The sequence below is a fragment of the Salvelinus alpinus genome, chromosome 24, assembly GCF_045679555.1.
Source record: "Salvelinus alpinus chromosome 24, SLU_Salpinus.1, whole genome shotgun sequence".
Classification (NCBI taxonomy): Eukaryota; Metazoa; Chordata; class Actinopteri; order Salmoniformes; family Salmonidae; genus Salvelinus; species Salvelinus alpinus.
Window position 1 is genome coordinate 14,665,635 of NC_092109.1, and position 72,089 is coordinate 14,737,723.

The following is a 72,089-nucleotide window of genomic DNA, read 5'->3' on the forward strand; positions in this document are numbered from 1 at the left end:
CCTCAGTAAGAGCATTGAAGATAGGTCGTGGCTGGGTCTTCCAGCATGACAACGACCCGAAACACACAGCCATGGCAACTAAGGAGTGGCTCCGTAAGAAGCATCTCAAGGTCCTGGAGTGGCCTAGCCAGTCTCCAGACCTGAACCCAATAGAAAATCTTTGGAGGGAGCTGAAAGTCCGTATTGCCCAGCGACAGCCCCGAAACCTGAAGGATCTGGAGAAGGTCTGTATGGAGGAGTGGGCCAAAATCCCTGCTGCAGTGTGTGCAAACCTGGTCAAGAACTACAGGAAACGTATGATCTCTGTAATTGCAAACAAAGGTTTCTGTACCAAATATTAAGTTCTGCTTTTCTGATGTATCAAATACTTATGTCATGCAATAAAATGCGAATTAATTACTTAAAAATCATACAATGTGATTTTCTGGATTTTTGTTTTAAATTCCGTCTCTCACAGTTGAAGTGTTCCTATGATAAAAATTACAGACCTCTACATGCTTTGTAAGTAGGAAAACCTGCAAAATCGGCAGTGTATCAAATACTTGTTCTCCCCACTGTATATCTCTCTGGTCACCCCCAAAACCAATTCCTCCTTTGGCCGCCTCTCCTTCCAGTTCTCTGCTGCCAATGACTGGAACAAACTACAAAAATCTCTGAAACTGGAAACACTTATCTCCCTCACTAGCTTTAAGCACCAGCTGTCAGAGCAGCTCATAGATTACTGCACCTGTACATAGCCCATCTATAATTTAGCCCAAACAACTACCTCTTTACCTACTGTATTCATTTATTTATTTTTGCTCCTTTGCACCCCATTATCTCTATCTCTACTTTGCACTTTCTTCCACTGCAAACCAACCATTCCAGTGTTTTGTTTTTTACTTGCTATATTGTATTTACTTCGCCACCATGGCCTTTTTAAATTTTTATTTATTTTTATATATATTTTGTTTGCCTTCACCTCCCTTATCTCACCTCACTTGCTCACATTGTATATAGACTTATATTTCACTGGATTATTGACTGTATGTTTGTTTTACTCCATGTGTAACTATGTGTTGTTGTATGTATCGAACTGCTTTGCTTTATCTTGGCCAGGTCGCAATTGTAAATGAGAACGTGTTCTCAATTTGCCTACCTGGTTAAATAAAGGTGAAATAAAATAAATAAATTAACAAACTAGTTCTGGCAAGTCGGTTAGGACATCTACTTTGTGCATGACACAAGTAATTTTTACAACAATTGTTTACAGACAGATTATTTCACTTATAATTCACTGTATCACAATTCCAGTGCGTCAGAAGTTTACATACACTAAGTTGACTGTGCCTTTAAAGAGCTTGGAAAATTCCAGAAAATTATGTCACAAACCGGCTCAAAGTGCATAACAAAAAGGAAACAATGTGGAGATAAGGAATAGCAATATATTTATTTAACTAAATTAAACTAAATATAATTAACAATAGTGTGTGTAGAGTGACTGGTTAGAGTGCATAAATGTGATAATGAGGGGTGTTGAAAGGTACCAACGCAAACAACCAAAAGCAGCCACAAAAATGCCACAACCAAAATCTGTGTCTGCATGGAGAGTCTCCTTAATGAAAGCGGAAAAGGTGCATTTATCCTGGGACACACCCGAGCCCAGGTGTGTCCCATTTCGCTGATGAAATGGCTCCGCCCACCGGCTCCGGCTCCACCCACCGACATCCTATTAAGGAAAACAAGAGCAAAGAGAAAGAATTCGGCAGACAGAGTGGAAGGGTCGTCATAATGTCATGACTTTAGAAACTTCTGTTAGGCTAATTGACATAATTTGAGTCAATTTGAGGTGTACCTGTGGATGTATTTCAAGGCCTACCTTCAAACTCAGTGCCTCTTTGCTTAACATCATGGGAAAATCAAAAGAAATCAGCCAAGACCTCAGAAAAAATATTGTAGACCTACACAAGTCTGGTTCATCCTTGGGAGCAATTTCCAAATGCCTGAAGGTACCACGTTCATCTGTATAAACAATAGTATGCAAGTATAAACGCCATGGGACCATGCAGCCGTCATACCGCTCAGGAATGAGACATGTTCTGTCTCCTAGAGATGAATGTTCTTTGGTGCGAAAAGTGCAAATCAATTACAGAACAACGGCAAGGACCTTGTGAAAATGCTGGAGGAAACAGGTACAAAAGTACCACAGTAAAACGAGTCCTATATCGACAAAACCTGAAAGGCCGCTCAGCAAGGAAGAAGCCACTGTTCCAAAACCGCCATAAAAAGCCAGACTACGGTTTGCAACTGCACATGGGGACAAAGATCGTACTTTTTGGAGAAATGTCCTCGGGTCTGATGAAACAAAAATAGAACTGTTTGGCTATAATGGCCATTGTTATGTTTGGAGGAAAAAGGGGGAAGCTTGCAAGCTGAAGAACACCAACCCAACCGTGAAGCATGGGGGTGGCAGCATCATGATGTGGGGGTGCTTTGCTGCAGGAGGGACTGGTGCACTTCACAAAATAGATGGCATCATGAGAAGGAAAATTATGTGGATATATTGAAGCAACATCTCAAGACATCAGTCCGGAAGTTAAAGCTTGGTCGCAAATGGGTCTTCCAAATGGACAATGACCCCAAGCATACTTCCAAAGTTGTGGCAAAATGGCTTAAGGACAACAAAGTTAAGGTATTAGAGTGGCCATCACAAAGCCCTGACCTCATCCTATAGAAAATTAGTAGGCAGAACTAAAAAAGTGTGTGCGAGCAAGGAGGCCTACAAACCTGACTCAGTTACACCAGCTCTGTCAGGAGGAATGGGCCTAAATTCACCCAACTTATTCTGGGAAGCTTGTGGATTGCTACCCAAAATGTTTGAACCAAGTTAAACAAATGCAATGCTACCAAATACTAATTGAGTGTATGTAAACTTCTGACCCACTGGGAATATGATGAAAGAACTAAAAGCTGAAATAAATCATTCTCTCTATTATTCTGACATTTCACATTCTTAAAATAAAGTGGTGATCCTAACTGACCTAAGACAGGGGATTTTTAATAGGATTAAATGTCAGGAATTGTGAAAAACTGAGTTTAAATGTATTTGGCTGAGGTGTATGTAAACTTCCGACTTCAACTGTATTTACACTGCTCAAAAAAATAAAGGGAACACTTATACAACACAACGTAACTCCAAGTCAATCACACTTCTGTGAAATCAAACTGTCCACTTAGGAAGCAACACTGATTGACAATAAATGTCACATGCTGTTGTGCAAATGGAATAGACAAAAGGTGGAAATTATAGGCAATTAGCAAGACACCCCCAAAAAAGGAGTGATTCTGCAGGGGGTGACCACAGACCACTTCTCAGTTCCTATGCTTCCTGGCTGATGTTTTGGTCACTTTTGAATGCTGGCGGTGCTCTCACTCTAGTGGTAGCATGAGACGGAGTCTACAACCCACACAAGTGGCTCAGGTAGTGCAGCTCATCCAGGATGGCACATCAATGCGAACTGTGGCAAGAAGGTTTGCTGTGTCTGTCAGCGTAGTGTCCAGAGCATGGAGGCGCTACCAGGAGACAGGCCAGTACATCAGGAGACGTGGAGGAGGCCGTAGGAGGGCAACAACCCAGCAGCAGGACCGCTACCTCCGCCTTTGAGCAGGAGGAGCACTGCCAGAGCCCTGCAAAATGACCTCCAGCAGGCCACAAATGTGCAGGTGTCAGCATATGGTCTCACAAGGGCTCTGAGGATCTCATCTCGGTACCTAATGGCAGTCAGGCTACCTCTGGCGAGCACATGGAGGGCTGTGCGGCCCCACAAAGAAATGCCACCCCACACCATGACTCACCCACCGCCAAACCGGTCATGCTGGAGGATGGTGCAGGCAGCAGAACGTTCTCCACGGCGTCTCCAGACTCTGTCACGTCTGTCACATGTGCTCATGTGCTCAGTGTGAACCTGCTCTCATCTGTGAAGAGCACAGGGCGCCAAAGGCGAATTTGCCAATATTGGTGTTCTCTGGCAAATGCCAAACGTCCTGCACGGTGTTGGCCTGTAAGCACAACCCCCACCTGTGGACGTCGGGCCCTCATACCACCCTCATGGAGTCTGTTTCTGACCGTTTGAGCAGCCACATGCACATTTGTGGCCTGCTGGAGGTCATTTTGCAGGGCTCTGGTAGTGCTCCTCCTTGCACAAAGGCGGAGGTAGCGGTCCTGCTGCTGGGTTGTTGCCCTCCTACGGCCTCCTCCACGTCTCCTGATGTACTGGCCTGTCTCCTGGTAGCGCCTCCATGCTCTGGACACTACGCTGACAGACACAGCAAACCTTCTTGCCACAGTTCGCATTGATGTGCCATCCTGGATGAGCTGCACTACCTGAGCCACTTGTGTGGGTTGTAGACTCCGTCTCATGCTACCACTAGAGTGAGAGCACCGCCAGCATTCAAAAGTGACCAAAACATCAGCCAGGAAGCATAGGAACTGAGAAGTGGTCTGTGGTCACCACCTGCAGAATCACTCCTTTTTTGGGGGTGTCTTGCTAATTGCCTATAATTTCCACCTTTTGTCTATTCCATTTGCACAACAGCATGTGACATTTATTGTCAATCAGTGTTGCTTCCTAAGTGGACAGTTTGATTTCACAGAAGTGTGATTGACTTGGAGTTACGTTGTGTTGTATAAGTGTTCCCTTTATTTTTTTGAGCAGTGTATATACACACATATTCCTTGTTTTTGAAAGAAAAGCAAATTTTTTGACTATTAAAATAACATCAAATTGATCAGATATACAGTGTAGACAATGTTAATGTTGTAAATGGCTATTGTAGCTGGAAACGGCTGATTTTTAAATGGAATATCTATATACAGTGGGGAGAACAAGTATTTGATACACTGCCGATTTTGCAGGTTTTCCTACTTACAAAGCATGTAGAGGTCTGTCATTTTTATCATAGGTACACTTCAACTGTGAGAGACGGAATCTAAAACAAAAATCCAGAAAATCACATTGTATGATTTTTAAGTAATTAATTTGCATTTTATTGCATGACATAAGTATTTGATCACCTACCAACCAGTAAGAATTCCGGCTCTCACAGACCTGTTAGTTTTTCTTTAAGAAGCCCTCCTGTTCTCCACTCATTACCTGTATTAACTGCACCTGTTTGAACTCGTTACCTGTATAAAAGACACCTGTCCACACACTCAATCAAACAGACTCCAACCTCTCCACAATGGCCAAGACCAGAGAGCTGTGTAAGGACATCAGGGATAAATTGTAGACCTGTACAAGGCTGGGATGGGCTACAGGACAATAGCCAAGCAGCTTGGTGAGAAGGCAACAACTGTTGGCACAATTATTAGAAAATGGAAGAAGTTCAAGATGACGGTCAATCACCCTCGGTCTGGGGCTCCATGCAAGATCTCACCTCGTGGGGCATCAATGATCATGAGGAATGTGAGGGATCAGCCCAGAACTACACGGTAGGACCTGGTCAATGACCTGAAGAGAGCTGGGACCACAGTCTCAAAGAAAACCATTAGTAACACACTACGCCGTCATGGATTAAAATCCTGCAGCGCACGCAAGGTCCCCCTGCTCAAGCCAGCGCATGTCCAGGCCCGTCTGAAGTTTGCCAATGACCATCTGGATGATCCAGAGGAGGAATGGGAGAAGGTCATGTGGTCTGATGAGACAAAAATAGAGCTTTTTGCTCTAAACTCCACTCGCCGTGTTTGGAGGAATAGAAGGATGAGTACAACCCCAAGAACACCATCCCAACCGTGAAGCATGGAGGTGGAAACATCATTCTTTGGGGATGCTTTTCTGCAAAGGGGACAGGACGACTGCACCGTATTGAAGGGAGGATGGATGGGGCCATGTATCGCGAGATCTTGACCAACAACCTCCTTCCCTCAGTAAGAGCATTGAAGATGGGTCGTGGCTGGGTCTTCCAGCATGACAACGACCCGAAACACACAGCCAGGGCAACTAAGGAGTGGCTCCGTAAGAAGCATCTCAAGGTCCTGGAGTGGCCTAGCCAGTCTCCAGACCTGAACCCAATAGAAAATCTTTGGAGGGAGCCGAAAGTCCGTATTGCCCAGCGACAGCCCCGAAACCTGAAGGATCTGGAGAAGGTCTGTATGGAGGAGTGGGCCAAAATCCCTGCTGCAGTGTGTGCAAACCTGGTCAAGAACTACAGGAAACGTATGATCTCTGTAATTGCAAACTAAGGTTTCTGTACCAAATATTCAGTTCTGCTTTTCTGATGTATCAAATACTTATGTCATGCAATAAAATGCAAATTAATTAATTAAAAATCATACAATGTGATTTTCTGGATTTTTGTTTTAGATTCCTTCTCTCACAGTTGAAGTGTACCTATGATAAAAATTACAGACCTCTACATGCTTTGTAAGTAGGAAAACCTGCAAAATTGTCAGTGTATCAAATACTTGTTCTCCCCACTGTAGGTGTACAGAGGCCCATTATCAGCAACCATCACTCCTGTGTTCCAATGGCACGTTGTGTTAGCTAATCCAAGTTCATCATTTTAAAAGGCTAGTTGATCATTAGAAAACCCTTTTGCAATTATGTTAGCAAAGCTGAAAAATGTTGTTCTGATTAAAGAAGCAATAAAACTGGCCTTCTTTAGACTAGTTGAGTATCTGGAGCATCCGCATTTGTGGGTTCGATTACAGGCTCAAAATGGCCAGAAACAAAGAACTTTCTTCTGAAACTCGTCAGTCTGTTCTTGTTCTGAGAAATGAAGGCTATTGCGTGCGAGAAATTGCTAAGAAACTAAAGATCTCGTGCAACACTGTGTACTACTCCCTTCACAGCACAGCTCAAACTGTCTCTAACCAGAATAGAAAGAGGAGTGGGAAGCCCCGGTGCACAACTGAGCAAGAGGACAAGTACATGAGAGTGTCTAGTTTGAGAAACAGACACCTCACAAGTCCTCAACTGGCAGCTTCACTAAATAGTACCAGCAAAACACCAGTCTCAATGTCAATAGGGAAGAGGCGACTCCGGGTTGCTGGCCTTCTAGGCAGAGTTGCAAAGAAAAAGCCATATCTCAGACTGGCCAATTAAAAGAAAAGATGCTTTGGTGGTGGTAAAGTGGGAGATTTGTCACTTTATCACTACATTTTGCAACGCCATGCCATACCCTGTGGACGGCACTTAATTGGAGCCAATTTCCTCCTACAACAGGACAATGACCCAAAGCACAGCTCTAAACTATGCAATAACTATTTAGGGAAGAAGCAGTCAGCTGGTATTCTGTCTATAATGGAGTGGCCAGCACAGTCACCGGATCTCAACTCTATTGAGCTGTTGTGGGAGCAGATCCAAGCCAATCCAACTTGTGAGAGGTGCTTCAAGCAGCATGGGGTGAAATCCTTTACCTCAACAAATTGACAACTAGAATGCCAAACGTCTGCAAGGCTGCAATTGCTGCAAATAGAGGATTCTTTGACGAAAGCAAAGTTTGAAGGACACAATTGTTATTTAAATTAAAAATCATTATTTATAACCTTGTCAACGTTTTGACTATATTTCCGATTCATTTCGCAACTCCTTTCATGTATGTTTTCATGGAAAACAAGGACATTTCTAAGTGACACCAAACTTTTGAACAGTAGTGAGTATATACATATAAGTACAATACTGGGTGAGTACATGGGGATCTCTGCAGATGATCTGTCTATCTCGTCAAAATCACTGATAAAGGTCCCCCTCATCCCTCTGGTGGCATGGATAACGTCATATTATGTCTCCAGAGAAACCCGAAATTCAAATAACCAAACTTTCTATCAAATTACTATTAGCAGAATGTGTTTTTGGCTGGAGTCCAAATAACCCCAAAGGACTTTAATTTTTTTAAAGTTCATATTGATACAGAAACACTAAACAATGATTAAGATTTGTTAAGAACAAGTTGATTGACAAAGTTATGAACAATTTGAAGAATTGAATCAACCACCTTTGTGATCAGAGATGTGTCTCTGGGGTCAAAATGCCCAAAGTCAGTAGAAACCATCAGGATGGTAAATAATCCAACTTTCTGCTGTTTGCTGTGTTTTGTCTGACATAGCATCTTGTGTTTACCACAGGGTCATTGTTCATGGTGAGAGGAATGCAATGGGGGTATGGTGGTGTCCTTACCATGCTAAGAGATAGCGATTAGATGTTCTTTCCTGGTTAGATAGCCACTGTGACATCAGCATTGATGAGTGACCAATGATATTATGTGACTAACACGATATAGTCTTTGTCACACACGAATGTTGGAACCGGTTCAGGGAAAAGAACAGAAAACCGGAAGATAACTAAATTATTTCAGGAACAGAACCCAGAACCAGAACCAACACCATAGCACCCTCCAAGCTCATCACTAAGCTCGGGGGCCTGGGTCTGAACCCCGCCCTGTGCAACTGGGTCCTGGACTACCTGACGGGCCGCCCCCAGGTGATGAAGGTAGGAAACAACACTTCCACTTTGCTGATCCTCAACACTGGGGCCCCACAAGGGTGCGTACTCAGCCCCCTCCTGCACACCTTCAACTCAATCATTAAGTTTGCAGAAAACACAACAGTAGTAGGCCTGATTACCAACAATGACAAGACAGCCTACAGGGAAAAGGTGAGGGCCCTGGGAGTGTGGTGCCAGGAAAATAACCTCTCACTCAAAGTCAACAAAATAAAGGAGCTGATCGTGGACTTCAGGAAACAGCAGATGGAGCACCCAGTTTGCCAGTTTGTCATGCATAACTAGCTAGCTACCAAAAATAGCCACTGCGGAGCTACTGCTAATCAATTAGAAAGCTAAACAAACCCCATGTTACGTTATAGGGACACATGCTAAATTGGCTAGCTAGCTAGACACTATGAAATAATAGCTAAATAGCTAGCTAGCTATTGGATTATAGATTTCAAAATAAGATTAATAATACCATTTACAGAACCAGTCACAGGTTTGGACACACCTACTCACTACAGGGTTATTCTTTAATTTTTACATTATAGAATAATAGTGGAGACATCAAAACTATGAAATAACACATGAAATCATGTAGTAACCAAAAAAGTGTTAAACAAATGAAAATATATGATATATTTGAGATTCTTCAAGTAGCCACTCTATGATGACAACTTGACATTCTCCTAACCAGCTTCATGAGGTAGTCACCTGGAATGCATTTCAATTAACAGGTGTGCTTTGTTAAAAGTTCATTTGTTTGCGTTTGAGCCAATCAGTTGTGTTGTGACAAGGTAGGGATGGTGTACATAAGATAGTCCTATTTGGTAAAAGACCAAGTCCATATTATGGCAAGAACAGCTCAAATAAGCAAAGAGAAACGACAGTCCATCATTACTTTAAGACATGAAGGTTAGTCAATCCGGAAAATTTCAAGAACTTTTAAAGTTTCTTTAAGTGCAGTTGCAAAAACCATCAAGCACTATGATGAAACTGCCTCTCATGAGGACCGCCAACGGAAAGGAAGACCCAGAGTTACTTCTGATAAGTTCATTAGTTACCTGCACCTCAGATTGAAGCCCAAATAAATGCTTCACAGAGTTCAAGTAACAGACACATCTCAACATCAACTGTTGAGAGGAGACAACGTGAATCAGGCCTTCATGGTCAAATTGCTGCAAATAAACACTTACTAAAGGAGATCAATGGGAAGAATAGACATGCTTGGGCCAAGAAACACAAGCAATGGACATTAGACCGGTGGAAATCTGTCCTTTGGTCTGATGAGTCCAAATTTGAGATTTCTGGTTCCAACCGCCGCGTCTATGTGAAATGTAGAGTAGGTGAACGGAGGATCTCCACATGTGTGGTTCCCACCGCGAAGCATGGAGGAGGAGGTGTGATGGTGACACTGTCTTTGCTGGTGACACTGTGATTTATATAGAATTCAAGGCACACAGCATTCTGCAGCGATACGCCATCCCATCTGGTTTGCGCTTAGTGGGACTATCATTTGTTTTTCAACAGGACAATGACCCAAAACACACCTCCAGGCTGTGTAAGGGTTATTTGACCAAGGAAAGTGATGGAGTGCTGTATCAGATGACCTGGCCTCCACAATCACCTGACCTCAACCCACCTGGGATGGTTTGGGATGAGTTGGACCACAGTGTGAAGCTAAAGCCAGCAACAAGTACTCAGCATATAGGGAAGCTTCTTCAAGACTGTTGGAAAAGCATTCTTCATGAAGCTGGTTGAGAGAATGTCAAGACTGTGAAAAGCTGTCATCAAGGCAAAGGGTGGCTACTTTGAAGAATCTCAACAACAAAAAGATGTTGAACACATTTTGGGTTACTACACGATTCCATATGTGTTATTTCATAGTTTTATAATGTAGAACATTTTAAAAATAAAGAAGGTGTGTCCAAACTTTTGACCGGTACCGTACATCTAGCCAGCTGGTAATTATGAAGCTAAATCTACGTAGTTATTTTGCATCTGCATTGCCGCGACAGAGGGTAGTGCGTGTGGCCCAGTACCCTACTGGGCCCAAGCTTTAATTTTTTATTTATTTCACCTTTATTTAACCAGGTAGGCCAGTTGAGAACAAGTTCTCAATAACAACTGCGACCTGGCCAAGATAAAGCAAAGCAGTGCGACACAAACAACAACACAGAGTTACACATGGAATAAACAAGCATACAGTCAATAACACAACAGAAAAGTATATATACAGTGTGTGCAAATGAGGTAAGATAAGGGAGGTAAGGCAATAAATAGGCCATTGAGGTGAAATAATTACAATTTGGCAATTAAACACTGGAGTGATAGATGTGCAGAAGATGAATGTGCATCCTGCCATCCAGGACCTATAAACTAGACGGTGTCAGAGGAAAGTCCCAAAAATTGTCAAAGACTCTAGTCACCCTAGTCATAGACTGTTCTCTCTGCTACCGCAGGGCAAGCGGTACCGGAGCGCCAAGTGTAGGACCAAAAGGCTCCTTAACAGCTTCTACCCCCAAGCCTTAAGACTGCTGAACAATTAATCAAAAGGCCACCGGACTATTTACATTGACACCCCTCCCCCTTTAATATGTTTTTTTTACACTGGAATTTGTCTTTCAGCATAAACCTACTCTCCGCAACCAGTACAAGATGATTGAGCAGGGTTGCCAGGTTAAGCCAAAATTTCTAGACCAATGACCTCTCAAAACCAGCCCACAAGGCCAGAAAACCTAGCCACATTTTTTGGGGGCTCAGCAAGAGAACAGTCGTCACATTTATCCAATAAACCCTTTCACCAAAACGTTATCGAGTGAATTAAGAAGAATATCGGCGTAATTTCTAACAACGTAGGCAAAGAAGCTAAGTTAGGTTTCCAATCAAAATAAGAATTATTGTGAGTTTAAGAATGTCACAAGAGAAAAGATAATTAGCCCTTATTAAACTCGCCAGATAATTTTCCATCAATGGGATGTTGATTTAACTTGTTAAGACTGCTATGATTATGAAATAAGGCCCAAGGAAATGTGTTATATGGCCAATCGACCATGACTAAGGACTCTTCTTAGGACACAGCCCTCAGCCATGGTAATATGGCCATAAACAACAAACCTTCTCAGGTGCCTTATTGCTATTATAAACTGGTTACCAACCTAATTAAAACAGCAAAATAAAAAGGTTTTGTCATACCCCTGGTTAACCATGCTGATATACCATAGCTTTCAACCAATCAGCATTCAGGGCTCCAACCACTCAGTTTATAATTGTAAATAAATACCTTTTTTTCTGGCAATTGTGCCGTTATTATGTGCCAGATAAGACTACAAACCTTTATAAAGTGCCTTCGGAAAGTATTCAGAACCTTTGACTTTTTCCACATCTTGTTATATTACAGGCATATTCAAACATTGATTAAATTGTATTTTTTCCTCATCAATCTACACACAATACCCCTTAATGACAATTTAAATTTAAATTTTACCGTTTACACAGTACTTTGTTGAAACACCATTGGCAGCGATTACAGCCTCGAGTCTTCTTGGGTATGACGCTACAAGCTTGGCACAGCTGTATTTGGGGAGTTTCTCCCATTCTTCTCTGCAGATCCTCCCAAGCACTATCAGGCTAGATGAGGAGCGTTGCTGCACAGCTATTTTCAGGACTCTCCAGAGATGTTAGATTGGGTTCAAGTCCAAGCTCTGGCTGGGCCACTCAAGAACATTCAGAGACTTGTCCTGAAGCCACTCCTGCGTTGTCTTGGTTGTGTGCTTAGGGTCGTTGCCGTGTTGGAAGGTGAACCTTCACCCCAGTCCGAGGTCCTGAGTGCTCGGGAGCAGGTTTTCATCAAGGATCTCGCTGTACTTTGCTCCGTTCATCTTTGCTTCGATCCTGACTAGTCTCCCAGTCCCTGCTGCTGAAAAACATCACCACAGCATGATGCTGCCACCACCATGCTTCACCGTAGGAATTGTGCCAGGTTTCCTCCAGATGTGACGCTTGCCATTCAGGCCAAAGAGGTCAATCTTGGTTTCATCAGACCAGAGAATCTTGTTTCTCATGGTCTGAGAGTCTTTATGTGCTTTTTGGCAAATCACAGCGGGCTGTCATGTGCATGTTACTGAGGAGTGGCTTCTGTCTTGCCACTCTACCATAAAGGTCTAATTTGTGGAGTGCTGCAGAGATGGTTGTCCTTCTGGAGAAGAACTCTGGAGCACTGTCAGAGTGACCATCGGGTTCTTGGTCACCTCACCAGTCAGCTCTAGGAAGAGTCTTGGTGATTCCAAACTTCTTCCATTTAAGAATGATGGAGGCCACTGTGTTCTTGGGGACCTTCAATGCTGCAGAAATGTTTTGGTACCCTTCCCCAGATGTGCCTCGTCACAATTCTGTCTCGGATTTCTTCGACCTCATGGCTTGGTTTTTGCTATGACATGCACTGTAAATTGTGGGATCTTATATATACAGGTGTGTGCCTTTCCAAATCATGTCCAATCAATTGAATTTACCACAGATGGACTCCAATCAAGTTGTAGATCAGCTTAAGGATGATCAATGGAAACAGGATGTACCTGAGCTCAGTTTTGAGTTTCATAGCAAAGAGTCTGGAATACTTATGTAAATAAGGTATCTGTTTTTCGTTTTTATTAAATTTGCAAAACTTTACAAAAAATTGTTTTCGCTGTGTCATTATGGGGTATTGTGTGTAGATTGCTGAGGAAATTGTTTTACCTCACGTAACAAAATGTGGAAAAAGTCAACGCGTCTGAATATTTTACGAAGGCACTGTAAGTGACTGACTTATTTGCGAGATTTACTGGTTATTTCAATAGGCATAGGCTACTGACTAAAATCTGGGTTTATAATTGCAATTCAACTTTGCCATGGTTTGCTGAGATAGATGCAGGTTGCATATAGCCCCTGATAGAACATCTCATTTCAGGGAAAAGTCCACAGTGAAACTGACATTAGATGTGGAGAATGATACATTTGTGGTAGAGCTGTGGCCATGATCACAATTGATAACCTCCAATTTAATAATAATTGCATAACAACACAAGGCTACAACAACAAACTGAAGTTAAAGCCTAGTTATTAAATCCGTTTTCTAGCTCCAGGTAGGCTACACAAGTAGCACAAATTGATTTGCAATGACTCCATTTCAGCATATTTATTGTATCAAATGGTCGATTACAATAGCCTACAATGACATTGAAATGAATAGCCTACTTGATGGCCAACAGATGCAAATGTATCATTCTCCACATTTAATGTCAGTATCATTGTGAACTTTTTCCCATAACAGAAGCACCCAAGGGAGTTCCATAACTTCCATTTCAAATGTCCACTCTCGCCGCGCTCGAGACCCAAGAACTGAGCATGTGTGAAACCCTTTGCTTGATACAGGTTTCAAAAGTCGACATTAGAATGCAGTATTTTCTTTACACTGCATTGTTGATTTCGGGCTTGTAAGTGAGCATGTGATAAATTACATTTGATTTGAAACCACCTCTGAGCGAATTTATCTAAAGCGTTCTAGTGCGCCTAAAGTTGTTTTGCAGTGCTTGTCATCATTATATCAGTTCTAGCGTGTTAATATGTTTTAAGGAAAAGGGGTGGAAATAGGTGTCTCCATAATGACAATCTAAATAGCCTACATACAACTGGTAAAAAGGTGTCAGATGCGTGCATGCTGCTGTCTCCATGACTCAGCTGCTCTCTTATCCAGTGCTCTCAACACACACAGCACCCATCTGGCCTTCCCCACCACCCACTCACCCACCCACTCACTCACCCACTCACTCACTCACTCACTCAGTAACAGCCTGTTCACTGTCTGGAAATCAACAGCACCAGGACAAGGTGAAATAGAATTTAGAACATTTTCACCCGCAACATTATTTTCAAAGTAGCCTTATTAGTTGAAAAACAGCAGACATGGCAACCTTGTGATCAAGGGTGAATAAGCAACACTTCAGGTATTTTGTCTTTGTACTTTGAGCTTATTTCTTGGACTTTGGGTCAATGAATGTTATTGCTGGTATGCAAGGTTTTAATGTCTTGTCTATTTTTGTCTGCCTTCCTCCTCTACAGCATTTATTGTCTGGAGCCTGTTTTTGTTGTGGCCAATGAGCTTCACTCAGATGGAACCAGGTTTCAGCTGCTGTGCAATGTTGACGTCCTTCCTCCCAGAGATGTGAAACCATCCCCCGGACTGGACACAACCCAGAAAACATAGATTTTTGAGAAGATCAGGACTTTTGCAATGAAAAGGCCATGGACATTGTAATAAATTCTTTAAAAATCCTACAATGTGATTTTCTGGATTTTCTTTTCTCATTTTGTCTGTCATAGTTGAAGTGTACCTATGATGAATTACAGGCCTCTCACATCTTTTTAAGTGGGAGAACTTGCACAATTGGTGGCTGACTAAATACTTTTTTGCCCCACTGTATATATATAAAAATTGACAGATGACGGAAGCCTGGAGGTTTTTTTCTAGGTGTGAAGATATTTCAACAAGTGAGGGCGATAACTGGCTACACTGATTACTGGAGCTTGGTTCCCAAGTCTCTAAACCGTCTTTGGTATAGTGTCGCCATAATATTTGAATTGAGGAAGTGGGATCATAATCATTAGATTTTAGCGATCCGCAGAAGAAGACGTCGAAAATTACCCCCCATCCATCAGATGTGAGTTAACAGCGCACTTGCACTTGATATCCATTTTTAGGCTATGAATGAGAAAGTGAACTTGTCATTTCCGAACGTTTAGCTTAGTTGTATGCTGCTTTCCGATGTATTTGCATTGAAGGTTTGCATTAAATAGGCGCAATATTTGTTTTATGATGCATTTGGCGATGTTCAATTCATTCCCACTGTTGGATTCTAGCTTGAAATATACTTATTCATGTTACCATACAATAAGTTATTGAGTACATTACATGTACACATATTCTGTTCCATTTTCCTAAAAAGAGGGAGGCGAAGGGTGATAGCTAGTCTCTGATAAGCCAGGCCAGCTGCGGCACTAGTGACGAGAGAGCGATGCGTCTCGGGGTCAAGTCAACAGATGAAGTGAGAAGAAACCTCTGGGAGGGGGGCCAGAGGGGCCCACCACAAATACTCTCCTATTACAGTCCTATCTCACACATACACTTCCTTGCCCACGAAGGTTCTAGTATCAGGCAGGGCTATGACTAGACCAGTGAGAGGAACCAATTACGTTCCTGCCTAGCAACAGAGATGTACAGTATTGGCTGTGTAAATGTGTAAGGAGTTGACCCCGCCTATTAGAATGTTATAAATATATGTGCTTGTGTAATCATACCTCGTCTTCGCAGCTGTATGAATAAACTTGGTTTCAGCTTTTTCTAGTCGTCCATTTCTAGTCTCTTCATTATTTATTTTCATATGACAAGGATTAAAAAGCTTTTGCCAGTAGATTGTCTACTTGATTCATGGTGATGACTGCTAGCTAAGATTTTGAAAGTATAATGTTGACATGATCAGTCCAATCAAAGCTACTGTAGATATAACATGATTTGACGTCCTTTTATCAGTGGCCAATGAACTTAAACCTTCTTGAATGGGCACTTCTAATGTTACTCCACGGCAGCACCCAAGGGGCTTGAATTTTATAATTTTATGAGTGACAGAACACTGAGGCTATAACGGCGCAACTAGAGAACATAACCAACACCTACGCTCCGTATTTTCCGCTGGCTGCCCCACCACCCCAGAAAGCACTGAGCTAGGCTGAAACACCTGCATTTTGGAGCTGCCTTACTAAAGAAAGCAAAAATGTGACTTTATTAACTCAATTACTCTTTCTTCTTTTTTACATTGTTTGCAAACTGATATGTGACACGCATTAATAATTACTGACATGGCAGATTTGGATGGGACAAAAATTACAGATGTGGTGTTTTATGCTTGTGCACATAATTACATTACCTGACCTCCCCCAGTAAAACTAATCCCATCCGAATGTAGGTGTAAATATACCTATCATTCTATATAAATTTGCCCATGATCACAGATTTGACATCTGTGGTCATAAATCCTGCCTCCTGAGACGGTGCACAATTGGCCGAGTGTCGCCCGGTTTAGGAGAGGGTTTGGCTGGCCGGGATGTCCTTGTCACATTGCGCTCTAGCGACTCCTTGTGGCAGGCCGGGCGCATGCACGCTAACTCATGTCGCCAGTTGTACAGTGTTTCCTCTGACACATTGGTGCGGCTTGGCAGGGTGGTGTTTCGGAGGACGCATGGCTCTCGACCGTCGCCTCTCTCTAGTCTGTACGGGAGTTGCAGCGATGGGACAAGAACTACCATTTGGATATCATGAAATTGGGGAGAAAAAGGGGTAAAAATAAATAAAACATTACAATAATAAATCCTGCCTCAAGATCTACCTGAAATTACATCATGTTTTAAATAAACCTGTTTCATAACCATAAGTCCCGTCCTCTCATTAATCACACTTTTCTGACAAACTATCCTAGATAAACTAAACTCAGCAAAAAAAGAAACGTCCTCTCACTTTCAACCATGTTAATGTAACCGATGTGAAATGGCTAGCTAGGTAGCGGTGGTGCGCGCTAGCAGCCTTTCAGTCGGTGACGTCACTTGCTCTGAAACCTTGAAGTAGTGGTTCCCCTTGCTCTGCAAGGGCCGCGGCCTTTGTGGAGCGATGGGTAACGATGCTTTGTGGGTGTCAGTTGTTGATGTGTGCAGAGGGTCCCTGGTTTGCGCGAGGGGACGGACTAAATGAAAACTGTTACATTTATTTTCAGCAAACTTAAAATGTGTAAATACTTATATGAACATAAGATTCAACAACTGAGACATAAACTGAACAAGTTCCACAGACATGTGACTAACAGAAATTGAATAATGTGTCCCTGAACAAACGAGGGTTCAAAATCAAAAGTAGTCAGTATCTGGTGTGGCCACCAGCTGCATTAAGTACTGCAGTGCATCTCCTTTTCATGGACTGCATCAGATTTGCCAGTTCTTGCTGTGAGATGTTACCCCACTCTTCCACCAAGGCACCTGCAAGTTCCCGGACATATCTGGGGGGAATGGCCCTAGCCCTCATGCTCCGATCCCAGACGTGCTCAATGGGATTGAGATCCAGGCTCTTCGTTGGCCATGGCAGAACACTGACATTCCTCTTGCAGGAAATCACGCACAGAACGACCAGTATGGCTGGTGGCATTGTCATGCTGGAGGGTCATGTCAGGATGAGCCTGCAGGAAGTGTACCACATGAGGGAGGATGTTGTCTTCCCTGTAATGCACAGCGTTGAGATTGCCTGCAATGACAATATAACTTCACAGATCTTTGGGGAAGGTGTGTAAGAAAACAAGACAAAACAAATGGAAAATTGAAAGTGGATCGACAATGGCAAGAAGACCGGCCACTCGTGACAGTAGTACCCCCCCCCTTGACGCGACACCGGCCTCGGGGACAACCCGGGGGGCGAGGTGCAGGGCGATCCGGACGGAGACGGCTTCTTTTTGGAGAAGGCGAGAGCCAAATCGGCATATTCGGGGGGAATGCGCACGGTGGAAACCTGGTCTGGACTTTCCACCGTAGTAACACCTACGGAAACCCCTAAACACCTCCCCGAGCACTCTCGCGACAACCCCGTGAGAGCCCTCCGTAGCCATGAAACAGTGAGCACAACCTAACCAGGGTAGCCCTAGTACGACGGGAAACGCAGGAGAGTCAATGAGAAAGAGACTGATTCTCTCCGTGTGACCCCCCTGCGTCACCATGCCCAGAGGAGCGGTGGCCTCCCTAATCAACCCTGACCCTAATGGTCAACTATCTAAGGCGTGAACTGGAAAGGGCGTAGCCACAGGAACGATGGGGATCCCTAAACTATGGGCAAATGATCTGTCAATAAAATTACCAGCCGCTCCTGAATCGACGAGCGCCTTATGCTGGGAATGCGGGGAAAACTCAGGAAAAGTGACAAACAAAAACATGTGTGCATCAGAGGGCTCTGGGTGAGAATGGTGCCTTCTCACCTGGGGTGACGCCAGAGTGCCCTGCCTGCTGCCTCGACCCCCAGAGGAAACAACCCGGCACCGGCCAGCAGTGTGACCTCTGCGGCCACAGATGGTGCACGAGACAGAACCTCCTCTGGTCTCCCTGAGCGCAGCACCTCCCAACTCCATGGGCATCGGAGCGGTGGTGCTGTGGGATGGAACCAGCAGACCTCGATCTGGACGTCCGCGGGTAGCCAACAGGTTATCCAGCCGAATGGACAGGTCCACCAGCTGGTCGAAGGTAAGGGTGGTGTCCCTGCAGGCCAACTCTCGATGGACGTCCTCGCGCAAACTGCAGCGATAGTGGTTGATCAGGGCCCTGGCGTTCCATTCCGCTCCAGAGGCCAAGGTCCAAAAGCCCAAAGCGAACACTTGTGCGCTCCTCGTCCCCTGCCGCGGTGGAAAAGATGTTCACCCACCGCTCTCCCTCAGGCGGGTGGTCGAAGACGCCCGGAAACGACGGGTGAACTCCTCAAAGTGGTCCAGCACCGCATCTCCTTTAACCCACACGGCGTTTGCCCACTCCAGGGCTTTCCCCGAGAGGCATGAGACGAGGGAGGACACCCTCTCACGGCCCAAAGGAACCGGATGGACGGTTTCCAGGTATAAATCCAACCGCAGCTGGAAACCCTGGCAGCAGGCAGCCGTCCCATCGTACTCCCCGGGGAGGGTGAGATGAATCCCACTGGAACCGGGTGCAGGGGGAGTGAGTAGTGGAGGCCCCTGTTGTGCTGGGGTAGGCGCTGGAGAAACTCCCTGTCTCTCCCAGCGGTCCATGATTTGAACAATGCGGTCCATGGTGGCGCCGAGATGGTGGATCATCGCCTCTTGCTCCAGGACACGCTCCTCGACCCCTATACCAGGGGCACCTGCGGTGGCAGGTGGTGTCAGATGCAGGAGAGCAGAGATAGGTAATAGCCGGAGCAGTTTAATTACAAAAACCACGGCAATACAAAAATAACCTACATGGGTACAAAACCCGACGCGCACCAGTAACATAGTGTACAAGCACTTACAAACAAACAATTCCACACAATTACATGGGGGGAACAGCGGGTTAAATACAAAACAATTAATGATGGAAATGGAAACCAGGTGTGTAAAAAAACAAGACAAAACATAACTTTTCAGGTTATGTCGATATAGGACTCATTTTACTGTGGATATAGTCACTTTTGTACCTGTTTCCTGCATCTTCACAAGGTCCTTTGCTGTTGTTCTGGGATTGATTTGCACTTTTCGCATCAAAGTACGTTCATCTCTAGGAGACAGAACGCATCTCCTTCCTGAGCGGTGTGACAGCTGCATGGTCCCATGGTGTTTATACTTGCGTACTATTGTTTGTACAGATGAACGTCGTACCTTCAGGCGTTTGGAAATTGCTCCCAAGGATGAACCAGACTTGTGGAGGTCTACAATATTTTTTCTGAGGTCTTGGCTGATTTCTTTTGATTTTCCCATGATGTCAAGCAAAGAGGCACTGAGCTTGAAGGTAGGCCTTGAAATGCATCCACAGGTACACCTCAAATTGACTCAAATTATGTCAATTAGCCTATCAGAAGCTTCTAAAGCCATGACATCATTTTCTGGAATTTTCCAAGCTGTTTAAAGGCACAGTCAACTTAGTGTATGTAAACTTCTGACCCAATGGAATTGTGATACAGTGTATTATAAGTGAAATAATCTGTCTGTAAACAATCGTTGGAATAATTACTTGTGTCATGCACAAAGTAAATGTCCTAACCAGCTTGCAAAAACTAGTTAACAAGAAATTTGTGGAGTGGTTGAAAAACGAGTTTTAATGACTCCAACCTAAGTGTATGTAAACTTCCGACTTCAACTGTACATGTGTAGTTGTGCATGCACACACAAACAAGTGTGTAGCCTTATTACTGGAAGGAAGGTCTAGGCACATAACATCATCATTGCCAGTAAGTTTTACTGAGCAATACCACCAAACAGCATCACAGATCTACACACAGTCCTCTGACTGCAAGAAGACAGAGCGGTTTATAGTCAATCCCATGTCTATCCATATTAATCATGCTGTCATATTAAGGTACACCAGTTTCAGATATCAAACATTGTGAAAATTCCAGCCCATGTCACCCAGCTCCTCCGCCCACTCCACTGGCTTCCAGTCGAAGCTCGCATCCACTGCAAGACCATGGCTCCGCACTGCTAAAGCTAACTCTCTCTCCTCTGCTCTCATCCTTCTAGACCTATCGGCTGCCTTTGATACTGTGAACCATCAGATCCTCCTCTCCACCCTCTCCGAGCTGGGCATCTCCGGCGCGGCCCACGCTTGGATTGCGTCCTACCTGACAGGTCGCTCCTACCAGGTGGCGTGGCGAGAATCTGTCTCCGCACCACGTGCTCTCACCACTGGTGTCCCCCAGGGCTCTGTTCTAGGCCCTCTCCTATTCTCGCTATACACCAAGTCACTTGGCTCTGTCATATCCTCACATGGTCTCTCCTATCATTGCTATGCAGACGACACACAATTAATCTTCTCCTTTCCCCCCTCTGATAACCAGGTGGTGAATCGCATCTCTGCATGTCTGGCAGACATATCAGTGTGGATGACGGATCACCACCTCAAGCTGAACCTCGGCAAGACGGAGCTGCTCTTCCTCCCGGGGAAGGACTGCCCGTTCCATGATCTCGCCATCACGGTTGACAACTCCATTGTGTCCTCCTCCCAGAGTGCTAAGAACCTTGGCGTGATCCTGGACAACACCCTGTCGTTCTCAACTAACATCAAGGCGGTGACCCGTTCCTGTAGGTTCATGCTCTACAACATTCGCAGAGTACGACCCTGCCTCACGCAGGAAGCGGCGCAGGTCCTAATCCAGGCACTTGTCATCTCCCGTCTGGATTACTGCAACTCGCTGTTGGCTGGGCTCCCTGCCTGTGCCATTAAACCCCTACAACTCATCCAGAACGCCGCAGCCCGTCTGGTGTTCAACTTTCCCAAGTTCTCTCACGTCACCCCGCTCCTCCGCTCTCTCCACTGGCTTCCAGTTGAAGCTCGCATCCGCTACAAGACCATGGTGCTTGCCTACGGAGCTGTGAGGGGAACGGCACCTCCGTACCTTCAGGCTCTGATCAGGCCCTACACCCAAACAAGGGCACTGCGTTCATCCACCTCTGGCCTGCTCGCCTCCCTACCTCTGAGGAAGTACAGTTCCCGCTCAGCCCAGTCAAAACTGTTCGCTGCTCTGGCACCCCAATGGTGGAACAAACTCCCTCACGACGCCAGGTCAGCGGAGTCAATCACCACCTTCCGGAGACACCTGAAACCCCACCTCTTTAAGGAATACCTAGGATAGGATAAAGTAATCCTTCTAACCCCCCCCCCCTTAAAAGAGTTAGATGCACTATTGTAAAGTGGTTGTTCCACTGGATATCATAAGGTGAATGCACCAATTTGTAAGTCGCTCTGGATAAGAGCGTCTGCTAAATGACTTAAATGTAAATGTAAATGGTACTTGCCTACGGAGCAGCAAGAGGAACTGCCCCTCCCTACCTTCTGGCTATACTCACACACTGCACCCCAACCCGAGCACTCTGTTCTGCCACCTCTGGTTTCCACCCCTATGGGAGGGCAGCTCCTGCTCAGCCCAGTCCAAGCTCTTCGCTGCCCTAGCACCCCAATGGTGGAACCAGCTTCCCCCTGAAGCTAGGACAGTAGAGTCCCTGCCCAGCTTAAGAAAACATCTGAAACCTTAACTATGCAAAGACTATTTTAAATAATCCCACAGCCCCCCCCAGGACTTTACAGTTTTAGCAGGAATAACTGGTTAACCTGCCTCCTAGAACACTTATGCCAACCATATGAACACACTCCCGAGCAACTGACATACACGCAATGTTAGATTATAGACATTCTTGAAAGCCGGGACAAAAACCACATTTCCCCATAATATAAACAAAATGTGAAATATTTGCATTTTATTTATTGATATTTTTATTGACCAAAGTATCAGCTACCACATGTAAAGGAGAAACAAGTTAATTAAAAAAAAGCTTTACATTAAAATGAACTTAACTGGAATTATGTCAACTCTGTAAGACTCGATAAAAGGGATTTCGATGTATTGTCCAACAAGTGTTTAAAGGCCTTGCTTGTTTAATTCGAACACAATGTTCAAATATGTAAAGCAAATCTCCAAATTTCTCTCTCTTTAAAAAACAAATCACTATATAATGCTCCAGCGCAAATTTCGTAACCACTATGATACCACTAACAACAGGTACAGTGCTTTCAGAAAGTACCCAGACCCCTTCAATTGTTCCACATTTTGTTATGTTACAGCCTTCTTCTAAAATGGACACAAATAAATAAATAATATATTTACATTTAAGTCATTTAGCAGACGCTCTTATCCAGAGCGACTTACAAATTGGAAAGTTCATACATATTCATCCTGGTCCCCCCGTGGGGAATGAACCCACAACCCTGGCGTTGCAAGCGCCATGCTCTACCAACTGAGCCACACGGGATATATCTACACACAATACCCCATAATGACAAAGCAAAAACAGGTTTTTAGAAATGTTTTCATATATTCAGACCCTGTACTCAGTACTTTGTTGAAGCACCTTTGGCAGCAATTACAGCCTTAATTCTTCTTGGGTATGACATTACAAGCTTGGCACACCTGTATTTGGGGAGTTTCTCCCATTCTTCTCTGCAGATCCTCTCAAGCTCTGTCAGGTTGGATGGGGAGCGTCTCTCCAGAGATGTTCGATTGGGTTCAAGTCCGGGCTCTGGCCGGACCACTCAAGGACATTCGGAGACTTGTCCCAAAGCCACTCTTGCATTGTCTTGGCTGTGTGCTTAGGGTCATTGTCCTGTTGGAAGGTGAATCTTAGTGCCAGTCTGAGGTCCTGAGCAGGTTTTCATCAAGGATCTGTGTACTTTGCTCCGTTCATCTTTCCCTCGATCCTGAAAAACATGCCCACAACATAATGCTGCCATTACCATGTTTCACCGTAGTGATGGTATTGGCCAGGTGATGAGTGGTGCCTGGTTTCCTCCAGATGTGACACTTGGCATTCAGGCCAAAGAGTTCAATCTTGTTTCTCATGTTCAGAGTCCTTTAGGTGCCTTTTGGCAAACTCCAAGCAGGCTGTCTTGTGCCTTTAACTGAGGAGTGGCTTCTATCTGGCCACACTACTATAAAGGCCTGATTGGTGGAGCACTGCAGAGATGGTTGTCCTTCTGGAAGGCTCTCCCACCTGGAAGGCTCTGTCAGAGTGACCATCGGGTTCTTGGTCACCTCCCTGACCAAGACCCTTTTCCCCCGATTGCTCAATTTGGCCGGACGGCCAGCAGTAGGAAGTCTCTTGGTGGCTCCAAACTTCTAACAATTAAGAATGATACAGGGCAATGTGTTCTTCGGGACCTTCAATGCTGCAGACATTTTTTGGTACCATCCCCCAGATCTGTGCCTCGACACAATCCTGTCTCGGAGCTGTACGGAAAAAGTGAAGGGGTCTGAATACTTTCCGATTGCACTGTATATAGCAAAGAGTATCCCTAGGTCTAGCACAGTAAATACTTTAAAGATCCAATGCAGCCTTTTTATCCTCAGTATCAAATAATTTCCAGGTAACAATGAAGTACATTAGTGATTATTTTTCAATTAAAATAGTCAAAAATTAAAAAAAAATTGCTTTTCTCCGGCAAGAATTTTGGCAGGACTGTCTGGGAGTGTTCTGAGTGAGTAGGAGAAAACAGAATATTTGCTGTTATTGGCAGAGAGGTTTGGAACTCTTTCTTATTAGCCTATTAACGTCACCAGGTAGGCCAAAACTCCATCCCACCACAGGTTGAAATTTCAGGCGGTCTTTTCAAACAGCTCTTACACTAAAAGGGCATTATCATTTTCACAATTCCACAGTATTATTCCAACCTCATAGTTATGAATTACAGTACCAGTCAAGTTTGGACACACCTACTCATTCCAGGGTTTTTCTGTATTTTACATTTACATTACATTTAAGTCATTTAGCAGACGCTCTTATCCAGAGCGACTTACAAAATTGGAAAGTTCATACATATTCATCCTGGTCCCCCCCGTGGGGAATGAACCCACAACCCTGGCGTTGCAAGCGCCATGCTCTACCAACTGAGCCACACGGGACCATTTTGATTATTTTCTACATTGTAGAATAATAGTGAAGACATCAAAACCATGAAATAACACATACGGAATCATGTAGTAACCAGAAAAGTGTTAAACACTTCTAAATATATTTTATATTTGAGATTCTTCAAAGTCGTCACCCTTTGCCTTGATGACAGCTTTGCACACTCTTGTCCAAACTTTTGACTGGTACTGTATATATAAAGCACATGAAAATCATGTTTTGACTGCAATGGTCCTTAATTAGTTTATGCATGAACTGCAGAACAGTGAATATTGACAACAATTTGGGTAGCCATCAATGACAGAGTTGACACGCCACTGAAGGAGATGACAGTTCATGACAACAATCATGACCGAAAGACATACAAATAAAGGGTTTTAGGTTTTTATTGCCATCCTCAAGTTTGAGTTACATGCTCCGCATTGCAATCATATTGATTATCTTGTCCTGAATTTTTGTGTACGAAACAAAACGGTCTCATTTAAATAGGAAAAGAGAAGGCTAAAGAATAAAAGTAAGACTAGGTACCAAAATCATACCAACATATTTTTACCCTTTAAAATCAATTAACTGCATTTAAGAGCCGATTGGGTTTGGACTTTGGACAAGTAAAGAGAAGAGCCAAGTATCCTATAAAACATTGAGTCTGGACTAGAAAAGGTCAAGGCTGCATTACCAGAATAACTCAAGAGTGTGGAATGCTACAATTAGCAAAAGTGTGTGATTGCAGCCCTCAATTTGTGGCATTCCTGTATGTGTTCCTGGAGAGCAGTGGCTAGCTCTTGTGGCTGTTTCGTGCTATTATAGGACAGGGATAGGTAGAGTACAAAGACACTGTGTCATGGGAGAGGAGTGTCACTGCACGTCACTCCCAAGAGCAGGAGTACAATTGGGGGTTGGGGGGGTGCTGTAGTTTGGTAAGAGGTGGATACTGTCCTGGATGATGCAGTTGCCTGATGTTGGTCCTCTTGACAGGGACAACCTGGCATTCATGGAGGGTCCTTCAACTATACCGGTACCACAGGAATTAATATATATAGATAGAGAGAGAGAGAGAGAAAGAGAGAGACAACGAGAAAGACATCCGTTATACCAACAAATGATCAAAATCCTGTTATTCTACTCCATTTAATGTGTAACAGTACGGTTATACCATCGAGAAGAACTATTGGCTGGCCAACTGATTCATCTAGCTGCACGTGCCAAAGGGGACCTGTGAAGGGTCTTCACAGAGAGTCAGGGCTGGTGCCAGAACAAATCAGTTGCACGGGCATTTGACATCGATAGGGGGGACAATTTATATTCACGGGTCCGCCTATGTGTGCACATTGCCATACTTTTTGGGCCCAGACAGAATCAGACACATGGGCGCTGTTTTGTTCGCTCAGATGCTTTATCAGAGATTGATGCGTCTTTCTGTCGGTGCGCATCTCGGACAAATAAATTATCAATATTAAAATATTTTATTTGGACAGGCAGGAGGTATGGTAGGGCGGGCCAGTACCCCCAAGTCCCACCCATAACGCCAGCCCTGTGGAGAGTACAGATTCATGCTTTATCACAATAGCAGGTGCAGCTCTGCGGGTGGCTGCACGCCAATATTCAATTACATGTAAGAAAGAATAACACAAACAGAAGGCTAAACATCTCTGTCTGATGTTAAACTCTTGAACGTTACTTCAAAATTTAAATTTAGTAGACTAGTAAAGCTGCATAGTTCTAGAAAGTTTTGGAATTCCCCTTTCTGGTAAAAATAGTTATACATTGCTGAGGTGTACTTCCCTTTTGAGGACACAAGCTCAAATACATAGTTCAAATATTATGAAAAAATATTAATTTTTTTAAACATACAGTCCCTTCAGAAACTATTCCTACCGCTTGACGTGTTCCACATTTTGTTGTGTTACAGCCTGAATTCAAAATGTATCAAATGGATTTTTTCTCACACAAATGTAATAAAAATTAAATACAGAAATATCTCATTGCCATAAGTATTCACACCCCTGAGTCAATACTTTGTAGAAGCACCTTTGGCAGCGATTGCAGCTGTGAGTCTTTCTGGGTAAGTCTCTAAGAGCTTTCCACAAGTGGATTGTGCAACATTTGCCCATTATTCTTTTCAGAATTCTTCAAGCTCTGTCAAATTGGTTGTTGATCATTGCTAGAAAACCATTTTTATGTCTTTCCAGAGATGTTCAAGTAGATTTAAGTCAAAACTGTAACTCGGCCACTCAGGAACATTCAATGTCGTCTTGGTAAGCAACTCTAGTGTAGATTTAGCATTGTGTTTTAAGTTATTGTCCTGCTGAAAAGTGAATTCATTTCCCAGTGTCTGGTGGAAAGCAGACAACTCTGTTTTCCTCTAGGATTTTGCCTGTGCTTAGCTCTATTCCGTTTCTTTTTTATCTTGAAAAACTCCCCAGTCCTCAACGATTATAAGCATATATAACAGTTTACTTTTAGTCCGTCCCCTCGCCCCGACCCGGGCGCGAACCAGGGACCCTCTACACACATCAACAACAGTCACCCACGAAGCTTCGTTACCCATCGCTCCACAAAAACCACTACTTCAAGGTCTCAAAGCGAGTGACGTCACCGATTGAAATGCTATTAGCGCGCACCACCGCTAACTAGCTAGCCATTTCACATCGGTTACACATACCCATAACACGATGCAGCCACCACTATGTTTGAAAATATGGAGAGCGGTACCCAGTAATGTGTTTTATTGGATTTGCCCCAAACCTAACACTTTATATTCAGGACCAAAAAATAATTGCTTTGCCACATTTTTGCAGTATTACTTTAGTTCCTTGTTGCAAGCAGGATGCATGTTTGGAATATTATTATTCTGTACAGGCTTCGTTCTTTTCACTCTGTCAATTAGGTTAGTATTGTGGAGTACCTGCAATGTTGTTGATCCATCGTAAGTTTTCTCCAATCACAGCCACTAAACTCTAACTGTTTTAAAGTCACCATTGGCTTCATTGTGAAATCCCTGAGCGGTTTCCTTCCTCTCCGGCAACTGAGTTAGGAAGGATGCCTGTATCTTTGTAGTGACTGTGTGTATTGATACCCTATCCAAAGTGTAATTAATAACTTCACCATACTCAAAAGGATATTTAATGTATGCTTTTTAAATGTTTTACCCATCTACCAATAGGTGCCCTTTGCGAGACATTGGAAAACCTCCCTTGTCTTTGTGGTTGAATCTGTTTCTGAAATTCAGTGCTCGCCTGAGGGACCTTGAGATGAGGTAGTCATTAAAAAATTATGTTAAAGACTATTATTGAACACAGAGCGAGTCCATGCAACTTATTATTTGAGTTGGCAAGCACATTTTTACTCCTGAACTTATTTAGGCTTGCCATAACAATGGGGTTAAATACTTATTGACTGAAGGCATTTCAGCTTTTCAGTTTTAATTCATTTGTAAAACAAATTCTAAAAACATAATTCCACTTTGACATTATGGGGTTTTGTGTGTAGGCTAGTGACAAAAACATCTACATTTGATCAATTTTAAATTCAGGCTGTAACACAACAAAATGTGGAAAAAGTCAAGGGGTGGGAATAATTTCTGAAGGCACTGTATATGATTTTTTCCCTATTCAACGAAAGCGGGGCAATAGGGCTTGAAATGACTGAAATTCTTTCTAAATATAGTAACAATCAAATGATAAACAGCTTTCTATTAGATGTCACCTGTCTTATAACTGTTAAATAAATATTATCATATTTAGTTATAGTACAAATTTAGCCCCCTTTCATATAACCTCCTCTGAGCAACGCAGAAAGATAATTTTAATGTCTGCTGACTCATTAAAAATTAAACTTCAGAAAGTGGTGGTGTTTCAATTCTACAAAATTATTTAGTATTTCTTCATGTTGAGAGCTCTAAATCCAGCTGAGAATATCACAGCAATCTCAAAAATGCCCCAACTCCTAAAACACTCCATACACCCACAAGCATGCACTCACCCAACTCCCCCCTCTGCCCAACACATACCTCGCCAAACGGCTTCATGGGAACGTTGCGCAACACAACTGCTAACACACACAGTGGAGTACCTGTCTAAGATTTCAGATCAGCAGCATTCTTTTGACTCCCTCAGTTACAGTGATTACTGATGTTGAGAAACAGCCAACATGCCAAGCAACCTGCCAGATAGGCAGGGTAGACGGCACATCTCAGGGGTAATGTGAGGGACAAGGTAGTACATAAATAATCAGATGACAGACAAGTAAAACAAAGCTCAGAACTATAGTTAATGTGATTCGATCAGGATTAAGGAATTAAGAAGTGTATTGACTCCAATATTTGTATATGTTCATTTGAATCCATCACAACAATAAGGTACCATATGACACTGTTGAAATCCATGATGCAATATAAAGAACGCACAGCCTACACACAGCCATCCATTGTCGGGTACAACAATGGTCTCGTATGCACTACATCAACTCCTGTATAACACGCCAACGCAACAGACGCTATGACTATGACGTAATTAAGACTTGGTAACCATTTTGACCCAACCCTGGCTTTTCTCTATAAACATCCATCAGCTACCCATCAGTGAGATATTTGGAGCGTTTGGCACATTGACTTGGATTATGCCCTGGCTTAATTAGTGTTTACCATGACTGAGTCAGTCAAACACTCTGCCAACCAGAACAGTTGACGTTTGATGTTGTACATAGTCTCCCAGGGACAGTGTGTCTCGGGTTTGTTTACCGTAGAGCTATTTGTTATGGTTCCTGTCAGATGACTGTAGGAAACCACAGCTGCTACTGACCTGACCTGGTTCAATGCGGGTCAAAAGTGTGCGCCAGTTTACGGGCCAATGTTCTACACCAACTGATTCAGCTGATCAACTGATCACCAATACTTTGATTAGCTGAATCAGGGGTATTACCGCTGGGCTGAAATAAAAGCTCTCCAGGACTAGCAGGGAAGAACACAAGCCTACAGTAGAACTCAAACTGAACTATGAACCTGCCCAGTGTGGTAGCTGTCTCACAAAGCGGTAGTAATATTCTAGAGATTAGTGTCAATCTGCTAGGCTGACAGATCAGACAGTTGAAGAAACATTGATGATCATATCAATATGATTTGGGAGTATCAATGGAGTGTCCTAATGAGGCCTGGCTTTGGCAGGTTCCCCTGGCACAAGTTCCAAATATAATCAACCCATTAGTCCTTTGTGGTTTAGCAGGTGAAAATGGTGTATTGTTCCGGGGACATCATTTACACTTCCACTGTGACTCATGTTGTGAAGTTGAAGTGCCGGTTTCCTTTGTGTGTGTGTGTGTGTGTGTGTGTGTGTGTGTGTGTGGGGCTGTTACTGTTGGTGGTACTCTACCTGTGGTTACAGTAAGAGGAGAGCAGGCCAACACTTCAGCAGACAGAGTTATCCTGGATTACCACACTCTCCTGGGGAAGATGGAGTGACTGAGGAAAAGGAGGAGAGGAAGGAGGAAGAAGGGGATGATGAGTAGAGTGGGAGTGTGTGATGTATAGTAGAGTTGTATAAAAAAAGAACAATATGATAGATGGATTATTGTGAAAGAAAGGAGAGAAGGTGTAAAATAGCCCCGAACTTATTATCACTTTCTTCTGGTTCGACTCAGGCATGCGGAAGGAATAAAGAAATTCTGATCCATTTTCCCTCAATCATTTCCTTGAAATAACTCCTCTTTCCTGGATTCTTCTCTACCCATCATCTTTCACATCTGGTTCCTCTCCTTTTTCTCCTATTTTTTTCTTCTCTCTCTCCGTCAATCTCTATTTCTGTCTCGCTCTCAAATTCCTGAATAGTGCCTTGATCCATCTAAATCATTGTGGTATACATAACAGGTGTTGGCGATAATGCCACCATTGTGCTTCTATTGTATGCTGTCGTTATGGTTCAAGTAATAAAAAATACATGTATTGTCATTTGCTCTCAAAACAGGTTTTTCATCCCAGTCTATCGGAGCAGGTTTCGTTCAGTCCATCTTCCATCTTTCACCTTTTTTAATTATTATTTTATCCCACGCTTTATCTTAAAGCCCGAAATGTGTGGTAATGGTGATCGACGGTATTTTCACTTCTTTAGAGCGTGTGGGGAAAGTTAGTTTAGATGATTCACAAAATATCTATTTACTAAGAGGTCGCACTACTGCGCTGTTGTAGAAGGACTACTTACAATATTGATGACAACAATATAATCCTTTGAGAGCAATCTTATTTCCCTACAGTTGCGAAAGCATCCAATTTGTCTAATAATTTAGAGAGAATTCTAGCAGGTCTGCAAACTAATATTAGAATCATTCAAACTGTGTAAGTGTAGGTGAGTGTATAGACCTATGTGATGGTGGTGTGTGTTATTGAATAGTTACCTATTTCGTGGTAAAGCGACCCCTGCTTCGCTGTGACCAAATGGGATTTCCTAGGAGAGGGTACCTCGATCTTCATCAGGCCATTACAACACTGTTTCCACTGACCTGTAGAGTGAAAAGTCGACATGTCTTTGTAAAATAGATTTGTTGAAATGTTACTAGAATTATGTTCAGCTTCTTGGTGAAATGTAACCCTAACCCACTTCAATTTAAATATAGTTAATTTACATGATCTTTACTTGTTCTTTATCCCACACAATCCATCCCTTTGTCCAAGAAGGAAGAAAAGAGTGAGTAGTATGGCAAGATTATTTAATTTCAGTATAATGCCAAATCAAGCCACATTCTCCAGACAGGTTTTTCTAATTTATATGCATCGGCATGGCCTTGTGCATGCATTGCCACTGTATTCCAGAAGTCAGGCCTCTCTAAGCATGTTAAAAAAAGATACATTCGCTGTTTGTAAGAGATCGCATAACTGGGCGTGTAGAACATGACATGACTTGAGTTACAGTATTTCCACTACTATAGCCGAGGCCGACAACAAATATCAAATCAAATCAAGTTTATTTTATATAGCCCTTCGTACATCAGCTAATAACTCGAAGTGCTGTACAGAAACCCAGCCTAAAACCCCAAACAGCAAGCAATGCAGGTGTAGAAGCACGGTGGCTAGGAAAAACTCCCTAGAAAGGCCAAAACCTAGGAAGAAACCTAGAGAGGAACCAGGCTATGAGGGGTGGCCAGTCCTCTTCTGGCTGTGCCGGGTGGAGATTATAACAGAACTATGCCAAGATGTTCAAAATATTCATAAGTGACAAGCATGGTCAAATAATAATCATGAATCATTTTCAGTTGGCTTTTCATAATTTTCATTAAGAGTTGAAAATAGCAGGTCTGGGACAGGTGGCGGTTCCATAACCGCAGGCAGAACAGTTGAAACTGGAATAGCAGCAAGGCCAGGTGGACTGGGGACAGCAAGGAGTCATCATGCCCGGTAGTCCTGACGTATGGTCCTAGGGCTCAGGTCCTCCGAGAGAGAGAGAGAAGGAGAGAATTAGAGAGAGCCAAGATTTTCAAAATGTTCATAAATGACAAGCATGGTCAAATAATAATCAGGAATAAATATCAGTTGGCTTTTCATAGCCGATCATTAAGAGTTGAAAACAGCAGGTCTGGGACAGGTAGGGGTTCCATAACCGCAGGCAGAACAGCTGAAACTGGAATAGCAGCAAGGCCAGGCGGACTGGGGACAGCAAGGAGTCATCATGCCCGGTTTGCCGTGACGTATGGTCCTAGGGCTCAGGTTCTCCGAGAGAGAAAGAAAGAGAGAACGAGAGAATTAGAGAGAGCATACTTAAATTCACACAGGACACTGGATAAGATAGGAGAAGTACTCCAGGTATAACCAACTGACCCTAGCCCCCCGACACATAAACTACTGCAGCATAAATACTGGAGGCTGAGACAGGAGGGGTCAGGAGACACTGTGGCCCCATCAGAAGAAACCCCCGGACAGGGCCAAACAGGAAGGATATAACCCCACCCACTTTGCCAAAGCACAGCCCCCACACCACTAGAGGGATATCTTCAACCACCAACTGTGGTCAAATATTACCATTCATCCATCCCTTATTCAAGCATGCTCAAAATTAAATAGACCGGTAGACTATTTTAAATATTTGACAACAATACAAGGCTACAGCATGGTGTTGCTGTGTGATAGAAGCACAACATCATAGCTTATTTAATTTCACAGCCTATACCAAGGCAGGAGATAGATCACAATCATCTATTGATAAACAAAATATTGAACAGTTCCTCTCTGGCATAGAAATGTAGGCTGTAATATTTACTTTTAAATAGCTTGAATTAGCAATCAATCTTACAGAATGCGCAGCCAGTGTTAGGCACTCGCTATAAGCAGCATGTTTATTTTACCTTTATTTAACTAGGAAAGTCAGTTAAGAACAAATTCTTATTTTCAATGACGGCCTAGGAACAATGGGTTAACTGCCTTGTTCAGGGGCAGAATGACAGATTCTTACCTTGTCAGCTTGGGGATTTGATCTTGTAACCTTTCAGTTACTAGTCCAACGCTCTAATCACTAGGCTACCTGCCGCACAGGGCTGGGCAATATGGCCAAAATCTCATATCGGGAGATTTAGGTCATTTCATATCCCGATAACGATACATATCACGATACAGCACATTTTCTGTATTTTCAATTAATAAATAGTTTACATTTTGAATTAAACTTAGATTATTTCTCCTTTTATTTTGAACCTCTGTGCAAATAACAAAATATAAAATAATGTATAAAATCTAAAAAGGTAAATAGAAAACACTTCAACTATAGTTGCAAACAAAATAAATATAGGCCTAAAATAAATAAATAAGCCTCTTGCAACGTCTGAGTTTGTTTTGAGCACTCGACTGTACTGTTTTGGGTATCATCCGTAGACTCTCTCCGTACTGTTTCACATGATTATTGCGTAGGTGGTAAAAGAGGTTATTGGTGTTTGAGCCTGTTGGTCGGGACCGGCCTGCGGCATATTTTGCAGAGGACGATTTTCTGGTCCGCGTCAGACTTTTCATATCCAAACCACGTCCATGCGACCGAAGTAGCCCCTCTTTCAGGTACGAGCTCTGTGTCTCCGTGCTCTGTGTCACGTTCACTCTCCATGTTTGTTTGTGTTGCAAATTCCCTTCCACATGACAATACCTTGACTTTGTTGTCCTGAAGCCATTTTGCCACAACTTTGGAAGTATGCTTGGGGTCATTGTCCATTTGGAAAACCCATTTGCGACCAAGCTTTAACATCCTGACTGATGTCTTGAGATGTTGCTTCATTATATACACATAATTTTCCCTCCTCATGATGCCATCTATTTTGTGAAGTGCACCAGTCCCCACTGCAACAAAGCACCCACACAACATGATGCTGCCACCCCCGTGCTTCATGGTTGGGATGGTGTTCTTTGGCTTGCAAGCCTCCCCTTTTTCCCTGCAAACATAAAGATGGTAATTATGGCCAAACAGTTCTATTTTTGTTTCATCAGACCAGAGGACATTTCTCCAAAAAGTACGATCTTTGTCCTCATGTGCAGTTGCAAACTGTAGTCTGGCTTTTTGATGGCGGTTTTGGTGGCTTCTTCCTTGCTGAGTGGCCTTTGAGGTTATGTCGATATAGGACTCGTTTTATTCTGGATATAGATACTTTTGTACCTGTTTCCTCCAGCATCTTCACAAGGTCCTTTGCCGTTGTTCTGGGATTGATTTGCACTTTTCAGACCAAAGTCTCTCATCTCTCATCTCTAGGAGACAGAACGCGTCTCCTTCCTGAGCGGTGTGACGGCTGCATGGTCCCATGGTGTTTTTTACTTGCATACTATTGTTTGTACAGATGAACGTGGTACCTTCAGGCGTTTGAAAATTCCTCCCAAGGATGAACCAGACTTGTGGAGGTCTACAATATTTTTTCTGAGTTATTGGCTGATTTCTTTTGATTTCCCCATGATGTCAAGCAAATAGGCACTGAGTTTGAAAGTATGCCTTGAAATACATCCACAGGTACACCTCCAATTGACTCAAATTATGTCAATTAGCCTATCAGTAGCTTGACATCATTTTCGGGAATTTTTCAAGTTGTTTAAAGGCACAGTCAACTTAGTGTATGTAAACTTCTGACCCACTGGAATTGTGAAACAGTGAATTATAAGTGAAATAATCTGTCTGTAAAAAATTGTTGGAAAAATTAATTGTGTCATGCACAAAGTAGATGTCCTAACCGACTTGCCAAAACTATAGTTTGTTCACAAGAAAATTGTGGAGTGGTTGAAAAACTAGTTTTAATGACTAGTAAACTTTAAAAACTAGTTTTAATGACTAGTAAATGATTAGTAAACTTCCGACTTCAACTGTGTATGTATATATAATATAATGACCATCTTATGAAGACAAGAATGATAAAACCTAACATTACAATTTAACAGTAATGATCATCATATAACTGGTAATGTCACTTCTATCTGTCCCTGTCGGATTTAAGAAGGGTGGGCTAGTAGCGTGTAATGGGTCAAAACAAAAACATGCACAGCCTGTGAGTATGCAGGACCAGGGATTGTGTCCACTGGTATACAGCAAATCGATAAGTATTTAAATTTAATAAAATAAATAACCAAATAGAATTTAATCAAACTTAATCAAATCCAATCAAATGTAACTAAATTGAATAAGTATGACTCACTCATGTCATAGAAGTGCTGCCAGAAGGCCTCCATCCAGCGCTGTGTGTCCTGGGGTGTGTGTGTGACCAGAGTGTGTGTGACAGCTTCGTCACCTCGGGTGTGTGTGCTGATGGATATACTCTGGGTATGGTGGAGAGGCCCTCTCTCGGACACATGGATGCGGGTCTCCTGAGAAGGAGAGAAACACACACAAGCCATACTGAAATCTTAACAGAAGCATGTTCAAATCAAATAGTATTTGTCACATGCGTCAAATACAACAGGACCTTAGCGTGAAATGCTTACTTAACTCTATTTCTTGAGCTGCATTGTTGGTTAAGTAAATATTTACTAAATAAAGTAAAAAAATATTTTCACAGCTTTCTATTTTCTCACAACCGGTCAAACCGATGTCATTTGGACATTTTGCACAGGCATTTGTTGTTGTTGTTGCATTTGATCTCCGTTCCCTAAAAGTCTTTGCTTCGTGAAAAAAGCAGATACGACAATTGCAACTTTACCGATGTCAACTAACCCATCTGGACAAGAGGAATACCTATGTAAGAATGCTGTTCGTCAACTACAGCTCAGCATTTAACACCTTAGTACCCTCCAAACTCGTCATTAAGCTTAAGACCCTGGGTCTTGATCCCGCCCTGTGCAACTGGGTCCTGGACTTTCTGACGGGACGCCCCCAGGTGGTGAGGGTAGGTAACAACATCTCCACCCCACTGATCCTCAACACTGGGGCCCCACAAGGGTGCGTTCTCAGCCCTCTCCTGTACTCCCTGTTCACCCATGACTGCGTGGCCATGCACGCCTCCAACTCAATCATCAAGTTTGCAGACGACACTATAGTGGTAGGCTTGATTACCAACAACGACGAGACGGCATACAAGGAGGAGGTCAGGACCCTCGGAGTGTGGTGTCAGGAAAACAACCTCACACTCAACGTCAACAAAACAAAGGAGATGATCGTGGACTTCAGGAAACAGCAGTGGGAGCACCCCCTATCCCCAGGACAGTAGTGGAGAAGGTGGAAAGTTTTAAGTTCCTCGGCGTACACATCACGGACAAACTGAAATGTTCCACCCACAGAGACAGCGTGGTGGAGAAGGCGCAACAGCGCCTCTTCAACCTCAAGAAGCTGAAGAAATTTGGCTTTTACAGATGGCTTTTACAGATGCACAATCGAGAGCCTCCTGTCGGGCTGTATCACCGCCTGGTACGGCAACTGCTCCGCCCACAACCATAAGGCTCTCCAGAGGGGAGTGAGGTCTGCACAACGCATCACCGGGGGCAAACTACCTGCCCTCCAGGACACCTACACCACCCGATGTCACAGGAAGGCCAAAATGATCATCAAGGACAACAACCACCCGAGCCACTGCCTGTTCACCCTGCTATCATCCAGAAGGCGAGGTCAGTACAGGTGCATCAAAGCTGGGACCGAGAGACTGAAAAACAGCTTCTATCTCAAGGCCATTAAACAGCCACCACTAACATTGAGTGGCTGCTGCCAACATACTGACTCAAATCTCTAGCCACTTTAATAATTAAAAATTGGTTGTAATAAATGTATCACTAGTCACTTTAAACAATGCCACTTTATATAATATTTACATACCCTAAATTACTCATCTCATATGGATATACTGTACTCTATACCATCTACTGCATCTTGCCTATGCCGTTCGGTCATCGCTCATCCATATATTTATATGTACATATTCTTATTAATTTCTTTACGCTTGTGTGTAAAAGGTAGTTGTTGTGAAATTTTTAGATATTACTGCATGGTCGGAACTAGAAGCACAAGCATTTCGCTACACTCGCATTAACATCTGCTAACCATGTGTGTGTGACCAATAACATTTGATTTGATTGAAGCATTCATTCTATCGATTTATGCCATTCTGGTGAGCAAGCTTTTATTTAGTCTTCTAGGGCAACATATAGGCTAATGACAGAAGAGAAGCTGCATGTATCTAATTATAGACAAGTTGACAAAAAAATTGCATAACAAAATATCGGAAATTATAAGCAGAAACATATTTAAAATCAGGCAACAAAAACTCCTGCCCTCTGTCAAAAGAAATCTTTCAGCGTGTCTGACTGTAGCCTACAGCCCATTTTCTATATTAGCGGGTAAGGGCCTTAGATTTCCACTTTATTACATATAGTCAAGCGGTTGTGGATGGGTTATTAGCAAACACGGGCAGGTGCGGGTGAACAAACAGCTGACCCGCGCACCACTAGTGCACATAGCTGCTGTGATGTGCACATGGCTGATGTGCAGGTACTGTAGCTGCTGCCAGGCTGATAAGCACCCACATTGCATGAAATAGTTGGTTTCATTGTGAGAGAATGAGCGTGAAGGGGTTAAATAGCAAGCAAACCGAATTCCGTTCCTGTAATGCTCAAAGCAAGATCGGACTTTAAACTTGCTTGTTTACCCAACCGTGGGGCAGACGGTCTTTTGGCCTCCCATCCCATTCTAACCACCTCTCGCCGGCTTTGTATTCATGTTACCTGATGAAATTGCTATACAATATTATCTTTTTGCCATCTGATGCACATTCAAATGTTAGAAATCAGAGAGAGCTCTCCCTGTCCTCTGCCGTGTCCTGATTGTATTACTACTGATTATATCTGGAAATGTGCATGCACACCCTGGCCCTTCTATTGTTGCTAGCCCCATTTCTGATTTGTGCTCTGATATCTGCTTCACTGATTTCTGCTCTAGTCAAAGCCTGGGTTTTCTGCACGTTAACACAAGAAGCTTATTACCTAAAATGTATCAATTGAAAGTGTGGGTTCACAGCTCCAATCCAGACGTGTTGGTCATTACTGAGACGTGGTTAAGAAAGAGTGTTTTGAACACTGAAGTTATCCTTTCTAGTTATAACCTTTTTCTGCAAGACAAATCTTCCAAAGGTAGTGGAGTAGCAATCTTTACCAAGGAACACCTTCAGTGCTCGTTTGTCTCCATCAAGTCTGTCCCCAAACAATTTGATTTGCTGGTTTTACACATCAAACGTTCATCTAACTCTTTGTTGACTGTTGCTGGGTGTTATCGGCCACCATCAGCACCGGCCTGTACCCTAAATGCCCTAAGCGCTCTCCTGGCCCCGTCCACTAAGTCTGAATTTGTCCTGCTAGGTGACCTAAACTGGGACATGCTAAACCACCTGAGCAAGTCCTAAAGCAATGGGACTTACCAATCCCACAAGGTATGACTCCAAACACCCAGAGAAGGCTACTCTCCTTGATGTTATCCTCACCAATAATCCTGATAGGTCATTACAGAAAACACCAGTGATCACGGTTTTACAGCCTGTGTTCGTAATGGCTGCTCAGTGAAATGACCTGTCCTGATTTGTTATAGACACTTGCTCATCAAAGTTCTTTAGCAAGCCTTCCTTCATGAATTGGCCTCTGTAAATTGGTATAGAATCAGCTTCATCCGCTCTGTTGAAGACGCTTGGACCTTCTTTTTTTAATATTTTCAGGTGGTATCGTTAACAAATACGCGCCCATAATGAAAATTAGAAATAAAAAAAACAGGTTCAGTCCCTGGTTGGACCATGATCTGGCAGAGTTTAAATCACCAACTCATTAAGTCAGTATTCCTATTTGACTCAGCCATGCCTTAGTGCCCACCCAACATTTCCTCAAATCCCATCCCTTCTAATGCGCCTATACCCAATGCACCTCCCTCTTTTTCCACTGCCCCGCTCCAAAAGGTTTCTCCCTGCAGGCGGTCAGAGTCCGAGGTGCTAAAGGAGCTCCTTAAACTTCACCCCAAAAAACATAATGTTGTGATGCTACCATGTTGTTGTCATGTGTTGCTGCCATGCTGTGTTGTCTTAGGTCTCTATGTAGTGTTGTTGTCTTGATGGGTGTTTTGTCCTATATATATATTTTTTTAAATCCCAGGCCCCTCTCCCTTGCAGAAGGCCTTTTGCCTACTGGTAGGATGTCATTCTAAATAAGAATGTGTTCTTAACTGACATGTCTAGTTAAATAAAAGTGATATAAAATATAAAATAAAAATCTCCAGGCAAGGAGTGTCTTTGGGTTACACCTCGACAGTGCTCTCTAGTGGACTGATCATGAAACTGCAGCAGACTTCAAAGAAATCAAATTCTATGTCACATGCACCAAATACAACAGGTAGAACTTACCGTGAAATGCTTACTTACGAGCCCTTAACCAATAATGCTTTTTTAAATTAAGTAAGAAAAATGTGATAAATAAACCAAAAATAGCAAAAATAGAAACACAAAATAACAACGATGCTATATATAAGGTGTTGGTACCGAGTCAATGTGCAGGGGTATGGCTTAGTCAAGATAATTGAGGTATGTGTACATGTAGGTAGGGTTAAAGTGACTACGCATACATAAAAAACAGAGAGTAGCAGCAGTATATGTGAAGATTGTGAAGGATTGTGAATGGAAAAAAGTATGTGGACACTCGAACATCTCATTCCAAAATCATGGGCATTAATATGGAGTTGGTCCACCTTTTGCTGCTATAACAGCCTCCACTCTTCTGGGAATGCTTTCCACTTGATGTTGGAACATTGTTGCTGTGATTTGATTCCATTCAGCCACAAGAGCATTAATGAGGTCAGGCAGTGATGTTGGACGATTAGGCATGCCTCGCAGTCGGCGTTCTAATTCATCCCAAAGGTGGGTTTGAAGTCAGGGCTCTGTCCAGGCCAGTCAAGTTCTACTACACTGATCTCGACAAACCATTTCTGTATGGACCTCGCTTTCTGCATTGTCATGCTGAAACAGGAAAGGGCCTTCCCCAAACTGTTGCCACAAAGTTGGAAGAACAGAATCATCTAGAATATCATTGTATGCTGTAGCATTAAAATGTCCCTTCACTGGAACTAAGGGGCCTATTCATGGTTCAGGCAAACCATGAATAACAGCCCCAGACCATTATTCCTTCTCCAACAAACTTTACAGTTGGCACTATGCAGTCGGGGTGATAGCATTCTTCTGGTATCCGCCAAACCCAGATTCGTCCGTCGGACTGCCAGAAGACAAAGCATGATTCGTCACTCCAGAGAACGCGTTTCCACTCCTCCCTAGTCCAATGGCGGTGAGCTTTACACCATCCCAACGCTTGGTATTGCGCATGGTGATCCTAGGCTTGTGCGTCTGCTCGCCCATGGAAACCCACTTCATGAAGCTCCCGACGAACAGCTATTGTGCTGAAGTTGCTTCTAGAGGCAGTTTGGAACTCGGTAATGAGTGTTGTAACCGGGGGCAGATGATTTTTACAGGCTACGCGCTTAAGAACTCGGCGGTCCAGTTCTGTGAGCTTGTGTGGCTGAGCCATTGTTGCGCCTAGGCGTTTCCACTTCACAATAACAGCACTTACAGTTGACCAGGGCGGCTCTAGCAGGACAGAAATCTGACGAAATGACTTGTTGGAAAGTGGCATCCTATGACGGTCCCATGTTGAAAGTCACTGAGCTCTTGAGTGTGGCCATTCTACTGCCAATGTTTGTCTATGGAGATTTCATGGCTGTGTGCTCGAATTTATACACCTGTCAGCAACGGCTCGGTCTGAAATAGCCAAATCCACTAATTTGAAGGTGTCCACATACTATGTGTGTGGGTGTGTGTGTGTGGCGTCAATATGCATGTGTGTGTTTTGTGTGTTTGTGTGAGTGTATGGTTAGAGTCCAGTGAGTGTACATCGAGCCTGTGTAAGTGTTCGAATAAAATAAGGGGGTCAATGCAAATAGTCCAGTGGCCATTTGATTAACTGTTCAGCAGTCTTATGGCTTGGGGGTAGAAGCGTTAAGGAGCCTTTTAGTCTCAGACTTGGCGCTCCGGTACCGCTTGCCATGCGGTAGCAGAGAAAACAGTCTATGACTTGGGTGGCTGGAGTCTTTGACCATTTTTAGGGCCTTCCTCTTACACCACCTGGAATAGAGGTCCTGGATGGCAGGAAGCTCAGCCCCAGTGATGTACTGGAGTGTATGCAGAGTGGTGTTGTGCTGTTATAGCTTGCTACATGGGGTGTAAACCTCTAATAAAAACAATATTGTCCTTTTGTGGGTGCTAAATGGGATTATAGTTCAGTATTTATGCAAATTTGCGTCAGTCTCTGCATTTTGGCCGTGTGTATGGATGACAGTGTGAATATGCTGACATGTCTTGTGTGTTTACAAGAGTAACAAACCTTGTTGATGGCGATGGTGAATAACGGCTCCTCTTGGGCAACCATGCACTCTTGACTGTGGTAACAGGTAAGACTTGTCCCTTTGAGGACACCGTAGATGTCAGTCCAACACTCAGGCTCCTTCTCAATCTGATCATGAGAATGGTAGGAATGATTATAACGATGCTTTTGACTAAACTAGAGTGCATTCGGAAAGTATTCAGACCCTTTGGCTTTTTCCACATTTTGTTACGATACAGCCTTATTCTAAAATGTCTTAAATTAATTGTTTTCCTCATCAATCTACACACAATACACCATAATGACAAAAAAAGCCAGGTTTTTAGACATTTTTGTTAATTTCTAAAATAAAAAAACAGATACCTTATTTACATATGTATTCAGACTCTTTGCTATGAGACTCAATATTGAGCTCAGGTGCATCCTGTTTCCATTGCTCATCCTTGAGATGTTTCTACAACTTGATTGGTGTCCACCTGTGGTAAATTCAATTGATTGGACATGATTTGGAAAGGCACACACCTGTCTATGTAAGGTCCCACAGTTAACAGTGCATGTCAGAGGAGCAAAAACCAAGCCGTGAGGTTGAAGGAATTGTCCGTAGAGCTCCAAGACAGGATTGTGTGGAGGCACAGATCTGGATGAGGGTACCAAAACATTTCTGTAGCAGTGAAGGTCCCCAAGAACACAGTGGCCACCATCACTCTTAAATGGAAGAAGTTTGGAACCACCAAGAATCTTCCTAGTCTCTGTGGAGATGGGAGAAACTTCCAGAAGGACAACCATCTCTGCAGCACTCCAGCAATCAGGCCTTTATGGTAGAGTGGCCAGACGGAAGCCTATCCTCAGTAAAAAGGCACATGACAGCCCACTTGGAGTTTGCGAAAAGGCACCTAAAGGACTCAGACCATGAGAACCCAAAAATGTATCTGGTCTGATGAAACCAAGATTGAACTCTTTGGCCTGAATGCCAAGCGTCACGTCTGGAGGAAACCAAGACCCATCCCGATGTTTTTTAGTGGCAGGGACTGGAAGACTAGTCAGGATCAAGGGAAAGATGAATGGAGCAAAGTACATTGAGATCCTTGATGATCTCAGACTGGGGTGAAGGCTCACCTTCCAACAGGACAACGACACTAAGCACATAGCCAAGACAATGCAGAAGTGGCTTCGAGACAAGTCTCTGAATGTCCTTGAGTGGCCCAGCCAGAGTTTGGACTTGAACCCAATCGAAGATCTCTGGAGAGACATGAAAATAGCTGTGCAGCGATGCTCCCCATCCAACCTGACAGAGCTTGAGAGGATCTGCAGAGAAGAATGGTAGAAACTCCCCAAATACAGATGTGCCAAGCTTTCAGCGTCATACCCAAGAAGACTCAAGGCTGTAATCGCTGCCAAAGATGCTTCAACAAAGTACTGAGTATAGAGTCTGGATACTTATGTAAATGTGATATTTCAGTTTTTATATGCATTTACCCAAATAATCTAAAAAACAATTTTTATTTTGTCATTATGGCGTATTCTGCGTAGATTGATGAGAAAAAAAAATGATTGAACCCATTTTAGAATAAGGCTGTAACGTAAACAAAACGTGGAAAAAATTAAGGTGTCTGAATACTTTCCGTAACTACGACTCTAATGATCAAACTAAAACTGAGAATGATTAAACAAATGATGTGAATGATGATGGTGGGTGTGATACTAAGGGCGGTGACTACGAGTTAACTCACCTTGATCCTGCCGCTGATAACCTGCTGGGTCATACAGAGAGGCTGGGCTGCCAGACGGCAACACACACTGCCATAGAGAGGCAGCCAGAATGCACTGTCCTCTGGAACAATATTGGTTGATGAGTTTGTTGCTTGCTATTCAAGGACAGTAAACAGCCAAAGTAGAGTCGCCACTCACCTGTGGCTGATATGGACAGGTCGTGTGTTCTGAAGCTGTCCTGAACATGTGCTATTGTCAGTGTGGTGTGGGCCAGAAGGTGATACTTTGGCCCCCTGCAAACAGAAACCACACACAATCAACAGTTAGTCGGAATGTACTGCATGTAAGTATGCATATTTGACGACTTGTGTGGCCAGTTTGAGTTGACATTATGTGCATCACCGTTGCATGTGATTCCAGTTGTGTGTGTGTCATGCGTGTGCAAGCTGTTACATCAACACTCACTCTGTACAGAGAGCAGGCAGCAGAGGTGGTGGAGACCCTCCTCCTCCATCACCTCCCTCTACGTTGGATATGGTACCACAGGCTGCAGACTCTAGAGCTGCCCTGATCCTCCTCCCAGAGGTGCAGCCCAGGGAGCTGCTGAGGCGGTTATGTCTCCTGGGTCCTAGTGCCCCTGGGCCCGGAGAGAAGTCCTCCACCACACAGGTACTGTACAGCTCCACACGGAGCTCAAAGCACGGGCTCGCCTCCTTACTGGATCATATACAGGAACCAACACACGCACACAGATGAATATAGCAACAGAAATTAACAAAGAAACATGGGCATAATGAAATACAGAATGACACAAACATAATTCAAGAGGACAGAAGTTCTCTATACGTTTCTAAGCAAATATTAAAACCACAGACAAAATGCTACATCACCTGCACTAATAGTGTCATATAAGTTAAGGAGACAAAATGAGAGCAACTCGAGCAGCCACTTGCAATATGATGGTGTCCTCGAAGCAGATGTCAGTCAAAGTCCTGTCCGCCATCACCAGGTCTGTGTCATAGATCTCTCTGCCACACTGGAGCAGACAGAACACAGCACAGCGATGCAGCTCTGAAAGATAGAGAGAGAGAGAAGTGCAAGATAGATAGAGAAAGAATGGAATAGAGTGGGAGATGGAGAGGATGGAGTTTTAGAGAAAAGAAGATGGGCAGAAAGAGAACAGGACAGACACGTCAGAAAAATAGTGAGAACGTAGTAGGTTAAGTAAGAGTCCAATAACTACACATTTACAGGATTAACATGTGTGACCTTTAAATCTGACCTGATTTCAGATGTAGCTCAGAGGAGCCAAGATAATACAAGTGTTCTTAGAAACAAACAGGAGGCAGTTAATTGAATGTGCTTACCCCACATGCACGAGTCATAATCTGCATGGATTAGCCACGTAACTGGTTTAGACAAGATTATAGATTGAGACCTTAGATTTACTCCATCAATGGAATGTATGTACTCAGGCCACTCTGGTAGTGGTGGGAGAGATATGGCTCAAATTAAACTCTGATGAACTGATGACGTACCGGCCGGATACACTTAAATACAAATAGCCAATAGACTCCACTCTCTCAATATGCACCACTTGCATTCTAATCTAACCAAAGGGTTTCCAGTAGCTGTTCCATTCAATTCAAACATTATTGTTAGGAGCTAGATGTTATCAAGTGCAATTACTGTCTAATGTTGTTATTGGATGCGAGATGTTCAGGGCCGATGTTCAGGGCCGATGTTCAAGAGCGCCGATTTAATACCAAAAAATTCTGTGTTTCCAGGCATTGCCACATGATGCGTTGTCATGACAGGGTTACTTTTTGGAGGCAGGCCACTCGATTTCATCTTTGCGTTATATTGGCATCGAACATGTCACCCTCCCTAGGAGAGGGGGTGACCTTGATAATTTATTGTTAAGACGAGAGGCTGCTTGGATATTTAATTTAAAGACCCTTGCTCCCTTCGGTCTTAACGTGGACTTTGATCTTAAGCCATTCTTGTGATTGTTGTGTTTGTTGTGACTTTGCCATTGTGGTTGTTTGTAGGCTTGTGTGGTCTTTAGTGAGTCTATGATCGTATGCTATCCATTTGTATTTATTGTATGTTGCTCTTTCTATGCCATTTTAATATGAGAAATTAACCAATGATATTAGGCCACTCTTGGCCATGATTACAGACACCTGTGTGTCTTGACACTATATATAAACGAGTCATCCCGCAGTGTCTGTGATTGTACCCTGATGAAGACAGCTTGCCTGTCGAAACGTTGGTAAATTAAATATTTTTGCATCTGAGCTCCTAGAGTGTGCGGCTCTTTTTTATTTTTATTTTCAAGTTTTCTACTCCGCTAGCCAGCACCTCGCCTAAATAGGTGTGCGTTTCTTTTTCTTCTAGAGGGTTAGTGACAGCACCATTTAATGTTATATGGGACTCACCTCCTTTGCTCTTGAAGTACTCTGAGTCTTTCCACATGAGTGGGATACGCAGGTCTGGAGTGGAAAAGGAAGAGCAGAATGGATGGATTGAGGGACAGCGAGAGAGAGAATGAGACATTTCTGTAAAATATAGTACTCCTACCTGTATCTGTTGGTCAAATCAAAATCAAATCAAATGTTATTGTCACATACACATGGTTAGCAGATGTTATTGCGAGAGTAGCGAAATGCTTATACATCTACTGTAGATCCGACAATGCAGCAGTATCTAAGAGGTAATATCTAACAATTCCACAACAAACCCTAATACACACCATCTAGTAAAGGAATGGGATGAGAATATATAAGTATAAAATATATGGATGAGCAGTGAGGGAGAGATGCAATAGATAGTAAAGAATAGACAGTGAAGGATACAGTATACAGTATATACATATGAGATGAGTAATGTGAGATATGTAAACATTCTTAAAGAGGCATCATTAAAGTGACTAGTGTTCCATTTATTAAAGTGGTCAATGATATCAAGTCAGTAGGTTGGCAGCCGCCTCTCTGTGCTTGTGGTGGCTGTTTAACAATCTGATGAGAAACTGTTTTTCAATCTCTATGTCCCAGCTTTGAAGCACCTGTACTGACCTCGCCTTCTGGATGGAATTGGGGTGAACAGGCAGTGGCTCGGATGGTTGTTGTCCTTGATTATCTTTTTTGCCTTCCTGTGACATCGGGTGTTGTAGGTGTCCTGGAGGGCAGGTAGTTTGCCCCCGGTGATATGTTATGCAGACCGCACCACCCTCTGGAGAGCCCTGCAGTTGTGGGCGGTGCAGTTGCCGTACCAGGTGGTGATACAGCCCGACAGGATGCTCTCAATTGTGCACCTGTAAAAGGTAGTGAGGGTTTTCGGTGACAAGCCACATTTTTTCAGCCTTCTGAGGTTGAAGAGGCGCTGTTGCACCTTCACCACACTGTCCGTGCGAGTGGACCATTTCAGTTTGTCGGTGATATGTACAGCGAGGAACTTTCCACCTTCTCCACTGCTGTCCCATCGATGTGGATAGGGGGGGTGCTCCCTTTGCTGTTTCCTGAAGTCCACGATCATCTCTTTTGTTTTGCTGACATTGAGTGAGAGGTTATTTTCCTGGCACACACCGAGGGCCCTCACTTCTTCCTTGTAGGCTGTCTCGCCATTGTTGGTAATCGAGCCTACCACTGTAGTGTCGTCAGCAAACTTGATGATTGAGTTGGAGGCGTGCATGGCCACCCAGTCGTGGGTAAACAGGGAGTGCAGGAGAGGGCTGAGAACGTACCCTTGTGGAGCCCCAGTGTTGTGGATGTTGTTTCCTACCTTCACCACCTGGGGGCGGACCGTCAGGAAGTCCAGGACCCAGTTGCACAGGGCGGGGTCGAGACCCAGGGTCTCAAGCTTAATGATGAAATTGGAGGGTACTATGGTGTTGAATGCTGAGCTGTAGTCAATGAACAGCATTCTTACATAGGTATTCCTCTTGATGGGATAGGGCAGTGTGGTGGCGATTGCATCGTCTGTGACCCTATTGGGGCTGTAAGCAAATTGGAGTGGGTCTAGGGTAGAGTGGAGGTGATATGATCCTTGACTAGTCTCTCAAAGCACTTCATGATGACAGAAGTGAGTGCTACAGGGCGATAGTCATTTAGTTAAGTTACCTTAGCTTTCTTGGAAACAGGAACAATGGTGGCCATCTTGAAGCATGTGGGGACAGCAAACTGGGATAGGGATTGATTGAATATTTCCGTAAACACACCAGCCAGCTGGTCTGCGCATGCTTCTGAGGACGCAGCTTGGGAAGCCGTCTGGGCCAGCAATCTTGCGAGGGTTAACACGGTTAATTGTTTTACTTGTGTCGGCCACGGAGAAGGAGAGCCCACAGTCTTTGGTAGCGGGCTGTGTCGGTGGTACTGTATTGTCCTGCAAACGCGCAAAGAAGTTGTTTAATGTCTGGGAGCAAGATGTCGATGTCCGTGACGGGGCTGGTTTTCTTTTTGTAATCCCTGATTGTCTGTAGACCCTGCCACATACAGTTGAAGTCAGAAGTTTACACACATTTAGGTTAGAGTCATTAAAACTCGTTTTTCAAACACTCCACAAATATCTTGTTAACAAACTCTAGTTTTGGCAAGTCGGTAAGGACATCTACTTTGTGGATGACACAGGCCAACCACCGTTGTGTCGTCAGGAAACGTAATGATGGTGTTGGAGTAATGCCACGCAGTCTTGGTGAACAGGGAGTACAGGAGGGGACTAAGCAAGCATCTACTTTGTGCATGACACAAGTAATTTTTCCAACAATTGTTTACAGACAGATTATTTCACTTATAATTCAATGTTTCACAATTCCAGTGGGCCAGAAGTTTACATACACTAAGTTGACTGTGCCTTTAAACAGCTTGGAAAATTCCAGAAAATGATGTTATGGCTTTAGAAGCTTCTGATAGGCTAATTAAAAAAAATTGAGTCAATTGGAGGTGTACCTATGGATGTATTTCAAGGCCTACCTTCAAACTCAGTGCCTCTTTGCTTGACATCATGGGAAAATCAAAAGAAATCAGCCAAGACCTCAGAAAAACATTTGTAGACCTCCATAAGTCTGGTTCATCCTTGGGAGAAATTTCCAAACGCCTGAAGGTAACACGTTCATCTGTACAAACATCATGGGACCACGCAGCCTAGAGAGCTCCTAGAGATGAACATACTTTCGTGCGAGACGTGTAAATCAATCCCAGAACAACAGCAAAGGACCTTGTGAAGATGCTGGAGGAAACAGGTACAAACGTATCTATATCCACAGTAAAATGAGTCCTATATCGACATAACCTGAAAGGCCACTCAGCAAGGAATAAGCCACTGCTCCAAAACCGCAATAAAAAAAGACAGACTACGGTTTGCAACTGCACATGGGGACAAAGATCATACTTTTTGGAGAAATGTCCTCTGGTCTGATGAAACAAAAATAGAACTGTTTGGACATAATTACCATCGTTATGTTTGCAGGAAAAAGGGGGTGGCTTGCAAGCCAAAGAACACCATCCCAACCGTGGAGCACGGGGGTGGCAGCATCATGTTGTGGGGGTGCTTTGCTGCAGGAGGGACTGGTGCACTTCACAAAATAGATGGCATCATGAGGTAGGAAAATTATGTGAATATATTGAAGCAACATCTCAAGACATCAGTCAGGAAGTTAAAGCTTGGTCACAAATGGGTTTTCCAAATGGTCAATGACCCCAAGCATACTTCCAAAGTTGTGGCAAAATGGCTTAAGGACAACAAAGTTAAGGTTTTGCGGTGGCCATCACAAAGCCCTGACCTCAATCCCATAGAAAATGTGTGGGCAGAACTGAAAAAGCGTGTGCGAGCAAGGAGGCCTACAAACCTGCAAGGAGGCCTACAAACCTGACTCAGTTACACCAGCTCTGTCAGGAGGAATGGACCAAAATTCACCCAACTTATTGTGGGAAGCTTGTGGAAGGCTACCCGAAACATTTGACCCAACTTAAACAATTTAAAGGCAATGCTACCAAATTCTAATTGAGTGTATGTAAACCTCTGACCCACTGGGAATGTGATGAAAGAAATAAAAGCTGAAATAAATCAATCTACTATTATTCTGACATTTCACATTCTTAAAATATAGTGGTGATCCTAACTGACGTAAGACAGGGAATTTTTACTAGGATTAAATGCCAGGATTTGTGGAAAAACTGAATTTAAATGTATTTGGCTAAGGTGTATGTAAACTTCCGACTTCAACTGTACGTCTCATGTTTGAGCCGTTGAATTGTGACTCCACTTTGTCTCTATAGTGACGCCTTGCTTGTTTGATTGCCTTACGGAGGGAATAACTACACTGTATTCGGCCATGTTTCCAGTCACTTAGCCATGATTACATGCGGTGGTACATGCTTTCAGTTTTGCGCAAATGCTGCCATCAAGCCACGGTTTCTGGTAAGGAAATGTTTTAATAGTCACAGTGGGTACAACATCTCCTTATAAACTCTCTCACCGAGTCAGCGTATATGTCAATGTTATTGTCTGAGGCTACCTGGAACATATCCCAGTCCACGTGATCGAAGCAATCTTGAAGCGTGGAATCTGATTGGCCAGACCAGCGTTGGATAGACCTAAGCACGGGCGCTTCCTATTTTAGTTTCTGCCTATTCAAGGGGAGCAACAAGATGGAGTCATGGTCAGATTTGCCAAAAGGAGGGCGGGGGAGGGCCTTGTATGCATTGCGGAAGTTAGAGTAGCAGTGGTCGAGTGTGTTACTCACTCGTGTACTGCAATCGATATGCTGATAGCCTTGTTCTCAGATTAGCTTTGTTAAAATCCCCAGCTACAATAAATGCCGCCTCAGGATATATGGTTTCCAGTTGCATGAAGTCCAGTGAAGGTCCTTGATGGCCGTATTGGTATCCGCTTGCGGGGGGATATACAAGGCTGTGACAATAACCGAGAAGAGTTCTCTTGGGAGATAATACCGTCGGCATTTGATTGTGAGGAATTCTAGGTCAGGTGAACAAAAGGACGTGAGTTCTTGTTTATTGTTACAATTACACCATGAGTCGTTAATCATGAAACATACACACCCACACTTCTTCTTACCAGAGAGATGTTTGTTCCTGTTGGCGCAATGCACTGAAAATCCTGTTGGCTGTACGGACTCCGACAGCATGTCCCCAGCTAGCCATGTCTCCGTGAAACAGAGTATGTTACAATCCCGGATATCTCTTTGGAAAGCAACTCTTGCCCTAATTCCGTCGACTTTGTTAACTAGGGACTGGACATTAGCGAATAATATACTCGGAAGCAGTGGGTGGTGTACGCGCATCCGAAGCCCCACTAGAAGACAGCTCCGGCACCCTCTCCTCCGACGGCGTTGTTTTGGGTCGGCCTCTGGAATCAGTTCAAATGCCCTGGGAGGTGCAGACAAAGGATCCGCTTCGGGAAAGTTGTATTACTGGTCGTAGTGTTGGTTGTGCTGTTAAGTTGACATCTCTGATATCTAATAGTTTTTCCCAGCTGTATGTAATAACACTTAAGGTTTTCTGGGCTAACAGTGTAAGAAATAATACATTAAAAAAAATACTGCACAGTTTCCTAAGGACTTGAAGCGAAGCTGCCATCTATCGGCGCCATCTTACAATGGTGTCTGTCTGCGCATGCGTACACGCTCACCTGAGATGGCCACATTACCCATGCAGGGCAGCCTCTCATCCAGCGACCCACCAATACAGGACCTGCAGTGGAGAACAGAGCGGTTTTATTTATTTATTTACTAAATTGTTATGACAGCAAACTGCCCCCACCCAACCCCTCTCTCTCCTACCTGTTGCCTACTCTCTGCAGGACCTGGGCCTCCCTCATCCTCTGCAGCTGGCTGAGCAGTGCTAGGATGCGGGTGTTGCAGGTGAGCAGGCTCTTGGAGGCCTCCAGGGCCTGGTCTCTCTGGGAGCACGCAGCTAGCAGCTTACTGGCTCCCTCACGCATCCGCACCTCGCGGTCTATCTGACGCTGCACCTCACCGTCCTGAGTGGTTGAGTGAGAGAGGAGAGCAAGAACAATAGGGAGAGAAAGATTACAGAAAAGATAGAGTGGCTCTACTTTACTCATCAGTTACTATTGGTTTGTGTACAGCTAGGTGACCCTTCCTCCGCATTCAACAATGCCATATCTAACAGCAGCTCCCAACACTACCCGACTCAACAGTCGGGTAGTCAGAGGTCTTGGACCAGGCCTAGTCAGGAGGATGAGGGCAGTAAGGATATATTCTGTCCTGTTTACCAGAAACCCTAGACAAACAAGCAGCTGGGGCTTTCCACTTCAAACAGCACAAGAAAGAGGATGACACCCACCATCTCAGTTTGTTCTGAAATTGTGTCTGTAGTTAGAATTAGCATTCCTGCAACATTTTGATGGAATATAATCTGATCTCTTGAAAAGTTAAGATAATTGATTGTGCCCAAATTGGCCATTTAAAATGTATAGGATTCATATAGTATTCAATAAATATAGTACCTAACATCCAATTTGGTCCAAACTTTTTCCTTACAATCAATAAGATACTATGAGGAATCCCCCCCCCCCAAAAAAAAGATCCTCCAAGGACCCCCCACACCCCCGCCAATCCCACCACAAAGACAAGTATACAATATTAGTTCTCTGTGTATGACAAGTAGTATGGAGCTGCAGCTCTGAGTATAGTTTCTTCAAATTATGCAATATATTTTCAGTAAATTTGGTGGGGTTTTTCAAACTGTTCAGAGAAAATTGTCTTAAATTGTTATATTTTATGTCCCATCAGACATCCTGACATTACCAGGTTCTGACCACTAGATTATGCCATTCCTGCTATTAGGTAAAACGTGTGAAAAATGTCATTTAAGTCATAGGAGTGATCTTGTCCCAGTTTGCTGCATCAGTGCCATCCTGCAGCCCACTAAGAGCTGGATTGCGATATCATTTTCAGCAGTTTGACCCTGTAACATTTTGCAGAATTTGTTGTCAGGAAAAGGTTTGGTCCAACTAGGAGGTTTGGTACTATATTTATCAGCCGTGACCCCCACTCTCTGAGGGTGTCTCCAGGGGGGGGGTGGGGGGGTTGGATGCAAAAAACACATTTCCAATTCACACGTGTATAATACACACTTGTACTTGTGTGAAATAGGACAAATAAGCACCCACCAAATTATTATTATTATTACACTGAACAACAATATAAACACAACACGTAAAGTGTTGGTCCCATGTTACATGAGCTGAAATAAAAGATCCCAGAAATGCTCCAAATGCACCAAAAGCTTATTTCTCTTAAGTTTTGTGCTATTCATTTACATCCCTGTTCGTGAGCATTTCTCCTTTTCCAAGATAATCCATCCACCTGACAGGTGTGGCATATCAAGAAGCTGATTAAACAGCATGATCATTACACAGATGCATCTTGTGCTGGGGACAATAAAAGGCCAATTTCAAAATGTGCAGTTTTGTCACAACGCAATGCTACAGATGTCTCAAGTTGAGGGAGCATGCAATTGGCATGATGACTGCAGGAATGTCCACTGAAAGACCCGGTCAAAATAGCATCTTGGGTTAAACAGACTGATGTGTGATTATACATACATCTTTGGACTTTTAATTGAATTATACACGGAGTGTACAAAACATTAGAAACACCTGCTCTTTCCATGACAGACTGACCAGGTGAAAGCTATGATCCCTTATTGATGTCACCTGTTAAATCCACTTCAAATCAGTGTAGATGAAGGGGAGGAGACGGGTTAAAGAAGGATTTTTAAGCCTTGAGACATGGATTGTGTATGTGTTCCATTCAGAGAGTGAATGGGCAAGACAAAAGATTTAAGTACCTTTGAACGGGCTATGGTAGTAGGTGCCAGGCCCCCCGGTTTGAGTGTGTCAAGAACTCCACCGCTGCTGGGTTTTTCATGCTCAACAGTTTGCTGTGTATATCAAGAATGGTCCCCCACCCAAAGGCCATTCAGCCAACTTGACACAACTGTGTGAAGCATTGGAGTCAACATGGGCCAGCATCCCTATGGAACTAAATATTCATGTTTGGTACAATCAGTGTACATAAACCTCGTATCCATTGTTTCTTGAAGAATATTACTTAGAAATGCCTCATGAGCCCCTTTCCTCAGCGGTTTACCAAAACAGTGGCGGGGTGCCGGCTTTGTTGTTGTTTGAGCTGCAGATTGGCAATTAAGACTTAAGTCAAGAAGAACGCTGTCTGTTCGATCATGATGTAGTCTCTGAGCTCTCCTCACAGTCTTCTAACCTGTCCACTCAGATAATAAACACAATGTCCAAAACAAGCACTTCAGTGTCAGACAACGAGGAGGAACACCCGAGAACAGTCAGACATCCAAAAGAGGCACACCCACACACACATACACTTAAAATGCCTATCTTACACTACCACTCAGTGGCCTTGTGATTTGAGTACCCGCCCTGAGATTGGATGGTTGGGAGTTCGATCCCTGGCCGAGTCATACCATAGACTGTAAAAATAGGACCCGGTGCGTCACTGTTTGCACGCATTAAGGGGATAGAGTCGAGGTAAGGCCCTTCTATAGACTAGCTTCCTGTCCAGGGTGTGTACTTGTTCATCAAGCTGCCTCACGCTACAGAAATATGAGACACAATCCTGGGGCCTCATTTTCTTTTTAAAAAGCTGAGTACATTCTCCGTTGGTAAGGAGATCGCATAACTGGGCGTGTAGACCTTATATGTTTCTTTCATTATATAAATCAATCAAATTGCAGGACCTCTCTCCTTTTCTGACATGACTTACAGTATTTCCGCAACTATAGCAGAGGCCGACAACAAATATTACCATTCATCCATCCCTTATTCAAGCATGCTCAAAATGAAATAGACCGGTCGACTATTTTAAATATTTGACAACAATACAAGGCTACAGCATGGTGTCGCTGTGTGATAGAAGCACAACATCATAGCCTATTTAATTTCACAGCCTATACTAAGGCAGGAGATAGATCACAATCATCTATTGATAAACAAAATATTGAACAGTTCCTCTCTGGCATAGAAGTGCAGGCTCTAACATTTACTTATAAATTGCTCTAATAAGCAATCAATCTTGCAGAATGCGCGGCCAGTGGTTGGCACTCGCTATAGTCGCATGCATGTTTAGTTTGAAAAAGTCACTGCAAAAGATTTAAATATTCTGCCACGATAATCCATCCACCTAACAGGTGTGGCATATCGAGAGGCTGATTAAAAAGCATGATCATTACACAGGTGCACCTTGTGCCGGGGACAATAAAAGGGAACTCTAAAATGTGCAGTTTTGTCACACAATCCCACAGATGTCTTTTCTTCTTTTTTTTAAGGAGTGTGCAAATTGGCATGCTGACTGCAGGAATGTCCACCAGAGCTGTTACAGAGAAATTAATGAATTTGGCAGTATATCCTACTGGCCTCACCACAGCAGACCAAGTGTAACCACACCAACCCATGAACTCCACATCTGGCTTCTTCACCTGCGGGATCGTGTGAGACCAGCCACCCGGACAGCTGATGAAACTGTGGGTTTGCACCACCGAAGAATTTCTGCACACACAGTCAGAAACATCCGAGGGAAGCTCATCTGCGTGCTCTTCATCCTCACCAGGGTCTTGCAGACTGCAGTTCAGCGTCGTAACCTACTTCAGTGGGAAAATGCTCAACGTCGATGGCCACTGGCACACTGGAAAAGTGTGCTCTTCACAGATGAATCCCGGTTTCAACTGTTCCGTGCAGATAGTAGACAGACGGTTTATCTAGTATGGCGTCATGTGGACGAGCGGTTTGCTGATGTCAACGTTATGAGCAGAGTGTGTCATGGTGGCGGTGGGGTTATGGTATGGGCAGGCATTAGCTACAGACAATGAACACAATTGCATTTTATCGATGGCAATTTGAATGCACAGAGATACCGTGACGAGATCCTGAGGCCCATTGCCGTGCCATTCATCCACTGCCATCACCTCATGTTTCAGCATGATAATGTACAGCCCCATGTCGCAAGGATCTATACACAATTCCAAATAGATTAGGGCCTAATTTATTTATTTCAATTGACTGATTTCCTTATATGAACTGTAACTCAGTAAAATCTCTGAAATTGTTTCATCTTGCATCTAGATTTTTGTTCAGTGTAATATATTTACTGAATATTATACGAATCTTATAAATAAATAAAAATGGCCAATTTGGGTGCAATCAATTAGTTTAATTATATTTCAACAAAATAATGTTGCAGGAATGCTAATCTTATACATTTTAACCACCAAAACCATTTCAGAAGAATCTGAGATGGTGGGTGTCATGGCTTACTGAAATGACATGGAACAGCCCAGCTAAAGTATCAGGGTTTGGGCTGTGTGTGTGTGTGTGTGTGGGTATGTGTGTGCGCGCACTGGCATTGGTACCTGGCAGGATAAATTAATCAGATCAGACTGCTAAGACAATACGTTGTTGGGCAAAATGTGGTGACATTATCTAGCCATGTGACTTGTGTTGTATTGTTTTAGGTTTTGTTGCAACATTGGTTTAACTCTATATCACTATACACATTCAAACCAGATTAAGATTGGAGGATTGGAAGAGATTAATGATCATGCTTTGTGCTGCTGCTACGTCATTTAATTATAGTATTTTGACCATTACCCTCAATGGTATGTTATGTTTCTATAAGCATGGATAGATCCCCTTTTATTTAAAACTTAACAAGTTAGTTATGAATTAATTCTTATTTGACAATGACGACCTACCCCGGCCAAACCCTAACCAGCATGACGCTGGGCCAACTGTGCACCGCCCTATGGGACTCCCAATAACAGCTGGTTGTGATACAGCCTGGATTCGAACCAGGGTGCAGTGCCTTAGACCGCTGCTCCACTCGGGAGCCAAAAAGGTAAACAAATAATTTGTCCAAGCATGTCCAAATGAACTGTGTTATGTCTGATGTCTCTTTCCTCGAACATCTACCAGTTACCTACCAGGATGTAGCACACTTGACAAGGGGTCCCTGATTACCATATCTGTACAGAAACATAAAAATTCCTATCCAGGCCAAATTGACCTTCTAACAGATGTCTACAAAGCCCAAATTCCGACTAGAGTCCATATTCCTTCCAATACATTAATCAGATTATTCACTAGCCATCTTGTACATACATAAATACATGACCCTAAATACGTGATCATGGGCGCTCCTGAGAAAGATTTTATTAGTATATTCACACATGTACCCCATATATTACAATCATCTCTACGCAACAACCAAGCTACCCCTTAGTAAAAAGGTCTTGTGCTGCCTCTGTACCAACACTGTTCTGTACACTCACCTGGTTATTTTCAAAGATGTTCATGTTCCTCGATCCTTCAAAGAGCTCCATCTACTTTGTGAATGACTCCACCAGTTTTATAATGCCGAATATACAGTCCAGTCTAGTTTGAGTTATTCAAGCTACAGTCAGCCAGAGAGACGAGAGACGGTCCAGTCAACAGGGAATGGAGGCAGGGACTTTACATGGATTAGTATGCCTTGTTATTTCAAGTCCCAGACTAGTCCCACCTCTGGGGAGACTAACTTAATACCTGGATGTGCTTTACCTGACATGTAATATACAGGCCATAGTCATATGTCATATAAACAGATATCTTAACACCATCTGCAGCTCTGACCTATTGTCAACATGCAGATTTTATCATGGCTCAGACAAAGTATTATTAAACTATTTGCATGTACTGTACTGTAACATGACTGAGTACATTTTAGGCAACAGTGCCCTCTCCTGGACTGTTTTGTACTACATCCAATTGCCTTTCTATTCGTAGTTCATAGAGCACATGGTTACAGACCTCAGGCATTGACAATGCAGTGTGACAGCATTGTCAAATCCATTCAACTCCAGGGGGGGAGGGTTGGAGCCAATAATGTATAAAAGGATTTGGACTGCCTTAGTGGGTTACTGGTCAGTAAAAACACAATGAAATGCTGTCCAATCTGATATTGGAACCTGCCACAGTATTATCAAGGCATTTGTTTATGGAAAACAGATGGAAGACAGAGTGGACTACCTATGCTAATTAGCTAGCTTAAAACTGATGTAGTTTTAAGCTACATTTGAACCCAACCAATGTTTTTAACCAAGACCCATGTCTTAAGCCGTGACCAAAAAATAATTGAGCCAGCAACCAACTTGTGGACATCACACATGGACGGTCATGATTAGGTCAATATTAGGCTTACTACACAGGAGGACACAGGGTGGTTTCCCCAATGGCAGCATCACATACTGCAGGCTACAACCCACTGAGCAGTATCCAAGGAAAACCCCAAGCTGCTCTCAGACAGAACAGTCATTGTTTGAGACTGACCGCATAGTTAGAGAGGTAACAGAAGTTATGGATCAATCATCCACTGTGACAAATGGAGCTGTCTGGACTTCCGGCACTTGAGCAATGATATGAGTCACGGTCTGGTCTGCTCTCCTCCCACTCCCTGGCGTTAGGTCAGGTGTGTGGGTGTTTGTGTGTTGGGATTTCAGCTCTTCATCTCCCATCTCTCTATATCTCCTTCTCCCCTCCGTCTATTCTTCAATTCACCTGAAGATGCCCCTTGGTCTAGTCTTGGTGGGGACTTTATTATGTAATCAGTTGATTCTGTGAGTCTGAAAAAACATTCCATGTTTTTATGCAGCTGATAAAAGTGTTAAATGAGTCTGATAATAAATCTGGCTGTGGCAAGTATAAAGAGTAGAGGGCAAAGAGCTTGGGGGAAAAATGACAAAACGTCGGAATAAAAGCGTTGCATTTCACATGGGAGGGAGGAATGGGGAGCGAGAGAATGAATGTGTATATGAACTATATATTATTTCAAGCATCGTATCACCTCTTATCAGTCACTTAAAGAGTTACTGTTACTCAAGACAAACAATATCATTTCAAGGCCAGGAAGCAATATGTACCTTCCAACTAGATTACACAGGTATGAGTCATTTCACAAGTTCTGAGAACCATTTAGGATTTATGTCATTTCCAGTATGTGATGTCATTGTATTAATCACCAAAAGCCACAATAATTTTTTTCTCAGGGAAAAAAGAAAATCTACGCAATATTGTAAACTTTTTTTTCAATCCGCTTTTGCTACATACATTTTTGCGGGGCTTATAAATAATATACACTCATTGACTCTTGAATAATATAACTTCTAAATGACTCATGAGCTTAGTTCAACTGACATAGCCCATTAGAACTATAACTTTGATATATTGGATGGTCAGTCCTTCAATCAATAGCTCTGTCTATGAATTTAAGACTAACATTTCTCCAGGCTCATCCCTTCGTTTTTGATCAAAACAGGGGTCGGCGGTGCCCTTTGTTATTGTTTCAAATGCGAGTTGGCCCTTTACATTATAGTTGTTATGAGCAGAGCACATTACTTATTTCAAATAGCCTGATTATGGTGATCCAATTTATCATAGAGAACTCAAATACACCGCACCAACAGCAGAAAACAGGAAAATATGGTATAACGCATTAACACAGGCCGGGAGGATCACTTTGTGGAGTGAAACGTTAGGTCTCCACTCACCTGTGCCAAGTCCGTAAGAGTGTTGAAATGCCCCAGTCGTCGTATTTCCAGATCCAATGCTGACCCCCTTGCTATCGTGGTTCTCGACACCTGATTTCGGCAAAACATTCTAATAACCTACCATGTCGAAAGGATTATTGAAAAGCTATGACAAATGGTAGCCTGAAAATGCGAAGACCCGCACTATGACTATACTATATAGTAGAAGCTATCGAAAATAAGTTATTCAAGAAGTTATAGTAAGGTCCGTGGGTCATCGGCGTGTTGGTAACGTTACTACTATCCAAGGGGCCAGGGGTGCGGTTGGGTTGGGGGCGCGGAGGAGAATAATTCTTCTTCGGTATCAGGGCGTTCGCACATTTGTTTGTGCATGCCGCCACCTATTGATCACGTTACACATTGTGAAATGAAAAAGAAAAATTTGCACTACCAACTAATCCTACACCTATAATAGCACTATTTAAAAAAAAAAAATAATAATTACAAATAAAATACAATTAAAAAAAAACACCCCATTCCACTACTTTGACCCTAACTGATCCTACACCAGGCCGACGGCCTGGGACAATGGGACACTTTTGTTTAACACACCTTGTAACTCTGCAGTAAAACCTCGTACAACCAAGTACTTCTCTGCAGCTGCCACCACCACATCTATTCTCTGTGATTTACATTCCATTTCTGCGGTACAGTTGATAACCATGACAATGAACGCTAAGAGGCCAACATTACCGAAGCACACATTTGTATCACTCTGTATTGGCCTAGGACTACTACTCACCCTTGACCCATCATCCTCTACTCTCTTCATTGCCTCAGCATACGACACCTTCTGTTCTACTCTGACCCTGGCAACCGGTCTCTCTCAAACCGGGAACTTCTGATCTCCAGCAACATGAGTACCCACACAATTGACACACCGTTTTTTCCACCAATACTAGACATTCCATTTTCCCATGCCCTCATGCACACTTCTCACATCTCGGAATCTCCTTCCTACACACTGCTGCAACATGACCATAAGCTTATCATCCAAAACCCCTTAGTGGGTTCGGCAAAAATGCTCTCACGGGATAACTGACTTATCCTTCCAAAGAGACATCAGTGACTGTAACATACTCTGTTTTACAGACTCATGGCGCTCTCCAGATATACTGTCCCCATCCATACAGCCAGCTGGGTACTCAGTACATTGTGCAGACAGGAATAAAGAATTCTCCGGGAAGAAGAAAGGTGTGATTGTGTCCTTTTGTTCACCGGATCTAGAATACCTCACAATCAATGTGTAGTCTGCTGTCCCACTTGCTTCAAGATATACACCATTGTTCCTGTACCCAAGAAAGCAAAGGTACCTGAACTAAATGACAATCACCAGGGAGCACTCACTTCTGTCATCATGAAGAGCTTTGAGGGGCTAGTTAAGGATCATATCACCTCCACCTTACCTGACACCCTAGGCCAACTTCCATTTGCATACCGCCCCAATAGATCTACAGACGATTTAATCGCCATCGCACTGCAGACTGCCCTATCCCATTTAGACAAGAGGAATATCTATGTAAGAATGTTGTTCATTGACTACAGCTCAGCCTTCAACACCATAGTACCTTCCAAGCTCATCATTAAGCTAGGAGCTGATCGTTGGCTTCAGGAGACACCAGACGGAGCACACCCCTATCCACATCGACGGGACCGTGAATTGCACTGAGTATATAAAACATTAAGAACACCTGCTCTTCCCATGACAGTCTGTCCAGGTGAATCCAGGTGAAAGCTATGATCGCTTATTAATGTCACTTGTTAAATCGACTTCAATCAGTGTAGATGAAGGAGAGGAGACAGGTTAAAGAAGGATGTTTAAGCCTTGAGATAATTGAGACATGGATTGTGTATGTGTGCCATTTTGAAGGTGAAAGGGCAAGACAAAAAAAGTAAGTGCGTTTGAATGGGGTATGGTAGTAGGTGCAAGGCTCAGCGGTTTGTGTCAAGAACTGCAACCCTGCTGGGTATTTCACGATCAACAGTTTCCCCATATGTATCAAGAATGTAAGATGGCGTCGGAGAAGAAGGCAGACGTTTTACGTGCCCCCAACCGATTGTGTTTTCTTTGTTCGTTTATTTGCCTTGTTTGTAACTTATTTTTAACTTATTTTGTACATAATGTTGCCCATAATGTTGCCGCTACCGTCTCTTATGACCGAAAATAACTTCTGGACATCAGGACTGCGATTACTCTCCACGGACAGGTAGGATCCTTTTTTCCTTTAACGAGACTGATGAGGCCGACGCAAACGATATACTGCTTTCTCGGGAACAGACCCAGATCCCTGTGATTTGCGAGAAGATGAAGTGGAGAAAAAGGGGCGGGAGGGCGAATTTAAAGGCGATCGAATAAACCCCTACTTCCTTCCATTCTGCTAGCAAATGTGCAATCTTTAGACAATAAAATAGATGACCTACGCGGAAGATTAAACTACAAACGAGACATCGAAAACTGTAATATCTTATGCTTCATGGAGACGTGGCTGAACGACGACATTATCAACATACAGCTGGCTGGTTATACGCTGCACCGGCAGGATAGAACAGCGGCATCTGATAAGACAAGGGGTGGTGGACTATGTATTTTTGTAAATAACAGCTGGTGAACGATATCTAAGGAAGTCATGACAAACTGGGGACCACACTACCTACCTAGAGACTTTTCATCTGTATTCTTCCTAGCTGTGTACATACAACCACAGTCAGAGGCTGGCACAAAGACAGCATTGAATGAGCTGTATTCCGCCATGAGCAAACAATAAAACGCTCACCCAGAGGCGGCGCTCCTATTAGCCGGGGACTTTAATGCAAGGAAAACTTAAATCCGTTTTACCAAATTTCTATCCTCAACAGAGGGGCCCCTAAGGGGTGCATGCTCAGTCCCCTCCTGTACTCCCTGTTCACTCATGACTGCACGACCAGGCATGACTCCAACACCATAAATAAGTTTGCCGATGACACAACAGTGGTAGGCCTGATCACCGACAACGACGAGACAGCATATAGGGAGGAGGTCAGAGACCTGGTCTTGTGGTGCTAGGACAACAACCTCTCCCTCAACATGATCAAGACAAAGGAGAGGATTGTGGACTACAGTAAAAAGAGGACCGAGCACTCTCCCATTCTCATCGACGGGACTGCAGTGGAGCAGGTTGAGAGCTTCAAGTTCCTTGGTGTCCACATCACCAACAAACTAACATGGTCCAAGCACACCAAGACAGTCGTGAAGAGGGCAAGACAAAACCTACTCCCCCCCAGGAGACTGAAAAGATTTGGCATGGGTCCTCAGATCCTCAAAATGTTATACAGCTGCAACATCGAGAGCTACCTGACTGGTTACATCACTGCCTGGTATGGCAACTGCTCGGCCTCCGACCGCAAGGCACTACAGAGGGTAGAGCGAACGACCCAGTACATCACTGGGGCCAAGCATCCTGCCATCCAGGATCTCTATACCAGGTGGTGTCAGAGGAAGGCCCTAAAAATTGTCAAAGACTCCAGCCACCCTAGTCATAGACTGTGCTCTCTGCTACCGCACGCCAAGCGGTACCGGAGCACCAAGTCTATGTCCAAGAGGCTTCCAAACAGCTTCTACCCCAGTAGTCATAAGACTACTGAACACCTAATCAAATGGCTACTCAGACTATTTGCATTGCCCCCCCACACACACCACCCCACCTCTTTTACACCGCTGCTACACTCTGTTGTTATCATCTATGCATAGTCACTTTAATAACTCTACCTACATGTACATATTACCTCAACTAACCGGTGCCCCTGCACATTGACTCTGTACCGGTACCCTCCTGTATATAGTCTCGCTATTGTTATTTTACTGCTGCTCTTTAATTATTTGATACTTTTATTTGTAATTCTTATCCGTATTTTTAATTGTTTTAATTAACTGCATTGTTAGTTATGGGCTCGTAAGTAAGCATTTCACTGTAAGGTCTACAACTGTTGTATTAGGGCATGTGACTAATACAATTTGATTTGAATGGTCCACCACCTGTCCAGTATTTATGCTGTAATAGTTTATGTGTCGGGGGGCCAGGGTCAGTCTTCTATATCTGGAGTATTTCTCCTGTCTTATCCAGTGTCCTGTGTGAATTTAAGTATATTCTCTCTCTCTCTCTCTCTCTCTCTCTCTCTCTCTCTCTCTCTCTCTCTCTCTCTCTCTCTCTCTCTCTCTCTCTCTCTCTCTCTCTCTCTTTCTTTCTTTCTTTCTTTCTTTCTTTCTTTCTTTCTTTCTTTCTTTCGGAGGACCTGATCCCTAGGACCATGCCTCAGGACTACCTGGGCTGATGACTCCTTGCTGTCCCCAGTCCACCTGGTCATGCTGCTGCTCCAGTTTCAACTGCTCTGACTGCGGCTATGGAACCCTTACCGGACGTGTTCACCTGACGTGCTACCTGTCCAAGACCTGCTGTGTTCAACCCCCTAGAGACGGCAGGAGCGGTAGAGATACTCTGAATGATTGGCTATGAAAAGCCAACTGACATTTACTCCTGAGGTGCTGACCTGTTGCACCCTCCACAACCACTGTGATTATTTTTATTTGACCCTGCTGGTCATCTATGAACATTTGAACATCTTGGCCATGTTCTGTTATTATCTCCATCCGGCACAGACAGAAGAGGACTGGCCACCCCTCATAGCCTGGTTCCTCTCTAGATTTCTTCCTAGGTTCTGGCCTTTCTAGGGAGTTTTTCCTAGCCACCGTGCTTCTACACCTGCATTGTTTGCTGTTTGGGGTTTTAGGCTGGGTTTCTGTGCAGAACTTTGTGACATCAGCTGATGTAAGAAGGGCTTCATCAATACATTTGATTTATTGATTGATTGATTTACCAGTCACCAGCCAATAATAGACATCCAGCCAACTTGATACAACTGTAGGAAGCATTGGAGTCAACATTGTCCAGCATCCCTGTGGACCGCTTTCAACACCTTGTAGAGTCCATGCCCCGACTAACTGACACTGTTCTGATGGCAAGAGGTGGGAGTGCAACTCAATATTAGGAAGGTGTTCCTAATGTTTGGTATACTCAGTGTACATTCTATTTCTGCAGTACAGTTGAAAACAATTGCAATGAATGCTAAGAAGCAAACCTTACTGAAGCACAAATTCATATTACTCTTTATTGGCCTAGGCCTAGTATTCACCTACAATAGGGACTCGAGTGGCATTTCCCGTATGGTTGATGAGGATCTCTATATTCCAAATATACGGTCCCTTACTAGACGTCCGCGAGTGTTATAAAAATAGGCCGACGCATCAGGTCGTGCCCCAGGGCCCGGTCTTCCGGGAAGTCATCAAATAAAGTCTCTAGGACTTTGGTTTCCGTGTTATAAAATGGTACATTTTTTGTCATTTTTCCGCTGTACTGGAAAATTCCACTAGATGGCGACTGGCTGCTTATTGCAAATGGACAAAACATCACCAAATGGACATGGTCGTTTCTCGTAAACGGAAAAGACTTCGAAGACGAAACTCGGTGAGCACAGGTTTGGCCAAATGGGCTTTTAGCCCAGAAACAAGATGGCATTGAGGCCTCAATGCTTTTTGAGTTAAGGCGCATTTTCTGGTATTAAAGGTCAAAAACGGTAATACAGCGCTAATTTGACCGCTTCACGTCAAAGTACATAAACCTACGGTGTAAGGAATGGTTTGCTGATAGTTAAAGAAATATGTTATTTTTTTAAGTTATCGATCTAGTTGCGGCGTGTTCAGGCAAATCCGTTAAGGCGGGTTTCAGAGCTCTACGTGATTTCTGTGATTTTTTAAACTCACACACACATACACAGTCAATGGGGACTGACACAGTTTGAGGCTTACAGACACACAGAGCCTACAATAGTCGCCTGCGTTTGAACTATCAAAGAACCGTCAGACCTAGAGCTCTGAACCTTTATATACATGTTCTAGAGCTTAAGTCGACACAGTGAGTTTTGTGGCTCTAGAAGGTTCTCAGGCCAAGAAACAGCCTCGTACATTTGCAATGACTTGACGTCGCAAAAGTGACAACATTTAGAAGTCCCAGGATCCCAAGTCTAGGTGCGTTGAAATCGCCTCAGTCGATAGAGACAGACCCTAAAGTTTATTTTCTATAGCTCTTTCAGGGACCCCGTAGCAGCGCCCGGGAAAAAGTGAATTTTCATCACTAATTAAGGTCGCTGCACGGTCTCCAAATGACGTATCGACCCGAAACTCGGGATTCGGTGTTGCCTCAGCTAGGCCTACATATAATGTCAGAACTGGACACGCAGCTCTAATGTAACTACGTGTTTTAAGTTTTTATTATGGTTTTAACCTCTCTAGGATAGGGGGCAGCATTTTCACGTTTGGATGAAAAGCATACCCAAATTCAACTGCCAGCTACTCCAGAAGATAAGATATGCATAGAGACAGACGGGAGCACCCTCCTGTCCAGCGCCGCCTGAGTCTCCCTCCTGTCCAGCGCCGCCTGAGCCTCCCGTCTGTCCAGCGCCGCCTGAGCCTCCCGTCTGTCCTGAGCCGCATGAGCCTCCCGTCAGTCAGGAGACGCCTGAGCCGCCCGTCAGTCAGGAGCTGCCAGAGTCTCCCTCCAGTCCGGAGCTGCCCCTCAGTCCGGAGCTGCCCCTCAGTCCAGAGGTGCCCCTCAGTCCGGAGCTGCCCCTCAGTCCGGAGCTGCCCCTCAGTCCAGAGGCGCCCCTCAGTCCAGAGGCGCCCCTCAGTCCAGTGGTGCCCTTTATTAGTGTCCCCAGTCCAAGGTCGGCGGCGAGGGTCGCCGCTCCAAAGACCCCACTTAAACGGGCTAAGACTATGATGGAGTGGGGACCACGTCCCGCGCCAGAGCCGCCACCGCGGACAGATGCCCACCCAGACCCTTCCCTATAGGTTCAGGTTTTGCGGCCAGAGTCCGCACCTTTGGGGGGGGGGGGGGGGGGGTACTGTCACGACCTGACCATAGATTGCTTTGTATGTTTCTATGTTTTGTTTGGTCAGGGTGTGATGTGGGTGGGCATTCTATGTTGTATGTCTAGGTTGTCTGTTTCTATGGGTTTGGCCTAGTATGGTTCTCAATCAGAGGCAGGTGTCAGTCGTTGTCTCTGATTGGGAGCCATATTAAGGTAGCCTGTTTTTCATTGTGTGGTGTGGGTGATTATTTTCTGTTCAGTGTTTTTTGTATTCACCGCTCAGGACTGTTTCGTTTCGTTCTCGTTATCTTGTTTTGTGTTCATGATAATAAATTATCAATATGGACACTTACCACGCTGCGCATTGGTCCTCCTCTTCTCATTCCAACGACGAGCGTGACAGCCTGCTCTGAAATATGTGATAGTTGGCTTCTAAATATGTTGGACAAAGTGGGTTTGGTGTCAGTATCTATAAGTTTGGTGTCAGTATGATATCTTATTGACTGATGGCTGACTTCATGGCAGTATAATATATTGGCATTGTACATTTCATATTGCAAATGGACAGTGTACATTTCCAATGTATTTAATGAGGGATTTACCATTACCAAATGGACATGCTGAAATCAACACCAACAAGCGATGGAGAGGAATCACTATCTTTGCTCGACCATCCAGAGTTCAACGAGCCAGTCAATTGGCCATTTCTGCATTATATTAGACCATATCCAATTCGTGATGGTGAATGCCCATTGTAAGACATTGCAAATAGACAGCCGTGCACCTGGTAATCTGAACGGGTTACCAGGAGCGTATTTTTAATATGGCTCTAAATGGCTTCAGGGAGGTGCTAGGGGTCCATGGCCAGGCAGGGAGTACCTCCCACCCGGGTCCTGCCAATGGGGGTCGCCCCTGGTCATTTTGGACATTTTCAACAACAAAAAGTTTTTTTTAAATGAATCCTACAGACGAAGAACCATATATGTGACAAAATAAAAAGAGAGATATTACATGAAAAATCATTATTGGACACCCTTTTTCTATAGTGAACCGGTTTCACAAGCTTTCCACGCGCTAATTAACAATAATTTTAAATTTAAAGATAGGCTCTCGTGGAATAACCGTTTATGTGCACCACTCAGAATGGACGGACAAGCGCACAACTTTTCTGTTGCTGATAAAAATCGCCGAAATGTGGGAAAGAAACGTAAAACCAAACTAAAAGAATGGAAAGACAGGCAAAGGAAGATCTTACGGGATGCGGGAAAACCCTATACAAATCGTAAGGGTCAAGAAAAAACTGGGAAAAGCTGTCCAAAAGAGGTATGTGGAAGAACCGTATATCAAACAATCAAGCTAGCTATAGAGTACAGTAGCTAACATGTATGTTCTGGGTTGTCTAATTTGTAACTATAGAGAAAACATATTAGCTAAAGTTCGTTGGCTACTAACTTATACATTATCGTTACAAATATTATTGCTAGATTATAGAAGAAACATAGCTAGCTACTTTTTCTCCATCCACCGGATGATTCGACATGGCTACAGTAGCTAGCTAGTTATAGGTAACGTTACACTGTATCCTGCAGGGAAGAGCGTGTTCCACGACGTGCAGAAAGGATTGTGGTAAGTTGACTGATGAGCGCAAGCTGCATCTGTTCAACAGTTTCTACACTGTCCCATACGAGAAACAACAAACGTTGATTCTCTCCGGCTTAGAACAGGAAAGAAATAAGACAAAACGCCTATTATTATAATAGCTATATTGAACACTTGCATAGTTTAACTTTGACAGTAATGATACGTACATGAATTAACTCTAAAAGTGCAGTGTTACACAATGGTGCAATACAAACTCATTCTGTGTATAGGTTGGGAGTGTGTGAAAGATGGAGGTCCTGATCAAGCAATACCCTGAATGTGCTACAGTATATTCAATTCTTTATTTATCATTGTCAATTTCTATTGCAGCATGAGGTGAAACGGAGACGTAAACCTGAGGATACAAAGGAGAACAAACGATGGAAACAAACCTTCAAATACCATGTACAGCAAGCAGGCCAGAGATTGAATGTGTGCAAGGTCACTTTCATGTCTGTGTTCCAGCTAACCAACAGCCGTCTTCAGGCAAGTGAAAATATGAAGAGAAGAATACCACATAATTTTCAAACAGCAGAGTCTCAATTTCGGCCAACCCAGGAGTGACACCTGTGGCAAATGTGACGCATTCTTCACTAAGATGTCAGCAGCAACATCTGAAGAGAAGAAGAGGAAGATTGCAGTTGAAAGTGAGTTGCACCATCGAAAAGCCGAAAAGGCCTAAACACAGCTTCAAAGTGACACTGAGTGGGCTAAAGCCAATGCTGACTGCCATGTCATTTCTGTGGATCTACAGGGGGTGATGTACACCCCTAATCTGACCCACTCCAATGTCTACTACCAGCGGCAGCTGTCAAATTTTAACCTTTGCATCCAGGAACTTGGAAAAGACGATCCTGCATACATGTGTGTTTGGCATGAGGGGATTGCACACCGAGGGTTCATTGAGGTGGCAAGCTGCATATTGAAGTGGGTGAAGACAAAATTCACGCCACTCACCAAACCAGAGGTGCGCAAGTTGATCATCTTCAGTGACAGATGCTGTGGGCAGAATAACAACTGGCGGATGCTCAATCTGATGTCGATGCTCGTCTCTATGGGTTACTTTACCCAAGTTGAGCAGAAGTTCATGGTCTGGTCATTCTTTTCTTCCTTGTGATCGATCTTTTGCCACCATCGAGAAGAGGCGCAAGGTGTCAGTCCTTCATACACCTGATGATGTTTCAAAGATGATACTTGAAGCACAACCAGCAAAACCATTCAAGGTGATGAGGATGCAATGTGAAGACTTCATGCACCTCCCAGATTCTGTCCTCAAGCGACCAGCAGGACTACAGATCACCTCAGTGAGGTGGTTAAAAGTCACAGGTATTGCACAGAGAATAGTTTACTAACATCCCATCAACATGTTGTTCTAACAATAAAATATCCTAATGCTTGACTATGAAAGTTGTTTATTGATGTCAGGAACTTAAAATGTTTCTGTTCTAATTTCAGTTGATCCTTGGAATCTGTACGCCAGACAGAGCCACAGTCTATTTGAGGGATGGAAATCGTGGCTGATCTCCAAACCAAAACAAGGATCTACACCACAACCTCCCTATTTTGCAAGCCACTACCCTAGAGCATATGAGAGTCCTCTGCCTATCAAAAGAAACAAGTACCAAGATCTGATGACCATGCTCAACTACTTGCCAGCTGCTGCACGCTCTTTTTATAAATCACTGCAGAGTGAATAATTTGTTGTTAAACCAAGCTACATAATTAACAGTTTTTTTCTGTGAGTTTATGATCCCCTGAACCTGTATAGTATGTTGAATCTGAATACATTTCAGAAGAGATGTCACCCCTATTGTAGGAAATTAAATGTATAGTAGGTGTTTTCTATGTGAATCAATTTGTGTAGGATTTGAACCAGCACAATATATTGATTTAATTTAATTTTAAGATGTTGTTCCTAGTGTAGAAAATGTTATGTACAATGTGTTCTGTTGAGAATTATTTTGCGTGTGATCATTAGATTTTTTTTAAATCTGAATTAATTAAAAACAAATAAGTCATCACATACAGTATGTGAGTATTCATTTGATCTTGATTCCCTTTTTTATTCATTACAATATACAGTACGTCTCTCTGTCACCACATTTAGCATTAACTCTAAGCAGTTAATACTTATTTACTGCTGTCGACTCAGTACAGAAGGACATTTCTTGCCTTTAGCATGGGTTTAATGCAATTCAAAACTGAATTGCTGATCATAGTGTTAAACGCAAAGTGAATGGTTTTCTGAACGTTTTGTAATATTGACCTTAGGGACCTGCATAATGGACATGCATATTGGCACATCACATTGATCCATATTTGATATGTACAAGTTGTGCTTGTTTTGATTGAATTAATTTAATTGTATTCTATTTTTGTAGTTATTCTATGGTGTTCACATTGAGGGCTTCATTTTAAATGAGACTAAGATTTCATGACTCAACTTTTAAGAAAAGTCATCAGTGCTTAAGTTGATAGATCACCTTTAAATGAACCTCCATACAAATGAATTAACTACATATTGCAGTTAAGTTATTTACATGAAGGGCATCTGTACTTGAAAGTACTTAAAACATCATATCAGGTGTTAAAAAAGGACATCTTACAGAGTCATGCAAAATGTCACATATACTGTTCTTCCACAAACTGAAATCATCACTGGAGATATACTGTTCTTCCACATTCTAAAAATTAAAACGACAATAAAAAAAGTATTTTTTGAAATAACAAAAAAATATCAATTGTTGTTGGAAGATATGGGTATGGTGAATTATTTGTCAACCATAAAACACCTAATGTGGTACACACAATTAATAATATAAAAATAACTGATTATCTTAAAATGGAAAAATTGTCACATATATGGTTCTTCGTCTGTAGGATTCAAATGACAAAGTCCCACTTCTCTCTCATTGCACCAACGAGTGATGGAGAGGAACCACTATCACTGCTCGTCCGTTCAACGAGCCAGTCAGTTGGGCATTTCTGCAGTATATTAGACCATGTCCAATTCGCGATGGTAAATGCCCATTGTAAGACATTGCAAATGGACAGTTTACATTTGTCCATTTCCAATGTATTTAATGAGGGATTTTCCATCACCAAATAGACAGGCTGAAATCAAAACCAATGAGACATTCTTACTTCCTATGGCTTCCTGTGATCAAACATGACAAATAGACCTTCTAGGTTGATTCAGGGCTTAACATAGTGATATATATAATTTGGTCAGTATAAATGCCATTTGGACATTTCTTATGCCATTTGGACATGGTTCGCTGACTTTTGGTTTCGGAAGCCAACTTCCTATGATCACTTATGGCAAATGGACATCACATCCTGATTTGGTACTTTCAATACTTATATATGCCATTTGGACATTTCTTATGTCATTTGGACATGGTTCACTGACTTTTGGGTTTGGAAGCCAACATCCTATGATCATATATGGCAAATGAACATAACATCCTTATTTGGTACTTTTAATACGTATGTATGGAATGTGGACCTTTCTTATGCCATTTGGACATGGTTCACTGACTTTTGGGTTCGGAAGCCAACATCCTATGATCATATATGGCAAATGGACCTTATGGACCTGATGGACCTTATGGACAAACTCAACAAAATAAGACAAATGTATGTCCATACAGTTATTACATATGAATAATTGACAAAAAAAAGGGGTTTTTATTTTTAGATTTTCAAAATGTCACCCTTGGGACCTGACTTGTGACCATTTGCCATATGAAAATCTACGGTGGAGCGTGCTCACCATCTTTGGGATTTCTGGGGTATGACACTTGGCATTTGCCATGTTCTGCTTGCAATATGGTTTTGATGAACTGCCGTCCATTTGAGTGGTATTTGTGATTGTGTATATGGTTCGCCCAATGCCAATAAGTTGCCATTCATTTTTGTCCATTTCATGGGGTCTTCCCTTACCCTTGACCCATCATCCTCTACTCTCTTCACTGCCTCAGCAAACAACGCCTTCTGTTCTACTCTAACCCTGGCAACCTTAACCTGTCTCTCTCGCACCAGGCACTTCTGATTCTCAGCAACATGGGCACCCCCACAATTGACACACACAGTTTTGCCCTCCTGCACACCCACATCTCGGAATCTCCCTCCTACACACTGCTGCAACATGACCATAAGCTTGGCATCTGAAACGCCTTAGTGGGTTCGGCACAAAAGCTCTGACGGGATACCTGACATATCCTACCATTACTTTGTCAGGTAAAGACTGCTTCAAAACTAAAAAAGGACAGACAGTGTCTTCTCAGTTTCACCACACTCGCACATTGGGCATCACACACACAGGGAATTTTCTATTTCAGATGCTCCACCTTAAAACTTCTCACGAGTCACCAACCCTGATCCGGTAGCACCCCCCACCCCCCACCCCACTGAGTAGCATAGCTAGCATAGCGTCACAAGTAACTTGTAGCATCTAAATATCATTAAATCACAAGTCCAAGACACCAGATGAAAGATACAGGTCTTGTGAATAAAGCCACCATTTCAGATTTTTAAAATGTTTTACAGGGAAGACACAATATGTAAATCTATTAGCTAACCACGTTAGCAAAGGACACGATTTTTTTTACTCCCAATAGTTTTTTCCTGCGTCAGTAGCTATCACTAATTCGACTAAATAAAAATATATATAGCCACTAACCAAGAAACAACT

The 72,089-nt window shown here is 43.3% G+C and overlaps 1 protein-coding gene across 5 annotated transcripts; it reads right to left on the reverse strand.

The window, feature by feature from the left end:
* Window positions 1–25,055: 25,055 nt before the first annotated feature.
* Window positions 25,056–59,140, reverse strand: LOC139552209 (rhotekin-like). 5 transcript variants are annotated; one of them, XR_011670394.1, is made up of 13 exons: window positions 58,814–59,140; window positions 51,019–51,218; window positions 50,868–50,929; window positions 45,662–45,715; window positions 44,174–44,291; window positions 43,686–43,937; window positions 43,419–43,513; window positions 43,241–43,341; window positions 41,511–41,590; window positions 35,321–35,489; window positions 31,070–31,174; window positions 30,052–30,140; window positions 25,056–25,692 (listed from the first exon to the last, which is right to left on the reverse strand). XR_011670394.1 is itself a non-coding variant. In XM_071363705.1 (13 exons), the coding sequence occupies exons 1-12, from the start codon at window positions 58,919–58,921 to the stop codon at window positions 30,100–30,102; spliced, it is 1,434 nt and encodes a 477-aa protein (XP_071219806.1). In that variant the 5' UTR covers window positions 58,922–59,140; the 3' UTR covers window positions 25,056–25,692; window positions 30,052–30,099. The 5 variants fall into 5 exon arrangements, 4 of the variants coding, with proteins under 4 accessions (XP_071219806.1, XP_071219807.1, XP_071219810.1 ...); XM_071363705.1 differs by having other exon boundaries at window positions 41,511–41,639; XM_071363706.1 differs by lacking the exon at window positions 41,511–41,590.
* Between the last annotated feature and the right edge of the window lie 12,949 nt (window positions 59,141–72,089).

Bases quoted from the DNA above. Each gene is read 5' to 3' on its own strand.
- LOC139552209 (XM_071363705.1), bottom strand. From the start codon at position 58,921: ATGTTTTGCCGAAATCAGGTGTCGAGAACCACGATAGCAAGGGGGTCA. The intron at 43,514-43,685 runs GTGAGTGTTGAT...TTCTGTTTGCAG, and splicing joins CTGCCTGCTCTCTGTACAGA to GGGGCCAAAGTATCACCTTC. The intron at 35,490-41,510 runs GTTTGTTACTCT...TCTCCTTCTCAG, and splicing joins TCACCATCGCCATCAACAAG to GAGACCCGCATCCATGTGTC.